Source organism: Rhea pennata, chromosome 25 (assembly GCF_028389875.1).
Source record: "Rhea pennata isolate bPtePen1 chromosome 25, bPtePen1.pri, whole genome shotgun sequence".
Taxonomy (NCBI): Eukaryota; Metazoa; Chordata; class Aves; order Rheiformes; family Rheidae; genus Rhea; species Rhea pennata.
The window spans coordinates 7,037,346-7,101,466 of NC_084687.1; the positions used below are offsets into that span (position 1 = coordinate 7,037,346).

Here is a 64,121-nt window from a genome sequence, read left to right on the forward strand (position 1 = left end):
CCTTGAGGAGCGCCGTGGCTCGGTGGAGTCACACGGCGCCTCGGATCTCAGCCCGCGCGTGCTTGGCGGATTTGCCGTTTAACGGCTATAGGCAGCTTGCTCATTCCTGGGACGGCTCCAGCAAAGGCTTCCAGCTATTCCCCTAGGATCCTCCTACATCCTGGCGATAAGGATCAGGAAGGGAACGTTCCCTCTCCAGCCTCAGCCCAGCTTCGAGCACAGAGTCCCCCTGCGCGCGGCGGGTGGAGCCGAGCAGAGCGATGCTGTGAGAAGAGTTTCTTGCAAAGTGACACACAGATGCAAAAAGAAAAAAGGAAAAAAAAAATCTTGCAACAATGATCTTATCGTGTGACTGGGCAGCAGCGCCAGGCGCCCTTCATTCGGCCGGGTGCGAAACGCTTGCCGGGGAAGCGGAGCCGCCTGCCAGGCTGCGGCTGGTTCCCCTGCAGCCTGCGCCCGGGCGGCACATCCTCCTCCGCCTCGCTCCGCTCTTTCCCCGCTCCTTGCTGCCCGCTTCCCCTCCACGTTCGGCGCAGCGCTGTTACCTCCCGTAGCGCGTGCTCCCTTCCAGCGCGTCTGGTTTTAGCGTTTGCCCGCAGGCAGCCACGGGCACAGCCCACGGCCGGGCTTGCCGGAGGGCTCTGGGCGCCGCCACGAGCTTGCTGAGTGCCTCTCCCGTGGACCCGGCGAGCTTCCCGGGGCCGTTTTCTTAGTTTGGAACCCCCAAAAAATGTGAAACAGCATGCTTTTGCTGGAAAGTTCTGCGCCGATGTCTTCTGTGTGTCTTTTGCTCTATTGCTGTTTAGCGCTCAGCACGACCGGGGCCGGGTCTGCGCCGGCCTGCGAGCCCGCAGCCCCTCTGCTCGCCGCGCTGCCCGTCACCCCGGGCTCCCCGCGAGACGCCCCCTGCTCCCCCTGCAGCCGAAGGGGCCTGATCAGGACGTGACCTGCTGCAGAAATACGAGGCTCCTGCCCCCAAATCTGCCGGAGTTCGACTGCGAGGGGGGAAAGCGCTCAGCTCGGGACGGGCCGTGCTCCTTCTCGCACCCTTCCCTGGCTCACGTTTCTCCCGTCATGTTTTGTCTGACCCTCTGCAGCGAGCGAGCACCAGGGACGGGGAATATCTCCGTGCAGTGTGTTTGTGAAACCTGACTCACTCCCAACCACGCTCATGCACTAACTCCCCATCACCAGTGCAGCTGGTTCGCTGGTGGGGCACTTACATTTCCCCTGGAGCTCTTTCAAGAGCTTTCTTCCTGCCCGCAGTTCGCTAATCAAACCAAGCTCTTATTTATAGTGCTGCCACTTATGTCTGGGTAAGCCCGGAGCGGCCCCACTGGCTTTAAAGGATTTACTGCAGCTTTCCCGGGGCATATCGAACAGCGGGATGCGGTGCCAGGGCTGCCGCAATCCCGGCGCAGGCAGGAGCAGGGGCTCCCCTCTGCAGCCCAGCGATCCGCACGCCCGGCCGAGCCGTCACCGCACCGGGAGCGCTTGCCTGCGGCTCAAATACGTTTGGGTTCTCTGGGGAAAAAGAGAGTTTTGCAATATGACTCCAAGGAGGAAGCGGCAAGAGGTTGCAATACGCTTCCCGACATATTCTAGCAACAACTTCCTGTGCATGAAAGTGAAGGACAGTCGCGAACGGAGAAGGTGGCTGGGAGGAAGGAAAGTCTCCTGTTTGTCACTCCGTCAGGGGCACAACTGAAAACAAACCGTTCTCCAAAGACCCAGGCCGGAGCGGGTGCGGGCAGCTGGAGCCCGCGGGCCCGCGGCGCGGGTGCCTGTGCAAACAGGAAGATAGATGAGCTGGGCGCATCCGGAGCGCCGAGGGCCTGCCAGCGCCCCCGGCTCGCGGGGGAGGCTCTTTAGGAAGGAAGCGTTGTTTATATCTCTTTATTTTTAATCTATATATATTTGGATCCCGCCCTTTCCATTATGTGCGGCAGAAATCGAGGCCTCTTCGGTTTCTTTTGTTCTCCAACTAACACAACCAACGTTTTTGTTTCCTTAGAAAAAAAATGAACTTCGTTTGTCTTTAATGTTTATTTGCAGCAAAACATGCACACAAAGATCTCTCAACAGAGTAGAAAACTCAGCGTTTCTAACCACGGGCACTGCCAAGATTGCTGCTGCAGTTTTTTTGGGGGAAATAAATTGCCCTTAAACAGTTCCCACAACGCATGATTTCTGAAACTCATATACCTGGACCTTGCCTGTAAGCTAGGTTGGCACTAGAGAAACAGCAGCGCCCTTACTCCAAGGTGGAAGAGAGTTTAAACTGAGCGCACTGCTGGCTAAATAACAACAAAAGGTCGGTTGCCGGCCTGGGGATGTGGTTTCGCGCCTGCTGCGTGCAGCTCTGCAGCACGCCGGAGCGGTGCGCGAGCCGGCTCGGCTCCCGCGCTGGGCTCCCGCGCTGAGCTCCCGCGCCGAGCTCCCGCGCTGGGCTCCCGCACACGCTGACTTCGGATGCGGTTGGGAAGCGGTAAAATAGGCCCCTTCCACAGAGCGCTTTGCTGCGCACCAGCGAGGGTCTGGTTTCCTTATCTGCTGGAAGTCTAATTTGCTGAGGAAATCCTGTCTCCCGCTGCCTGCCGGCATCGGCATGAGCTCATGCCGTGCTCCGTGGCCGCACGGGGAGGAAGTGTCCTCAAGGCAACCGCGCGGCCGCGGGCAACCGAGCTGGGGCACCCCTTGGAGGGAGCGGGTCAGTCCCGATGTTATGTTTTAAAAACTAACAGCGCTCGCTAGCAATCATCCCGGAGTTGTTTATCCTCCCTTTCAAAGTGCTGCTTCTTGCCTTCACTTTTTTTGTGGCTTCAGCCTCCAGGTTCTGCCAGCCCAAAACCATTTCTTCTGTGCACTAGTATTTTCCTAGGCAGGTGCTTGAAATCTAGGATTAGATCATTTTTAATGCCTCTTAGAGCAGTTCTAGCGTTACCCAGTGTCTCAGCCTAGAAGAAGCTTTTCAGGGCTGATACAACCCTGCTGGCTCTTTTCTCCCATTTCTGCACACCTAGTTCGAAGTGTGGACACCAGAACTGAATGCAGTGGTTGGTTCTGGACTCCCTGGGGCCAGCACAGAGCCATGGCCACCTCCTGTCCTACCAACCCTGAAGAAAAAGCAGCACAGCCTGCATAAGTTACTCTACCGGTTGCCAGTAGGCAAGCAGCTGCGTGACCTGCGGACGTCAGCGACACGGGAGCTGATCCCAGCGGCCGGCTCTTGACTGTTGACCGGGTGCTGCGTGCACAAAACGCGCTTCCTCACCGCGCAGAGCAGCCCGTGTCTCAGCCTTGCCAAGGAGAAGGCGATTGCCCCAGACCGGGTCTCGTCGGCCTGCAAGGGCCATCACGAAGCAGCAGCCTCTCCCTGCGAGGAGCGCAGGAGATGACTCTGAAGGAGGGGCACTTCCGCTGCTTCGGGGTCATTAGCCTTCCTGCTGGCATAGCTTATTCGCTCGTGGTCCAAAAATAACATCCCTCCCGACCCGTCTGGCAGCGTCAGGCTCCAGCCGTGCAAAGGTAGCTGGCAGTAATCACTGTCCCCCATGTGCGCTCTTTGGGAAGGAGCCCTGGCTCTGGTCCATCTCCTAGGCGTTGGCTCTCCGAGGCAGCTGATATCTCCAGTGAACGTGCCCCAGCGTCGTGCATGGCCACGACCACACAGAGCAGGAAGGCAGTTTCTCCTGGTTGCTAGAGCAGAAGTTGGGACCACGGGCTTTGTTACCAGTTTTGGAGTATTGACTGGAATTTTGAGGAGAAAGAGCTATGAATCAGAGGTCCTGTGCTCCAGGCCCAGAAATTGCTGTTATTTTTCACAACTGATGTCATTGCAATCAGCAATGTACAGCTAAAAAGCATCAGCTATTTAAAAAGGCGACGGTGGAAGGCAGGCAGCCCAGAGAGCTTGCACCGGGAGGCGGTGAGAAGCACAAACCGGAGAGTTACCCAGCAAAAAAGGTGCTCACTGAGTGCCGGGACATCCTGCTCCCCACCTGTGGGAATGATGCCCCGTGGTCGGTGGTGACAGAAGCCATCAGTAGGAACCAGTCAGTCTGGTAAGCTGTACTTCAGCACATAATAAAGCACAGGTAGTAAAACAAGGTGATTAAAAGTCTGATACCTTTGCTGCTTCTGTAACTTTAGAAATACAAGTCGAGCTTTTTGATATTGGGCTAACTCTAAGAGCTGGCCCCCAGCTACCCTACGAGCTAGGCAAATATTCTAGTATCTCTAAGTGTTGGTGTATCAACTGGGACGGAGCATCTTGAGAGACTTCCCAGCTGCTTTGAATAAGTGTCTGTGAGATCTACTGGAAGATAAATACCCTCACGCATGGTATCCTTGTTCCTTGAGGAACCAGTCTTGGGAGCACAGTTTCATCCTGGTCCTCATGGTGATGCAGGTGTCACGGAAGGGACGTGCTCTGCTGTGGCTCCATGCTGCCCGGAGGACGCATGGGGACGTTAGCCAGGCTTCCGGGGATGCAGCAGGAAACCAAGAAGCCAGGTGATCCGAACACCCCTTGGCTTGTCGTCACACTGCTAGCATCGTTCCTGGGCTGACTGCTACGGTGTCAGTAATTTCCCTCCAGCCCCCTTATGCAACCAGAGCCAAGGGCAGATGCTAACTGGCAGGCCTTTGAAGCACGTACCAGAGTTTCTTGTAGCCAAATGGGCTCATCTTTGGAAAACAAGAGATTTTAGGGATAAACAGAGAGAGGAAACAAAAGCACTATCAAAACAAACAGCAGAATTTGTTTGGAAGACATGAAAGTTGAAGGAAAAGACCTTGCAGCTTTTGTACGTGTAAGCAGACTAGCCAGTCTCTAGCACAACTGGGCTCAGAGCAGTAAGATGTAAGTCTGTCCTGAGGTAAAGCTGCTTTTTGCAGGCATAATCATTAAAATAGTCCTGCTTCAGTGGGAGTTCAGAGTCATTACACATTTCCGTGTAATATGGAAATTATTACTGAACAGTGCTTTTAGGAAATCCTCCATTTCCCACCTTCTGGGATCAGTCATTACTTCTGCGAATCCAAGCATGGGTGATGGGCAGGGGGAGCGAGAAAGCCTGCGTTTTAGTGAGATACACAGCCTTGTCATTAAGGTTGGAACAAGCAAGCAGAGGAACAGAAGCACTACGAGCCCTCCCGTGGCCGCGCCGGTGCTGAACGCGCGCGGGAGGCTGCTGCGGGCCGGGGCTGACACGGGAAGCGCGGGACGGCCTGCTTTCCTCTGCAAACCCGTCTGTTGTACTTCTCGCATCACGCGCAACCGCTTCGTCTTTGCTCATTTCTGCTGCTAAACGCTGGCTGGGAGATGAGCTATTTTAAATTGTACCCGCTGTTATTTGTACAAAAGGACACCAAAGTACCCCCAAATGCTCCCAAGACCAGCTTTTCTGCTAGTGCTGCAGACATGCACGCTGCTTGCTGATGAAGGACGTGACAGTTAGTCTGGTGATGCTTACTGCTTCCCACGGCCTCTAGCTACAGAAGGGCAGGTCAGCGTGCACTGCAGTGGGGTATCCGGGCGCCACGCGGCTGGCCTCTGCTCAGAGCTACGGCCCAGCTCGCTCTAGCCAGCGAGAGAAGCACTGGGTCTGCTATGTGCTTTACTGGAGGAAAAACCCCGTGAGGGCTGGAGAACCAAGAACACGACATCCAGTCCTTACTCGGGCAAAACTTCTGGTTAACCGAGTCATAACTGCAGTGGGAATTACTCAGCAATCTGGTGAGGAGGCAACAGCTGATTTCAGTATGGAACTGAAGATTTTGCCCTGTGATGGGCTGCTTTTGTCCCAAATGACCAAGTGGTCTTTACTTTGGAGTGGAGCTTCATGCTCCCTCTTATTCAGTGTTTGCTCTACTGTTAATATAATGGCCTTTCTGTAGGAAAATATCTACTCTTTGCTGAATGAGAAGCATAAAGCAAGTATTATTAGCTTGCATTCTGGAAGCAATCAGAAAATGAAGAGTGCAATCATAAGGCTAAGTGTTATTGTAATTGTAATTATAGTGGAGCAGCTAATAAAAAGAGCTGAGAAACAGCCTCTCCTTAAACAGCTGTTTCAAAACAAGCTTTTGGTAACACCTGAAAGCAGAAGCAGTAAGAGATTGCTGCAGCATGCCAGTTCACTAAGTCGTTCCAGGATAGCAGGGCAGCATTAATTGGAAACACACATCTCTTATCCAGTTACAGGTGACTCCAGTCACTCACTGTCTTTATAAACCTTGTCATGGAGGCTTGCTGGTTCTCCTGATCAACCCCAGGTAACTGTGTGTTCTGCCAGCCTTTGGCTCACGCAGGAGTTCCCTGGGGCTCCAACTGGATAACTATTACAGCTAAAGACAGAAGAAGGGCTGTCTGCAAACTGGTGCTTTTTCCATCTCTGATTCTCAGATGCTGATAACCACCAGTCCTGGCTCTGGAAGAGATCAGCCTTCAACTGGAAAAAAAATCAGGAATAGGTAATGTGGAAATAATCTCATAGATTTCAAGGGGTTTCCAGCAGTTTGCAGATGACTAGCTAAATTGCTGCTTTTACTCGAATAACTTTAAAATTACTAGGTTATACTACAGTCATTATGTGACCCTGTTCAAGTAGAAAAAGTGCTTAAATCCCATGAAAGTAAGTATGCAAACAGCACTTGTGGAATTAGACTTCATACTATTTCAAAATGTATATGATATTTAGTTTTAAAGTACTGTTTGACTCATTGTGTGCACAATTACAAAAATAGCTACAAAAATCAAATGTCCCAGACTTCCTCTAATTTTTTTTTTTTAATCAATTCTTATTTTCATCTTTCTCTTTGCTCTTTCTTCTTTCCTATGCCTCCTTTCCATTCCCTCTACTGATTTTAAACACTTGAAATAACAAAATAGAAACTGTACATTTGTACTAGAAACAGACAAAAAAAAAAAAAGTGGAGGTTGAGGTTAGGTACCTAGATGCCCTTTTAAGGCAGCATCTAGTTACAGGGGGTGAGCAAATGCTTGGATTCAAAGCCCCGTACAGGAAGAAGCTGGGTAATAGCAGAGAATACCTAGCTGCAGCTGCCTTTGATCAGTGAGCAGTTTGATGTCAGCTGAAAGAATAGCATTTACTAGTGTTCCCTTTGAAATAGGCCATCTCAGCCTTTGCATGCTTGAAATCACTCGTCCCCTGGCCCTTTGCTTCTGAGGGGGGCTGGGAACTCAATCTTCTCATTCTAGTTTTGTATCATGTAAATCCAGTGACTGACAGAATCATTTTCCAACTTGTCAGTGGGGTAAGTGTGCGCAGAATCAGGTCTTGATATGGAGTGTTATGTGAAACAGAAAGTGGGTCTATGCATGGAGACACTAACTAGAATTTCTGTGCACATGTGTCAGAAGGTTTGTCATATACTTTGTGTTTTATGATATATTGTGTTCTTATTAATTATCATTGTATAAATGATCATACTTGGATGATACTGTAGAGCATCATACAGTTCTTGTCTGGGGCAAGTAATTTTCCTTTTCATGGGGGAGTAAAGTATCTTTTTGTGTCTTTGCTTTACCTGGCAAGTTTGCTTTCTGCTTAGGCTATTAGATTGTTCAAGGCAGCTTGGCAAGACTGCTCAGGTAATTCTCTTTTTTGCAAATTTCTGCATTTACAAGTGGGCTGGGAGAAGGAATAAAAGATTAGTAGCTGAAGAAGAGTGCCATGGTGAGGGAACTGTAGGTAATACATCCTCTGATTTTCCTTACTAGAAAAGAGCTGAGCTCCGAAGTGAAAGCAAAATGAGTGAAGAGCTATTAGGGGATTACTATTGTCCTTTGAGTTTGCTGGTCACTGCCGTATAAATCAGAAGCCTTCTCATCTGCCATTCACTGGAGTTCACATCTTGGCATTCTGCCTTACTACACTCAAGAGATGTATAAAGAATTGAAGGTATATTTTAATTCAACCCCATACCATCCCAATGAGACAGGCCAATATTTCCATCCCTATTCTACAAAGAAAGGTGGAAGCAACACAGCACGTTGGCGGCCCAGCTGAGAAGGGGAGCTGAGCTGTCGCAGCCCAGTCCCTTGCTGTTGTGAGGTCTGCTGGACTTCACTATCTTCTAGAGCTAGGAATACAGTGCAGGAGGCCCCATTCACTACTGCCTTTCTACACCTCCGACACCATTAACTACTGGTTAGATCCTCCCAGAGCTGGTAACAGCTCCTGTACATTTCACACGTGGTTCCTGGCACAAGGAAAGTAAGCTAATTGACTATTTTGTGATTCCAGTTTCTGAATAAAGAAACTGTCTCTCCCACCAAAAATAAATATAGTACACTGCTTGGAAGAAACTCTCTGCCATGAATAGACTGGCAGGGTAGTAGGGAGATGCTTGGCTAACAGATTGCTTGGAAGGCTTTCAAATATAGCTCTGAAACCAATACCTGTGATTAAAAAGTGAGAGGGAGGTGCACAGGTTAACTTTTTGGCTCATTCTAACTCACTTGGGGTCATTTCCTTGCCAGCTGCTTGCTCTTATAGTAAATGCCAGGTTGCTACACTTCTTGACAAGTGAGTTCTTGCTTGTGGGGAAAGCAGTTAATAAAATCAGCCTATTATGTTGCCATTAGCTTAAAAAATGGGAAGTCCTGTGTATGATAATAAGCAGTTGCCTGTCACACCTGAGAAGCAGGAAGTGTGATTTTTTTTTTTTCCTTTATGCTTCCTACCCAGCAAGGTTCACAGACTCATGATATTCAATTATAAAATCCCTGAATGAGAAACATGCATCAGTCTCTCTTTCCCTGCAGTGTGCAATCACAAGCACCAGACAGACACAAGACACTTCTGGTGTGCTTGCAGTTTAGGATAGCATTCAGGAAGCTACCTAAGAAGTCTCCATCCTATCACCCTTTCAGACAGACCAATAAAAGTCACAGAGGAGGAAGGCCCAGGCTCTCTGGTACTTCTGATAAAGGGAATCCCATTCCTGCCTCCTTAACCTTTCTGCCATCCCTGTACTCATAGGTGATTTTTTTTTTTTTTGAGGCCCAAACTGGAAAATACTTCAGCATCTGCAGCTGCCATCTGGGATTTAGCCTTTCCTGTGTTTTCAGGCAACTTTAATGAGATCAGCTGAGTCAGGAGAGGAGCATGGCAGACAGCAGTGCTTGCTCCCTGGGCAAGCTGAAGAGCTATGTCAGGTCTTCCCTTAGGAAGCCAGTTAGACCTTAAATGTAGGATTGCCTTGGGATCAGCCCTCCCTCCAGTTCTCACACCTCCCATCTTATCTGGATAATTATCTTGTAGCTTTACCCAGCCTGACAGTGAGCACAGAAAAAATAGGTCTGCTGCAATCTGAGGATGAATTATATTTTCAGCAGAGGAGCCTGTTTGGTCCTGTCTATCTGCTCTGATAATAGGCTCACAGCTTTGGAGCTCACCTGCCTCCACAGAATTTGTCAAATGCTGGTATGTTTTAAGCTGTCCTTCATGGTCTGAATCCTGGCAAGGACACTGCATCCTCTGGAGCATTGCATCGTGATGTTGTGCAGCCTGGTGACGTGAGACAAAGTGCGTGTTCAGTGACCCCTGAATCCACATTATCAGCAAAAGGAATCACTGTTATGGTGTCAGTGATTGTTGACATGCACTGTTAATATAATCAATAGTCATTATTCCTAGTGATACACTAATCTAAACTATAAAGAAAATATGTTTGCACTTCAAAAGCTCCTGCTGAGTTTTTGTAATGAACCTTCTTCCCTGATTCTTTCATGACTATAGTTAAGTTGTTATCATATGGAATTTGGAGAGAACAAATTCCTATTTTGTGTGATTTAAGTTCAATCAGAACATGATCATCATGAAGTCAGCACCTTTGCATTTAATAACAGTAATAATGTATTATGAGTCTGTACAGTGTCAAGTACTTCCATTTAAATGCACCGTTGATGTGTTTTACTGAGCTGACTTCTGTTCTCTAGTCTTGTGATTCTATCAGTCAGGAATCCAGGCTCATTATGAGATTGCAAATTGTTTCTGGATTTCATTAAGTGAACAAACGAGTATTAGCTAGATATTTACATCAGCTGAACTTGTGATAATTTATCCAGTTGGGCAATTGTTATTTTGGAAAAAAAAAATGTCCTGAGGGATAATGATTCATTTTCATCTGTCTATATGAACCTCAGTATAACCCCTAGAACTCAGCTGCACATCTAGGCAGGGAATCTAAATCCTACTGCAGTTGCTGAGAATAACCATGTTTTCCTCCCAGTCCTCCTTTGCTGCCACATACCAGAAAAAGGGAAGTGAAGCACTGATGTAATTTAATGATCTCGATTGACTTAGAGATTTCAGAAAAAATATTTTGTGTGCCAACCTTTTCTTAAAAGAGTAGAAGGGTCAAGGTCATGTGCAATTTACTAAAACTGCAATGTTAAGGATAATGGTCTGTCTTTGTGTTCAGTATGAGTTCTACCCTGTAGATGACAGGGTATAGAGGCTTAGTTCATTCTTCTTTCCTTGTGGTGTTGCTGAAGTTGTCTGAGTAGAAATAAACCATTTTGGGATGTTAGCACTTCTTATCCACTTTAAGTAGATGTAAGTGATGACATCAGTTATGCTGTCGTAACATACAGATCCTGGAGTATCTTGTTTCCGTCTTACTGGTTCAAGTCTAGTTTAAGCTATTCCTGACACTTGACAAGAGTGGTCAGTGGTATCTCTTAAATGATAGTGTGTGTTCTCATTTAGAAGATACATTGAAGGAGAGACCAGCAATGGAAGGTGTAGAAAGATGATTTAAGGCTATGAGTTGATAGTTTCAGTTTGCTAATGAGCAAGCACTTGTTACACAAGAGATAAATGCAGTAACATAGCACTGTGAATCAGGCACATTCATAGCATGAATTAGACAAGAATTCATAGCATGTAGAATAAGGCCCCATACAGAAGTTTGTGGGAGCTGTATCTCTTCGGTTAATGAAAAAAGATGGTATGCAGGGCTAAAAGAATTGAAGATCCAGATCTATGCCCTACTGAAGCTGGTAGGAAAATTCCCGCTGACTGCAGTTGAACTTGGATCTTTCTTCACCTTTCTCATTTCTTTTTTAATATATTATTTCATAGCCAAGGTTCACACTCATCCAGATCTAATTTCATGTACTTGCAAAGTCTGATTCAGCAAAAATTATTATCAGCTTGCATTTAGACCTGTAGAAAACTGAGGGGGGTCAGAAATCAACCTTCCCAGAACAGACATTAAATAGGACTTTTATTTTGCTGAATCAGGCACTGAGTATGTCTGGACCCTTATTGTTTTGAAACTTAGATGATCCCCAACCCTTGGAACAGATTAAAAATGCATGATTCATTGGATATAATAAAACTCTTCAGCCAGCAGTGCTGCGTGGAAGAAGCTGTAGATGCATTTATATTGGAGACAAAGTTTACTAAACATTCAGTTTTAAAGGAAACCTGTGAGTAAAATGCACCCTTCTGGTAAGGCCTGGCAGAATGCTTATATACTGTCAGATAACCTAAGCCTCTTAAGGACATTAAGGACAGGGTCTCTGCATGCAACTCTTATCTGCAGGAATGAATTTCTTTTTTTATTGACTTTTGACTTTCAAAACTTTTTTTTTGTCTTTGAATGTTTTTCTGCATATAACCTCTTATTTTTAAACAATCTATAGATAGTAATTTGCTGCAATTCAAAAGAAAAGCTGTTCAGCAAACAGCTTTAGGTATCCTTAAAGACATGTGATCTGTCCACATAAAATGCCCACCTGCAAAAGAAGGGATTTTTGTATACTACTACTGAGGTTGGCAAGTGTGAGCTCTGCCGAACCAGCGGAGAAAGGAAATGCGGAAATCCCTGCGAGACTAACCTGCCTCCAGCTACACAAATTAAGGAACAGGGATGCGCTTGCTCTCTTCCAGCACGGTGGTCCCCAGGGGAAGAAACATCTTGCTGGGACCTGAGGCATACGGGACTGGGATTTACAGATCCAGATCAGCATCCCCGATTTACACCTGGAAGCAGCGTTCCTCTGCGGTGTAGGTCTCCCCGGCGCAGGCGGCGAGAGCGGTTTTCGCCCGTTAGCGCGGCGGGCGAGAGCTGGTTCCCCAGCTGCGCTCATCCCTTGGCCACCGGCTTGCTGGGGACTTTGCTTAAGTCATTTAATCTGTTTATCTCTGTTTCCTCACCTGAGAAGTCATACAAATAGTGTTTAGCTTATTTTTGTATTCACACTGTCTTTTATCAAAATTACTGTTTTTTTTTTTTTTTTTTTTTTTTTTTTTTTTTTTTTTTTTTTTTCCCCCGCTGGAAGCTCAGGCAGATCCGCGCACGTCGCGCTTCGGCGGTGAGCGGCGGCGGGGTGGCGAAGAGCGGCTTCGGGCGCGCCTGGTTTCACCCTCCCGCCCGGCCCTGGCTCGGCGCGGCCCGCAGGCCTCGGCGCCATGGCGGCGCGGCGCCCCCTCACGGGCAGCGGCGGCCGCGCCGCGCTTCCCGCCGCGCCGGCTCCGCCCCGGGCCCGGGCCGCGGAGGGCGGAGCGGGCGCCGCCAGCCGAGCGCGCCGAGCCGAGCGGCGGCCGGCGGGGAGGCGGCGCGGCGGCGGCCGGTGAGCCGGGCGGGCGGGCGGGGAGGCCGCGGCCGGGCCGGGACATCCATCTTGCGGCGGGCGGCCCCGGGGCGGCGGCGCGGCGCTGGGCGGGAAGGGCCCGCGCGGCTCCCGTCGGCTCCGGCGAGGGGAAGGTCGGCACCGCTCGCCCGCGCCCTTGCCGCCTCCTGCGGCTCGGAAACGGTTTCGTCGCGCTTCCGCGCGGGCGGCTGGAGGAGCCGCCGCTCCGGGGGCGGCTGGGCGGCTCCGCTGCGGGCGCTGCGCTGGCGGGAGGGCCGCGCCGCGGCGGCCTCGGCGCCTCCCGGCGGCCCCGGCCGCGCCGCAAGGGCGAGTCCGCGGGCTGCGCGCGGTTCTTGCTCCCCCTCCCCTTCCTCGGCCCGACCGGCTCGGGGAGGCGAGGCTCCTCCGGAGCTGCCGCTTGCGCCTGCGGGGGCCCGTCCGCCTGCGGCGCGGCGGCCCCCGGCTCCTCCTCGGCTTGCGCTGCTGGGCCTGCCCCGCGCGGGAGCCGTGCGCCGGAGAGGGGGCACCGCGCCGTCGGGCCGCGGGAGCGGCCGCGCCGCTGGCAGCCGCTGCCTTCGCCGCGCGCTGGTTCGATCGTTTTCGCTGCCGTTTTAATTTTCCCTTGACGAAACGGTGCGTCGTTAATTTTCACTGGTGGCGGCGGACTCCTCGGGTTCTGGGGGGGGTTTAATGTGGGATTCCTGAAACTCTTGCGCGGCGGCGAGTGAAGCCGCTGCGACGGAGGAAGCCCCGCGCTACCCTCGCCGAGCGCTCCGGGAGCGAGGCCGCGCGAGGGCCGTTTCGGGTGGAAACTTGCCCTCGCGCGGTCCGCAGCGTTTTCAGCGTTTTCAGCGTTCGGGAGTAGCGTGGTTCCCCCAGGTCCGGAGCGTGGAAAACTTTGTGATTCTTCTGACATCGTCATCGTGTTGCTATAGCGACTTCGTGGCGCTGGGAATGCCGTGCGCGCATCCTGTTGCTATGGGAGAGATGAGTATTATAAATAAAAAAATACTTAAGGTTTTGTTCGTAATTGTGGTAGGAGAAAACGCCATCGGTTTATTGACACAATTGCCTGAAGACTGACGATGTATCCCAACAAAGATTTTTAGTGCTGAGTTAAAAGCCGGGGAGTTACTGTTCCTGACTCTCAGGAGCTTGCCACTTGGTTCTCTGTTGTGCTGGATAGCAGAAGTTGTGAAATCCTGGCTTTAGACATCAAAATGAGACTATATACGCAGTTCTTTAAGGTGGAGTTGACAGGAAGTGAAGAACTACTCTCATACACTGATTCTAAAAATAATCTTATTTTTCATGCGCAGTATTTTCTACTGATCACACACCAGGACAAGAGGCGTATTTGTGTTCTGTCAGACTAAGATCATCCACAGAAAAGTGAGTTACGCTGCTTAAACGCAGATTTTTCCGTTGTCCTTTATAACTTAGGAGAATAGGTCTTGAAGGTGTAGTTGGCCTAATCAAGGGACTGTGGTACAGCACAAAAAAAAATGCTGAGAGCATTTAGTAGGCCCAAAGGGTGTTAGAGTTACAATTCTAAAGTTTCAAATGAAACTAAAAGCAATATATTTAATCGTGTATTTTGGCTCTGGTATGGCGGATTTTAGGGTAAGTAGCTTTACCAAAGATTTTAAGGAGGACTGCATGCCAAACAGGGACTAAGATACTAGTACGGTGTAATTCCAGTGATATGTTAATGTTTTTATTTTGAGACTGGTGTTTACACAGCTTATCAAAATAGTTTGGTTGAAACTGTAAGCTGCAAATATACAGATATCTACTATTTTGTGATACATTTCATGCCTGCTCATCCAGTCTGAGGGTGCTGTCTAAAAGAAATTTAATTAGATAGCAATAGTGAAACATGTGGACAAACTCTAATGCAGAAGTATTAACTGTATATTGAATTGTAGTCTTGAGGTGTAAACAACTCTGTACTAATACATTGTAGTGGTTATTTTTGTCTTGTTCTATGCCTGCATACAGTATACTGTGTCATTTTGAGCATGTTATTTAGTCAACAGATTTATTCTGTGCAGTTTTACAGAGGTTAAAAATCAGCTACGTACAGACTTTGGTCGGTTGCAGCACTGTGTTGTAGCTTTGTACCTTTTACGTGGTCAGCTGCCAAAGAAAGAATCCTAATGTTTTGATAACAGAACACTCTCTGGCCATTCTAGTGGAAAAGGAAGTGAATCTTTTGAACATCAAGTTTAAATCTTTACCCTGTATTTACAAAGTACTTCTTTGCTTGTAGCTACTTAAAGTTCAGAATTCCTGTTTGGTCTTGTTCTACAGTCAACCTGAGGGAAATTTTTTCAGCAGAGCACTGCTCGGGACTAGATTGTGTCAGAGGGGTCTGACTGTGGATCCTAATCAAGGCTTTGTGAAGATAATAACATAGGCAACTTCCTATTTTATTGCTTTCTTTCCATTTCTGATGTGCTAGCTTAACTTTAATCATTAAGCATTTCTGGTAATTTTGTATGTTTACTTCGGCAGAAGCGGATTCAAGAGAGACAGAACTTTTTCAAGAGTCAGGTCCTGGGGTTGTGTGTATGGTGGCTTTTTTTTAACTCCCTTGAAGCCCTATTTGTTTTTCAAGAGGAAATAGTGGAGAGGTTTTAGCATAAAGCTTGAAGTCATTTTATACTGAGCTCTGAAGTAGTTATAGATTTGATTTTTCTTTTTCTTTCTTTCTTTTTTTTTTTTTTTTTACACTGTGGTTAAAGGACTTATTCATTCTGTAGCAGCATTCAGTAGTTGTACTCAGTTGACTGAATTTTTAATGTTAATTGAGATGTTTCTTTCATTTAATAGATAATAGGAAATTAAAAAGAATTGTAATGAAAGCATCTTAAGGGTACTCAAATCTCATGGTTGATTTTTTTTTTTTTTTAAGGTAGACATTTGTGCAGACACTTTGCAAAAACTTCTGATCCTGGAATGTGACACCTAATGGCTGAGATAAGTTAGGATGTTAGAAAGTTGGAAAGAAGTTAATTTCACTGAGCTATCTTGTTTGATCAAATCTGTCTTGTTCAGATGCTGAAACTTGTGTGAAGTGCTTTATTTACTATTGTACAGCGTATTCAGATTCCTGGACAGCTCTGTTGATGCTAGTTGTAAATTAATGTCCAAAAAAGTCTATAGCTTGAAAAGGTTTCTCCTTGGTTTATATCATAGCATTGTAAGTGCAAAAAGCATAAAGGAAAAAGTTTTTTGCTTGTAAATTTAAACCATGGAATGAGAATGCAGCTTTATAAGCTCTTTGCTGTTTTTTAGTATGATTGAAAGTGCAATATGCTTTCTGCTGCTAGTGCTGCAAATATAATGAAGTTCACTACATTTGAATTCATGACAGTGGTTAAATGGAGCAAAAACATATGAAGATGAATTTATTTCAATCCTACATATACAAGTGATAAATTTTATTAATTGGTCCAATAGAAGAAACGTAATTTTATAGGCAAAACACTTCGCAGAATGGTTGACTTAAAAACAAACAAAAAAAAAAACCATACAATTAAAGCATTGAGTTATTTTCTCATCTTCCACAGTTGTACAATAAAATTAAAGTGTTTGGCAAGTAACAAATTTAACTCCTTCACTTTCTCATTGTTGAATTTTTATTGTTGAGCTTTCAGGAATGCTTAGAAGCAAAAATTGAGTAGGAGTCTAATCCATTTCAGTGCCTTAAGCACTGACTAATACTAGAATGAAACCCCATCACCACCACCTTTTTTAAATGAAGAATTGTGGAATAACATATCAAAAGAGAGAGGATTAAAATAAGTGTGGAGAGAAGACACATCTTCATTAATAGATTCTTAGTGAGAAGGCTATGAAAAAAAAACTATCTAAAGTGACTGTGGATACAGTTTTTATATAAAATATATTGAATTACAGATAAGCCTTGGCCTGCATATGTATTTACAACTTAAAAGTTGAAATAATGTTATTGAGCCATGTACCATCCATTTTGTATTTCGGTGTTGCTTTAACTTTCTTAAAGGTCCTGTATGACCTAAGAAAGTTACTACAGGAACAATAACTTAAATATCCTGTGATAGTCTAAATTGGGTTTGGTTTAGACTTGTGTTTGAGACAATTCTGTGATCTAAGTACCTTGACTTGAGGTTGCCATGCTCTGATCTTAGCTTTGTGATCACTTCTGTCTTCTCTTTGTGTCCCTGCTTCAGGGCTACCAGGGAAATCCTAGCTATCAATGGGTGCAGATACTTTTTTTTGGAGAGCCAGTGCCTTTAGAATTGGATTGCAGAATTGAAGGGACCAGAAAACAAATTAACTGAATGAACTTCATAGTGTGATGTTACCTTAAGGGGGTGGAATTAGGCTGAAAGTCCCTTCTGACTGATTCTCTGGAAAACAATCGTAAGCAGTAATACTGATTCCTTGGACACACCTCTTTTTCCTTTCTCGCTAAGATTTTGTGTTATACTTAACAGATTTTCCAGAATGAATGATTTTCTTTGGTTTATAAAGTAGACAAGACTTTTACTTTGTACGTGTTGGTTTTCTCAGCCACGTCTTTGAGTCTTTTAAAAATACAAGTAATATGTTTTTAAGGTTACTGTTTAGCTAGTAAATCTGGCATTCAGCTTGGCATTTGTTCTGATAATGTAAGATATTTAGGCTAAAACCTTGGTATGGTGTATGAATGATGTTATTTCAGTTATGTTTCATAGAGAATCACCATGATTGAAAGCAACTACCAGATTAAATGGCATTAATATAAGCTCTGATGCTTCAGCTGAATATGTTTGGAGTTGATTTGCTCTTGCTTTTCCTCGTATGTCTGCGCAGGCCATGAAAGAGTCTTGCAAGGTCAAAGTGGATTTATGGGTAACAGGTTTGAGAGGACAGAATAGGCAACTTCTGTTTCTGTAGATAGTGTTTTCCAAGAATTTTCAAATTGTATATGGTATGATACATAAAACAGACATTTTGTGCCTTTAAAGACTGGTTTATCCTGTGTATTAGAAGCAAAAGGAAACCAAAAATGTTCGACAAAAACTATGTGTGGATGAGCAAGGTAAGCTGTGAAATGCTTTAAAATGTCTCTTAGCAGGAATGACCTATGGTTTTCTCAGTTACTTCTCATTAGCAGTGAGCAAACTCGGTTGCTTGTTAAAACATATATCTGCATAATTAGTGATTCTTTTCACATAAGTTGTCTTAAAAGATCAGTTGACTCTTAAGTAATGAGCTTTCTAAAATTACAAGTTGAGTAATTTTACAGAAGGCCTGGATTCTGTGACAAAAAAAAAAAAAAAAAAAGAAAAAAAGAAAAGAAGAAGGAAATGTATTTAGTGCTGGTTTGGTTCATCCTGCTATCCGCAGACATTTCACTGGGCATGACTGACCCTGCCTGTCTCTTGGAGTCTTTCACAGCAAGCAATTGGACGAGGGAGAAGCAGGGCTTGGGTCTTGCCGACAGACACGTCGGTAGCCTTACCCCTGCCTCAGTGGGAGATGTGCAACCTGACCTCATGTGATTTATTTCCGGATCGACAGCTTGTGAGGTCTCTGGCTTCACACTGCTCTGAAAACAATTTCTGTATCCTGTTACTAGGCCGTTCAGATACAGTCTAGTAAGATTTCAGAATCCTCTTTGCCTATATAGTCTTCTGATTATATGCTAAACATAAGGAGAGATGAAGGCAATGGGGTTTATTTAGTTTGAAGAGAAAAATGTTAAGCTGAGGGGGATCTAATTGCTGTCTTCAGCTATCTAACCGGGGTCGTGATCATCAAATCGGATTTGCATAGAGAAAAAACAAGAGGCAATGATCGTAAATTGCAGCAAGGGAAATTCCAATTAAATACAAGGAAAAAATCCTTCTGTGATTAAGCACTGGAATAGGCTGCCCAGGAAGTCTGGAGTCTGTGACCTTGGAGATATTCAGGAATTTAATACCTTTCCCCCTTAACTGGGCAAGGTCTGGGCTGACCTGGTCTGACTTTGAAGCCAGTCCTGTTTGGAGCAGGGGGTTGTGGTATAGACCTTCAGAAATCCATTCTAATAAATTACCCTGTGATTCTTCTAGGTTAAATGTCACTGTTGTGACAACACAATTTAAACTGGCTTAAAATTGTCAAGAAACTGCAGTTCCTGACTACATCTGACTTATGGCAGTATCTTTCTGTCAGTCTTGTGCTGTGAATGTAGTAGAGCCAAGGCAGCATCTATTTGCTTTCCGTGGTACATCTAGAAAGCATGTGATTTGTAGCTTGTTCTCGATGGTAGATAAATGAGTGCGTGTTTGCTGTCTGCCTTCAGTGACAACAGACTGTTACTTGTAAGGAAGAACCTGCTCTTATGGGAATTTATATCATGCTGCCTTTCTGCTGTGGCAAATGTAGGGTCTTCACTGCTTGTTTTTCAGCAGAGTTTGCTTGCTCAGGTGGAAATTTTTAGCGATACCACCTGTGAGTTGATTTTGCATGTTTGCTGGATGAATAAAATCTTCCAGAGAGATACGGCTAGTTATTAGAGCCAGTGCTTTCCTGTGACAGTGATAATTTTCTTAAGTATTGCCTACTTTCTGATCTCCTAGTTTCTGAAGTGAGGGGAGTGCAAGAAGCAGCTGCACAGACACTAGTGGCAGTGGAGCATCATATAGGACAGACCATAACTCCCCAGCTGTTGGTAACAGATACTCACGCTCGAGGGCTTTATTCTGAGCTCCACTTACTAATGCCATTTCGCTGCTGGGTTCAGTATGAAACAAGTTTTGACCTCTAAAGCTGTAAATGGGACAAATAGATTACTTACAGATCATTTCTCCTCTTGCAGGTACTACAATAATTAAGGTTGTCTCAGGTGTTCCTTTTAATGATACTAAAATGAAGAGGTGGTGGGGAGATGCGTTGTGTTCAAGGTGGAGCCATTGTCTAAGTATTAAATTCCTAATCAGAAATGGTATGTCTAAACTTAAATTGCATGCATCTTCTGTGAGAAGTTTGAGGTGTGGGAAGAAATGGGACATTAGAACATTCCTTGATTTTTTAAAAAAAATTTTTTTTTGTTACTAATTATTTGTTTTTTAAGTTTGATACTTCCAGATTGTACTTGGAACATTGTAGTGGCAGATACATCTAGTTAAAGATGAACTATATAACTATTTGCTCTTTTTCCTGTTTCTATTGTAGTGGTCCGTAGTACACGTCAATGTGTTCTCTTCTCACTGTGTCAGCTAATTGTAGCAGGCAGAGTGCATCTGCATAAATCTGAATGTGGCCACATGAAGACAGTGTTTTGATGTATGTTGCTCTTCCATGCTGCAAGTGGTCCAGCAGGTATTGCGTACTGGATCTTGGGAAATACCTGCTATACCTGAACAGTCACCTCCTCAATGCATTTGTAGTGGCTTAACATGAACCTCAGTGAAAGCTCAGATTTAATTTTGTTTCTTAACTGAGAAATCCAGATGCTGACAAAAGCAGACCTTAGTGAGTAATTTGGAAAGCTATTTTAAAATGATTTTTTAATGAACAAAGCCCCTTATTTGGGGGGAGAACCTGACCTTCCACAGGGCTTTTATAACAAGGGAGAAACAGGTAATGTAGGGTAAACAGTGAAAACAGAAGATGAAGAGCTGCTTGCAGGCCATGACTGCAGATGCTTAACTTGGCTTTCTTCATCCCTCTTACTTTGTTTGACTGCAAATATAGGGAGCCAGGCAGTAGCAGTCCTGCTGAGCAGGTGGCCTGAGTCATTATGGTTTGTTTTTTATTTTGAATATTGATAAGATGGAAGATGTTTAAGCCTGCCCGGGGTACTGAAACAAGTGGTCTGAATATGTTCACAGCAGTGGTTGTGTTATGGTTGAAACAGATCTTTATTAATTCAAGTGAGACAGGAAAAAATACATGCTGCCCTAGTGCTTCATACACTCATGTAAGGAGTGGGATGAGCGCTTGTGTAATAGATAATTGTTGCTCTGTCAAATGTTACTGGGAGAGACTACTTTTTGGGAAGGCACTGGAACTACCAGTGCATAGTGGGTTTGCCAATCGGTTGCATTGCATAACTGCTGCTTGTTTGAGCGTTACAGAAAAAACAGACTAGTTGCATTCATTTTTGAGTGGCTAAAACTGCAAATTAAAGGTTTACTGGAATGTTTGGGTTTTTTGATGAAATCCTTCTTGGATCCAGAGATTTTGTGTTCTGGTGTGTCCTAATACTAAAAAAATTTGATTTTGTCATATTTAAATTACAATATTGCATATGAACTCATAGCTTTAAAATCTGCTCTTTAAAAGATCTGAGCATCCATAGCACTAACTGGCTTCAGTTGCAGTTGTGGGTGCTCAATGATTCCAGGAATAAGACCACTAATATTTATTTTCCAAGCAATTAATCTATATAGAGTCATATTTGTCTAACATTTTTAACACATTAGTTTGAAATAGACCCTTACTATGGAAAGCAATGAATGTGTGGGAAGAGCAGTTAGACTGGATGTATTGTTGCAGTGTCATTTTTTCTTATGTTGCTTTTTATGCAGAGTTCCTTTCGCTAATGTAAATAAACTTGAAGTTGTAGGGAGGGGCTACATAGAAAAGAGAACCTTTCATTTTAGACAATTGACATGGAGTAATATCTTTTTATATGCCACCTACCACATGGTAGTTCGAAGTAAATCATGGGTCACTGGGTAAGGTTATTTCTGGTGCAGTTCTTTCTTTGCCTAAGTAATCTATTTCAGCACATCTTGCTCTAGTCTGAGATGACGTGTTAGCATTTTGCTGAAACAACCATTGCTGGTTACTAGTCCAGAAGAACAGAAAGCTTGATGAATTTATAAAATAAATACAGACGAATATAAAATAAACTTAGCCAACTATTACTTTCACGTGCTTTGGGTTGTAACACTCACTGTAGTTGAAAGCAGCAATAAGAAAAATTCTAATTATTTTTCATGAGATATTCATGTATGTAAGGTTTTTAACTTGTCAAATCATTTACAATATTATTACAATCCTTAAGACTGTATGATTATATATCATTTTATGAATGTACTATATTGGCATATTGATCACTAGGATAGATTTCAAACTTAGAATAAAGCTTTTTCATGAACCTTGTAAAAATGATCTAGTAGGTGTTTTAGTGCTCCACAGCAGTGCCTTGAATGGTGTGCATGCTAAGAATGTATGTCTTTTTCCTTTATTGTGTAATTTCAGTACTTTGTAGCCCAATTCTATTTTATGAACTCTTTACTCAAAAACCTCATCATAAACATAAAATCAAGTACAGGTCAATTTAGTACTAAAACAAGTTTGAGCAATGCAATTCGTGGTGTTGCTGATCATGACGTTAGCAGATGTCAGGGACAACTAAGTAATGTATACTGAACTCAGAAACAAAGTTTTGTCGTCATTTTCCTGCCAAACTAGTGTGAACTGCAATTCTATGGACAGAAATAATTTTTTAAAAAAATCCTAAATATATTTTAAACCCAGGGACTGTAGTGCACATGGGTTTATATGGTTGGTTTTGCATTTGTGGAGTTAAAGGAAAAATGATTAAATGGGTTTTTAATTTTGAAAAAGTATCCTAACTACAGTAGACAGTGCAGAAATAGCAGATAACAGCAATTAACATTCAAATGAAGTACGATATGTTCTACAGTCTTGATCAGAGTGCAAAACTGGCAGTCTCCAGACCATATCTCCAGCAGATTGCCAGTGGGCACAAAATGAAACACGGGAAGTTCCACCTGAGTATGAGGAAGAACTTCTTTACTGTGAGCGTGACAGCACTGGAACGGGTTAACCAGGGAAGTTGTGCAGTCTCCTTCTCTGGAGATATTCAAAACCTGCCTGGATGTGATCCTGTCTAACATGCTGTAGGTGACCCTGCTTGAGCAGGAGAGTTGGACTAGATGTCCAGAGGTCCCTTCAAAACTCAACCATTCTGTGATTCTGTGAGGTTCACATACTACTATGAGGGAGATTTTTTCTATTGTGTATGTTCATCATTTCAAAGACTAAAAATTTTAGTTTTTCATTCCTGTTTGAATGCTTTACCTTCTCTGTCCCCTTTAAATTACTCTCAGAAGTGTTGTTGTTGGAGATGATTTATCCAAGACCCTTCATGAGATGAAGAGGAAGGACTGGCTGATGCCAGTGATGATAATCTTGTTTATAGATTAGTTGTTAGAGGATGTGTCCTCCCTTTTTTCTGAGTTAAGCTTAGCATCTCTTCTTTTGAAAGCAGGAGTCCAACTGCCTATGTATATAACAGCTGTATAATTGTCTATTTGGGCTGTAATCAAGGCTGACCTTTAAATTCTGTAATGGCTCATATAAAACTGGTTTAAACTATAGGAGCTGTTTCCTGTAAGGGTTAGTGTCACCTTTTATTATCTATGAAAGACATTTTAGGATGAACTGGCAAAGTTGTTTTGTCCTTTGAAGCCAGTTGGATTCAGAAGGATTTAAAAACTTCAGAGAATTCACTGTGCAGATGTAAATACCAATTTATAGAGCCTTCAGAAATTCAGAATTAGACCCTTCTGCCTTAACAGTATGATGCTCTTTGGAGTCTGTCACAGAAGTTTTAAACTTTGAATGTTCCTTCAGTTAAAATGGTCATGTAGGAGAAAAATTCATTTTTGTTGTAAAACAAAAACTCAACTTTTTTTACCCACTACCCTCTTTTTCCAGATTCCAGGGAGCAACATTAAAGAACTGAGCTAAAGGATTAGCTGAAGGATTTAGTATCATGTTAAATAACTTCATTTTGTTACAAGCAGTAATGAAACTGTTACATTTTCTGTGGATTAATTAGCTTACTGCTAATCAGCTTCCCATCAAGTTTCAAAAATTGCTATGGAAACATTTTAAGAGGTATACTTCAATTTTATGGTATTAAAATATATCCATCGTTAACCTGACTTAGGTACTCATTACAAGGACACTCATCACAGAAAATATTTTATGTAAACTGTTAAACATGTTGTTAATAAGCAGCCATATGGTAAGTGGGACTTTTCATTTAAAAAGTAATGGCTAAAACAAGCATTTAATTAGTATTATTTGTATGCGAACAGTAGGTGTTTTGGTTGCTTATGGCTGACGTGCACACTAAACAAAAGTATTTTTAAGGCAGTGAAAATGTCCAGAGTGCATATGCAAACCTGACCTTTAGGTCAATCAACATCATCAGATTAAATGTATACACACAACCTGATTATTGTGGTTTTGCTGTTAAGAGTTATGGAGTTTTAATATTTTCTTGAATTTGTGTGTTAGTTTCCTAAAAAGCTGGACAGTGTTCTGTACTAATATAAGACATATTTTGAAGGCTTAATGTTAAGTCTTAGAATTATGAGTAGAAATATGTTTTCAAAGCAATTTCTCTGCATGTTTTACAAGAAGTTTAAAAAAAAAAAAAGATCTTAATAGAGAAGCACTATATTAGTCTATCAAAGACTTAATTTTGGAATACAAATATGGTCCCACCTCTTCTTGCCCCAGAGAGAGCTTTCTGGATGCAAGGCAGTTTTTCGCGGGATAGGGGAGGAAAGAACTGTTCTATGCTGCGTAGCAGAACTTTGTTGCGGCAGTAGCCCGTTCGGCACGGGGGGCGGCTACTGCACGTGTCGCTGTCAGCGCGGAAGGCTGGAAGTACTGCCCCAGCGACGTGCAGCGCGCTGGTGGCTGGTGCGCTGCCTTCCTGTTGCCTCCTCCGTATTTGTTTTTTGTTTGTGTGTTTTGTTCATCCTCTCAGTTAGGTATCTGAACTACACAGTGCTCGTACCGGGGCGGTATCTGGGCATCCTGCAGCCTCGTGCGTTATCTTCCCATTGCCTTCAGGGGAGCGGCAAGAGAGGGCTTGTCGCAGCTCACCGCTGAGTCTGGAGACATGTATCAGTGTCACTGGTGATATGAAACTAGACTGGTTTAGTTTTTTGGTTGTTATATTTTAAACGAGCTCTGGAAACAGAATAAGCCCTCTTACGCTGTTCCAGCTGCATGTGCATTATGATTCTTTTTTAGTGTAACATTTCTTTTTTGCTTAGTTCTTGTCAGTTTAAACTGTACTTTGTACCATGTAGCACTTCTTTAAGAATTGGTATAAGGCAATTAAAATATTCCTCCCTAAGTTAGTTTCTCAAACACTTAAGATGCTATAGAGGTAAGTATATTGCACATCATTTTTGCTTTAATCTAAATGCATTTCGAAAATAATAGTGTGGTCAAGCAAGTATTGGGTAAAAAAAAGGAAAATGAACTTTGTCATTTGTGTTGGACACGGAAATCTGTCCCACAGTAAGACTTTCTAGAAAAATATTTTACTAAAACTAAATTCTGAAGTATTAAATAGTTCACTGGACTGAAGAAGAAGTTGTTTTCTTGATAAGAAAAATCTGTATATCTTTTTAACTTAGTACAAATTCATCATTTTGACTTCACAAAAAAAGTCCCAAATTTATATGGAATTAAACACCTCAAAAAAATCTAAGCCCCAAACCTTGACTTGTGTACAGTCATTTAGACAGAAATCTTCCCTTGAGCATTTTGCTACTTTTTTGAATAGAAGGACAGGGATTTACCTGTGTCTGGTCATTATACTGCAGGAATAAAATAACTACTTAAAATGAAAGCTAGAATTGCAGTGACAATCTACCTACCTCATGTCACTTATTTACTCTAATTGTACAAACCAGGAAGAACACAGTTAAGAACGTTGCCAAGCTACTATCAGCATAACAAATTATTCTTACCAAGTATAATGTAGTTGGTGTTTTTGCTATGACTGAGCTTCCTAGATTCTGTCTGGAATTTAATCTTATATTTAAAAAGGTCAGACTATTTTTTTCCACTAAAGAATATGGAAAAAAAATTAATATGGTTTTAAAATCGGCGGCAGGTTTTGAATGTAGGAGAGAACAGATGGGAGGAAGTCCCATAAACTGCTTCTGTATCTAATGTTCATGCCTTTTAACATTTATGTGTTTTGGTGATGAGAGAGGGTGTATGCGGGGAGATTTTTTCCTTTCTTCCTCCCTTCAAAAAAAAAAGGGGGGGGGGGAAGCTGTCAAGAACTCTATTGTATAAAACCCTCTGCTGAAAATTCTTAAGTAGCTCTAGATCAAAAGGAGAGAAGCAGCTGAATGCCCCTATGTTGTTGCTTGGGAGGACCTCTATTGCGATGTTGTCTGTTACACATGAATTATTTGTGTAATTTGTTGTGATTCTGTTTCTACATTGTGCCTACGCAATACTTTGTATTGAGCTACTGTATGTATATAATTGAAAAGCTAGCTTCCCCTAAATCTGCAGAATTTAGGTGGGTGTCCTTCCTTCTGTTTGCAGTTCAGTGCTCATTAGTATTAAATTTGCAGCAGTGCTGCAGTCCGTTTGGAGAGGAGGCTGCCAATTACAGCAAGTGACGTGGTGTTTTGTTCTAATTTAGGGATGCAGTGTGTGTTGGTCTTTGAGTTTTGCTTCTGGCTTCCCTTGCGCTGTCTTTGTCTGTTTGGCACATGTCCCTAGCAACTTTCTGCAACTGCAGACCACTAGGACAAAAAATAAATTAGCTGTTTGAGCACGACAAGCTTTAGTTGCCCGAAGTACTTCTTGCCTGAAATACAGCAAAGCAATTTAAAATGGATAAGTAGACAGTCACTTTGATGGAAATAAACATAATGATGTTAAACTACAAGTTCAGCATGAAGAAAAGGTTACAGATTGAGGTAGATCAGTCTCAATCTGCTTGTACATAAAAGCACTGTTTCAAAGTACAGAATAATTGTTATTTTCAAAAAAGTTTGTTCTTCAGACTTGTTTGTTTGTGTTGTGGTTAATCTGTTCAAAGCCCCAGTTCAGCAAAACATTGAAGTAAAAAAGGACTACTTGGTTGCTAGAGGACTTTACTCTTAGCTGAGGCTTTTATGACTTTGGCCTTGAATCAGTAATCTTTGCAATACAATTCACAGGATGTGAAATTATGCAGAAGCTAACGGGTTTTTTGGATGTGATTCAGAGGGAGCACACGATCAGTGCTTTAGTTTGAGTGGCTGTGGACAAGATTTGAAGGCTAGTCTCTTGCCTTCTCTAGCTAACCACTTCAAACGTAATAAAACCTCACAGCGGTGTAATTTTTCTCTTGCATTCAGAAAATGTTTGCTTATTTGGCATGTCATTAGTTTATTCTTCGTGTATGCATCTGTCAGTGGGGTTTTTGTTTTTTTTTATCTTGTATTTCAGAAGCAAAATAATGTCTAGTCATTATCAATTAATGAATTATGATTGCCTCTGATTTGGGCAAGATAAGTAATTAAAATGTTGCTGCCTTTAGTTGTATAAATTAACTTGTTGTGCAAAGTCATCTTTCAAAGTATTTTCCCACTTTGCTCACAGTGAAAATTCAGTTTCTAGCTACTTTGTTAACATGCTTTTTAGTGCTGTACTGGTTCAGAATTAGTCAAGTATCAAGCCTTATGATAAAGAATTACAACTTATTTATGATCTGCTCATTGGCAGACTTAGGACCTCTGCTGAGGAGCACGTATGTTTCTGCATGCCACAAACACCCCTGTTTTCTTACACTGAAGTTACTAAAATGTAACTAGACTAACCTGGCAACTTAAATTCCTGGAACTAAAATGTTTGTTCCTGTTTTTTTTTTTTTTTTTTTTTTTTTTTTTTTTTTTTTTTTTTTTAAGTAGAACAAAAGCTTAAACTAAAAGGAATTGAACACATACTACAGATGAGTAGCTCTATAGTGACTAGTCCCACAACACAATTATGCATGTAGTTGATTATATGCTTGTTACATTGATTTTTGTTTGATATGATGTTAAAGGCAGTCAATAAAAATATTAATATTTTTCACTGTTCAATTGAGAAACTGAGTGATTTCTGCCAAATATATAAAACAATTCTGCTACAATATGTATGATATATTAGTATAAAATTTTATTCAGATATCAAATACTGTAATGATAATAAGCAATGAAAGTCAGACCATGAAAATTGCATGACTGGAAATTTGTCAAATTGCACTTGAAAAATCACACTGAAATCCTATTTTGTGTTTGTGTGGGGTATTTTTAAACTCACTTTTCTGGTGTTGGCTGCCTCAGGAAAGGTTGAGGAGCTTTTTTTGTGAGCCTTAAAGACAAGGAGATTGATAGCATTGGTTAAGTGACTTGGCAAGTGAGTCCATGGCAGTGATTTTCATTCTATTGAGTAAATTCTGTGCTAATTAATAGGGTAAGTCTATAACAAAGGTTTTCTCACTTGTTTTGGGGGAGCCACGCATTAATTAGTCCTGTGATCTGTAGACAAACACCCTCCCGTCCTGTGATCTGCCATCCTTCTTCCTAGCACGCTTCCGTAGCACGCATGCAACAATTGCGTAATTGTTGACAGCTTGGGTTAATATTAGGGAAGTATTTAATGTACTTTCGACTTCATTGAGTAATTTAATATCTAAGAACATGGTGTATAACAAATGCCTAATTAAGGAGCAGATAGTGAAAGGAAGTTTTCATTCAACACTACGTTGGAGCCAGGCATTAGAACCAACGCTGTGTGACCAGCCAACTTCCAAGGGACCACTAGTATTTTGTCTGCAGTTTGGCAACTGCAGGTCCTTGGTGAAGCCAGATAGTAGAGCCCAGGTCTCATCTCCAGTTTTGTCTACATTATCCTTCTTTCTGCTATTTGTTTTGTGTTGTGAATGGAATTTGTCAATTTTAGTGTGGTTTTTGATCATCACAAACCTTTCCACTGCAGAAGTGCTAGATTGATTTGAGTTTGAGAGCACGGTTGTGATTAATGAAGGAATTTTGGTGAAGAATTGAGCAATGTTTATTAGAAATGGGCGAGAGGACATTTTTGTGGTGTAGTTTATAGTAATTAAAAAAAATGACATGAAGAACACTTAAGTTCAAAATTAAATTGTTTTTAGTAGCCATGGTTCAGTATTTAACTGCTAAGGTAAAAATAGCCAAGACGTGATTGTAATATTCTAAGAATCTGCCCATCTCTCTTAGGGAAATAGAGAGTCATGACTGTTTCTGTAGTACAGAAAATTGGAAATAAGAGATGTTAAAGTTCAGGCAGTCATTTGTATGTTTTTTTTTTTTCTCTCCCTAATCAGTAAAATGCTGGCAACATATTTCCCCTTGAAAATGCTAAATATTTTAGTTTCCGTAATGTTTCTGGTTTGGTTTCCATATGAGAAAATCAGGCTACTAGAAAAAGGGAGGTGCAGATGATGAGCAAGCTAGTGTACAAAAGAAGATTATTATCTATTTTCTTCTCAAGCTTAGTAAATCTTGTTTGCTCTCCTTGCCTGTCTCCTTTTTCCTGATTTGTTTCTGACTAATAATGGATGGACTCTTTCAAGTGAACAGTAAGAGAGCAAAATACTTAATAGAATAACAGTGCAAACTGTTACAGAAGCTCCATTCTGGGAGGCCATTTCATGTTTTCTCAAGGAACTGATGCTTATGCTTGTGTTTTTCTGTGTGTGCTTCTTCAATGCCTCACTTTTTTCTATTCCCTCACCCTCTTTTAATCTAGGACTGTATGTTGCAGTTCTTCAGTGAGAATGCAGTCTGCCTATCATCTGTCTTCAGTCCTGTAGCTGAGATTTTTGTCAACACTTTTACTAAAATTCCCTGTTTTCAGGTGTGTATGACTTGGATCTAAGCAAATGTTTGCAGCAAGAGCTGCATGAATGAACTCTACTTTGTTGTTGACTCACTTATAGTTGGAAAATATTTAAGAAGGATTATGACAATTTAATTATCTGTTTTAAAAACACTGACTTCCACAGTTTCAAGGTGGTTCTTATTCATGGCACATGCTCATGCCTCTGGAGTTTTGGGTACAGAGCTGCTAAAAAAATTTTTTTGAAAAAACGATTGGTTAAGTGTTCATTCAAACTTATGTTCTGTTTGAAGTTTCTTATACATGATCGCATATTTTTTGTTTATATCATACTTGGGTGTTCTTACTGTTCCTGTTTTATGTCTAGAAGTAAAGTAAATTGCTGGGACTAGATGTTAGCTCAGTGACAGAGTTGGAGTGGACCTGCTTTGTATTCCAAAAGCACAGTATAGTGATGGGTGTTATTACGGTTTGAAATTTCCATGACCCTGATACTAAACAACAGATTGTGATACCGCAAGTATTATGACGATTTAAGGCATTTGGACAAGGAATCCGCAGGGTTGCTGGGGGGACTTTGCTTGCTTTGGACACTTCATTGCAAGGTGCTCTGGGAGCTCGTCCTGCTCTTGAGGGCCGGTGGGATACTGCATTCCTTGTCTCAGCACAACTCTATTCTCTCCCCTCTGCACATTTCTCTTTCATGGCTTGTAGATGCTCTTCGAGTAGTGTTGCGCACAGCGTCTCAGCTTGGCTCTGCTCCAGCGCTTCCCCGGGAGGGCAGACCTGAGAGTGCAGCCTGCTCCCAGTCCTTCCTCGCCTCCGCTGCGGAGCAGAGTGGCTCTGCAGGTAGTTCAGGTGACGGAAAGGATGTGGAGGCAGAGGCACAGCACGGGGGCATGGTGCAGGTTGAAGGAAGTACTGAACAGGATGCCAGATGAGTTTCAGAGAGATTTGTGATAGTATCAGTGTTTGATACCTCTTGTTTCCTGCGTCTTTAGAATTGCCACGCTGTGCCATGGTTTTGGTACTTCTCTAGCCTTGCTGCAGGGCCTGCTTGCTGCACTGTTTGCAGTGCTGTTCAGTGTTACTTTAAGATCTACAGGCGTTGCATATTTCTTAGAAGAAAGGCATGCGCTAAGATTCTGTAAAATGGTTGTGCTTTGTAGGTGATGCAACAATCATTAAGTGTTTGTACCACAGCAGCGTTGATCCGCTCTGGGTGGTTAAGCTATGGTTTCTGCACTTTGAAATTAATCAGATAACAGACTGCATTTAAAGCAGTTCATCCGTTCCCATGCATGCTTTATAGTAGGATGTGTGCTGCATTTTCATCTCAAAATCCGTTGTAACGTTGAAATAACTTAGAAGGTTGACCTACATTTGTCTTTTGTAATTGATGCTGCTTGGGGTGCATTTCTGTGTTAGGGAGTAAAAGGCAAATCGTGGTGGACAAAACATGTAAAATATGTCCCTTAGTCTTGTAAATAAGACTAGTGAGAGAATTACAGCAGTCCATGTATAGTAGTAGATGTGGGGGAAAATTAGGCAAATGGTATTTTTGGGGCCCTTTCTTGATATTGTTACAGTTCATAAGACTTCATATATAAGTTGTTGAAAGAGCATCTACATTAATGCAGTGTATGTTTAATGGGCTTTCAAGGCTTAAATGCAAAAATTCCTCAATCATATCTGCAAACAGCAAAAATATTGGTCTTTCTGCCTCCTGCTTCTGAGCACTTCTACCGAGGTGGGCAGCTGCGTGTCTTTTAACTGAAGTTTTGAGGGTTTTGTGTAGTGTGTATTAGGAAGCAAAAGTCCAGCAAGAACATGGTGGATTCACTGCAAGCAATACACTCCTCTTCTGCGGAATAAAGATTTTTTTTTTCTTTTTGTTCGGGGGAAAAACAAACTTGGAGAGAAATAAAGAGCTTGCAGAATGCATAAAGCTACTAAACACTTGGAATTCTGTAACAAAGTATTCCCAGCTGAGTATTTGAATAATTTCAATTGTCAGAAGTGATGTTGTTAATCTGTTAAAATGCAGTTTTGTCTGTTTAAAACCACTTACTTGATGCATATTCGAAGCTTGGTTGAAGCATTAGTCACCACCCTCAGTATCGTTTCCTGCTCTGTTTTGGCTGTCTTAGGCGGTTAATATTAGTGCATGCTTTAAAAGGCTCATTTCAGTATGTGGGAGTTGAAGTATGAACAGTTTCCTCCACCCTTCTGCCCTGTCCTCCTCCCCTGACTTTTCGGTCAAGTTTTTGGCTTATGACTCATTTATTACTGACTCAATTTTTAAAAATCTCTTTGCTGATCTGCTATTTGTAACTTGCTCTTCAGAAATAAGTTTTGCTAGGTGTGCAGTTTCTCTGAGGCAAAACTGCCAATCTCTCCCCAAACTGCATTTGTTATTTCCATGTGACTCGAGGAAGACCGGGCTGGGATGTGGTCCTGTGCTGTGGCTGCTTCCCGGGGGTCTGTGCCAAGGCCATCCTGCCAGGTACTGTGTAGCAAGGGAAGAGGTCTAGCAGCATTTTACCTTCCTATCTTGACTGCATCTGGCATGTCCAGCACAGCTGTGCTAGGTCTTTCCCCAAACATGGGATTTGACGGTTGTGGTTACTCTTTGCTGTTTTTGGACTGAAGCTTCTTCATTGAACTTGAAAGATGGGATGATTAAACTGACGAACTACTTCAGAAGTTGCATAGCACAGGGACAAGTTTTACTTCTTGCTTCCAAAGGAAAATACATTCTTGTATTAAATGGAAACATTATTATGAGCTTTTATCCCCCTTTTTTAACCTATGAGACTTCAATTTTGTGTCATCTTTTATAGTTCACAAACTGGAGTAGCAGTTAAGATAAAACATTTTTAAGTGGTGTAATCAAGTAGAAATTGTGGTTTGCTATTGTTTGGGCTGCCAATTACACCTGGGGCAGAATAGAAGTAGATTTTAATTTTATTATTACCAAACCAGGACCTACTGAAATTAGTTTTTTTAATTTATTGAAGTTAGACCTATGAACCCTCAGTTACGTTACATGCTAACCAAGGGCTGTAGAATCGCTCTGAGCTGTTTATAGAATTGTTGCAGTCACTCCACAAACTCATGCTTTCTAATCTGTTACAATATATAAGGTATTTTTCTTGAACAGTTATTGGACTACTGTAATGTTTTCAAGTTTCTGAATAAATGCAGGTTAATTATTGTACTGCTAATCACACTACTTAATCAGTACAATATTGTACTGATTTAGTTTTACAGTATAAATAATGCTAATAAAAAATATTGTGGATAAACCTCTTTTTCTTTAATCTTAAGGCACTAAGTGTTAAAGGCTTTTTTAAAATTATTTGTGCTCAAGAAAGCTTCTAAAATCCTAAGAAACCAAAATGAGATGGGGAGAGTCTTGTTATCATAGTCTCAATTACCTGCAGCCTTAAGATTTTAAGTATAGCTGTGTGCAAAATAATAAATGAATATATAGTTGCATCCAAAAGTATGTGTTTGTGGTGTATGAAAGAATGTGCAGTGTATTTAAACATACAGTTGAACGAAACATCTGTATTGGGGAAGATAAAATACTACTTTGAACATAAATAAGATGATTTTTAATGAACTAAATGCTTCACTTGGGTGCATTCAGCACCTGAATGTGCAGTAGAAATGGGTTAGAAGAGGAGAGAAGAGCCGCAAGGTGCCCAGGCGGAGAATGGATGTTCCCAGTGCAATCACTATGACCGATTGGGTAAAAGATTAAAAATAAAACAGAGCTGTTGGGCATTGTATCTTACCTAGTATTTACTCTCTGCACTACAGTAATGATTTGTCTATTAGTGTATTTGGCTACAAGAAAAGACAACCAGAAGTGCCATGAGGGGTAGAAAACTCCTCTAAAATACTTACATGTGTTGATCTGGAAGATTCTTGCTACATTATTGTTTTAGATACGCTTATATCCACAAATGCTTTGAGATAAAAGGGGACTTTCTGTCTGTGAATGGCTGCAGTGCTTTGACTGAGAGTATCTGATTTGCAGGGTGAAACTGAAATGAGGATTATAGCTGTTGAACTTCTAGTGTGAAGGGACATTGTGGGAAATGCTGGGAAGATGTTCTGGAATTAGGTTATGTAGATGACATGTCTCCTCTACTATTGGAAATCAATGTTAGAACATGCAGTTTTCAAGACTGCTTGATATGTACCACAGAAACTTCCAAATGATTGGTGATGCCAGCTGACTGCTGTGAAGCAGTGTTGGAATTAAGCCACTGTGGAAAATACCATCTACCTTGCACGGGAATGCCAAAACAGGAGATCCTTCTTGCTGTCTGCTAGCTGTTATGAACATGCATCTGCTCTGCTGTGGCAGTATACGTGTCCAGCCTAGAGGTTAGAAAGAGAAGCAAACCTGAACCAAAATGTCCAAGAGCTTAGCTAGGGCTTGCTAAGGATTCACTGACGCATATGTTTGATTCCATAGCCAGCAAGGGAAACCAAATGAAATATCAAGACAGAAACAAAAGTGTAATTATTCTACAGTTTTTCTGGAGAAATTGGGCTAAGATGAAGTAATTTGCATCATCTTGTAGATATACCTCTTTTGCTTAACGCCTAGGACGATTTCACTCAGGACAGCCACGAGCTGGGAGTGCTGTGTGAGTTATGTAGGCCTCTGAGAAAGGTGTTGCTAGTATTATTCAATAATTGCTTTTATCGACAGTAAAAGTCCCTTTTCATTCACTAGCTGTCAAGTAGTTGTGGTGCAGGAGGTCCACGTTTTTGAACCTAAAGGGTTAAATAGTTGGCCCATTACCTTTCAGAACTTCTAGGACCCTGCAAAATCAACAATTTTATTTTTAAAATCTTAGGAGTACGTAAGTAGCAGTCTGTTTGGGAACATATACAATGAGCTATAAAATATGTAGGGGGAAGAGATAGGCTGTTGGCAGTAGCACCGGGTTGTCTTTCCATTACAGACTAACAAAATTTTGTGCTTCAAGGCTTTGCAACCTGTATGTTGTGTATTGTTCTTGTACAGCAGACAATGCAATTAGCACAAAGATTATTCATAACTGTATTATTTACAGTTACAATGTGAGAAGTTTTGTAACTAGGCATGCGAAGCATAAAACTGGGGATTTTGTTGTTGTTTTTTCTCTAATTTAAATCTCATTGATCCAGTGTAGACTGTCTACAGTTTTAAAATACTTAGCAGGGATGTTCTGAAAAAGTTATGTATGACAGAGGACAGAGCAAACACATTTGCTTTCAAGTTTTTTAACTGGCCTAGGCCTCTGGGAAATGATTTCAAGTAGAACATACTTAGTGGTTTATGTATTTATTTAGGAAAGATGAGAAAAAGGAAGATGTGGCTTCAAGATTCTGATTTTTTGGAGCTTTGCTTCCAAGTCTGGTTGGAGGATGAGAATACAGAGCTCCTGTTCAGTTCTTCAGAAATAAAAGAAAGGAGGAGCAGTGAAAGGGACTTCAAGGATGTCTAGAGGAGACTGAAAAGGTGAAGGAAAACTGTCAGATTTTCACCCTCTAAACATTTCATTGATCCAGAGGCAAGATGAAATCATATTGAAGTTTGCGTATTTAGGGTAATTTGATTTTAGTAACCAGAAATTGCTTAGAGTTCCTTGGATTAAGAAAGGGCAGATTTTGTAACAGTCATGTTTTGATTTGACACTGAAGAGTTGATTTGATGCTTATATACATTATCATTTAAAAAAATGTTTTGAGGATTTAATTTCTTTTTTTCAGTCCCTTGTAGGGTGCCTGGAAAAACCTGCCATAGGGCTATTAAGACTGATGAGAGATCTTTTATGCCAAGGTAAGAGTTTTTAATGTTTTTAATGTGTTTTTTTTTTTTAATGAGATTACCAATTGTGAAATCACTGACAGTTGGGGAAAACTTAAACTGACAAATATATAATGTTTCGTGGTTTGAAATAAAAAGAAAAAAATGCCTGAGCCATGTTTCCTGTAGTGAGGTTAAGAAACACTGAAGCTGTGCTGCCTTTCCTGACGTCATTTGCAGTTGTACGAAGTATGAAGCTGTAAAGACAGTCCAATTTTTACTTTTCCAGGCTAAGTCAAGAGTGTGCCTACCCACCATGACTTTTTTGAAGTCTTGTTATAGTCTTTCTTGGTGGGGTATGTGTCATCAGTTATGCCCAGTATTTCATCGGATTATGCAAAACCATAAAACCACATGCTTTTAGTCCTCCTCATGCAGAGCAGCATATCTGTACCTCATGCTACATGCAGCTCCATCAGCATTTGGAGGAGGAGGAAGAGACTAATAAATACAAATTGTCTTCCTCAGAAGTATAAAAATATACTCAAGCATTTGCATTTCAGAGGGTGCACATCACATCCCAGGTTAGTGTGAAATTCTTGTACTTGGTCTTTGGTGCAATGTTTGCTTGTCTTCACATCTGTTCTTCTCCCCCTATCACAAATTACGAATTTCTTGATGAGCTGGAGGGGCTTTCATAAAAGGAGTGGCTGATTTTTCTTTGGGGTTGAACCTATTGTGTAATTCCTAAGTAGTTCTGCTTTATAGTGGAATCACAATTGTCTGAAGCCTCTGACTGGTTGCAGTCAGTGTTTAACTGTATGGATTCACTTCTCATTTAAAATCTTTGTCTGTGACCATTTGTGCTCTGATGTCCTGTTGTTCAGAACTTTGCTCAAGTTGCAGTCCTTTCCCTTGCTCTTTGTTCTTGGGCAAACCACTTCTTTATGTCTTGGTTTATACGATGTAATAGGAGTACTTTTTGCTCTGTGGGGATCTCTCTCCTGAAAAACCTTGTCAATTTTCCATCATGCTTTCCTCCATAAAGCCTCTCTGCATGGCTCCTTCCACTTATTGGGAAATACCCTTAAGGTTTTACTTATTTATACCTTAATTCAGCCTTTGATTGCAACAGGATGAAAGATCATGCTTGTAGTTAGTGTACAAGTCTTTTGCTGAAAGATGTGGGTAAGTGCATACTCAGAAGTCGGTTTTAAAGCTACAGCTTTGGCCTGACACGTTAATGTGTGTTTACATCTGTCTGTTAGTCCTTCATAGAGGCCCTTCTGTCATCCTGTCTGCAGTACATTTCATTCATTTATATTAAAACAAATAACCTCCTTTTTTCTTGACTTACCCATCTGTTCACAGAGCAGGAACCTTCATTCTTTCTTCCAGAATGAACTAAACAATTTGTGGCTGATAATAGTTGAGTACAAGTTTCTGTCACTTTCCAGATAGTTGGCATTTGTGCCTGTGGTAGCAGAAAAGAGGTGCACCTGTTAAGAGCAAGATTAAGCATGAAAGGTCTTTCCTTTGTATTAAAATCCATTGTTTCAGATGTATGTGTTTTTGGAGGTTGAAGGAATCAGGTTGCAGGCATGTACTAGTTATGCAACAGTGTTAAAAGTTGTGTTTTTGGAAGAGAATATCCTGAGATGTCAAGCGTTTCTCAGGATGGTATTAAAGTTTGGTTTGTTATTATGGATGAAATCTAGACCCTGCTAATGATTATTCCTGTGCTTTAAAGTTGCTTTGCAGATGCTATGTAATTTGAGAGGCTGATATGCAGGAGAAGGGAGCCTTCTGCTCATAGCAGTGAGAGGTTAATTAATAAGAAATCTTTGTCCCACCATTGTCTTGCCACATACAGGTAGCTTTATGTGAATGGGAGGAAGGGGAGAATGGACAAGAAGACATGCTCAATTTTTGTTAGTTCTGAAGGCCAAGATGCAGAAAATAAAATAATAAGGCCAGTTTCATAATGTACATGACAGCACTAAAGGTTGTTTTTTTAAAAAAAAAAAAAAAAAAGACTCCTTAGTGATCATATTCTTTTCTTAATTTGAAAGAAACACTTAAAACCTATAATTTTGTATTGTTTTTAAACATAATCTTTGCTGCACAGCATGCTAGTCCACTGCACAAAGTTCTGGATGGAAATGAATAGTACTGTGTATAACTGTTTTTAGGTGGGCATAAATAGTTTGCCAAATGTTAGTTGGCTAGGATACTGCAGAGTAATTTCTTGAGCACTCTGTTCAACTTGTATAAACAGGTAATATTAACACACTTGTAAAAGAGCTACAGGATAAAATTAAGATGTGTAAGATTTACAGTAATAAGGCTCATGTGTTTCAGGATCTTAGTTTCCTATTGCACCTGAAAAAAATAATCAGCAGATACTGCAGAGAAGAAATGAGAAGTTAGTCTTGTACTGCTCTCAGCTGAAACTTTCCCACAAGCATTTTTACTATAAATAAGAAGTGAAAGACTTCACAGCTAAATTTAACTCATAGCTTGATTAGTTTGGGGGCTTTCTTGGCTGGAGCAGACTGAAACTATAGGGAGATAAAGATGGACTGGATCAGTAAAACTATTTATACTTTTTAAAAGCACATCACCTTTTAATTTCTGAGAATTGAGTATTATCAAGGGGGAGGGAAAAATTGCTGATTCCCCTTCCTTCCCATCCAAGTACACAATTTCCTCTTTTTTTTTTTTTTTTTTTTTTTTTTTTTTTTTTTTTAAAAAAAGGAAGTGAATGTTGCTTCTTGGGGGAGCTTCCAAGCAGAAGAGTTTGCAGGTGCTAGAATTTTCACGAAAATGTTGTCAACTTATTACAGTGCATAAATGTTGCTTAGTCTTTTTTTTTTTTAGATATTCAGAGTTACCATACTGGAAAATCCCTTTCAAGTTGACTTATTTTCTCAGTTTCTATGAAGTTGAGTAACTGCAGCTCTCAGACTTCAAGAGTTGAAGAAAAACAGCCCCAAGGTGCTTAAAATCATAATTTTAAGCTGCTTCTGATAACTTTAGCTTTATCCTCCCTCTAACGTTTGGGTGAGGGAAGAACAGTTTAGCTGTGTAATCAGACATGGCCACAGCCGGGGCAGGCCGGTTCAGATTTGTAGCTCATTTTTAAAACAGCAGAACACAAAGCTGGGTTAAGTGACCACAGTATTGGCATGTGGTTTTGCCTCTTAGCTGCACACAGGACTCTGTCAACCTATATTTGTGGCAAATATAGATTGTAAAAGATAGTGCAGTTGAGGGATGAGAATTAGGAGACTTGAGCAGTGTCTCTGATCTGTTCAGCTGCTTTCAGCTTGCAGTACACAGGTAGTTCAACAAGATGGAAGGCACGTTAGCTATTTTCTCTGACTTGCTGCCTAGCTTTATCATCATAGGACTAACTTCTGCCATACTAAATGCAGCTCTGACTGGGACTGGAACTGGGGTGTGTGGCAGTGCTTGGATTTCCTTTTAACTCTGCGTGCACTAAATTGTCTATTTGGAAATTTAAGTGACAGAAAAATTTTGTCCCAATTTAGTGATTATAAAAACAGAGTTTGTCTGTGAGTTGTCTGTCCACAGTTGCAAAGAAGCAGCACCACAGTTAAACTTACGATCCATGTTCCTTGCAAGCCATTTTTAACAGTAGTCAGCAAGTACCGAACTGCTAGAACACATTTTTACTTTTAAAACGGTCTTCAGATTGTACCCAGCGAACTCATACATCTGCAGCTGAAGTTGGTTGGAAACGCGCCTGGGAAATGGCACTTACGCCGTCTCATAGCGTTCGTGTTTCTGGACCCTTACTTGGGAAGAAGCCGCTGTCCGGCCAAGGCGGAGGATAATTAGCTGCTGATGTCATTGTTTGCCCCAGCGCCTTGGCGGCGGCCGGCCGGCCGGCTCCTCGTGTAAACACGGCGTAAATGTTTATCGCCAGCTTTGTCATTTGCCTTATTTGTCGGGGAATCTTGATGAGAATGAGAAACTTTCTGCCGCTGCACAGCGACTTGAGGGAGTTGAAAGATTTCCTTAAAAAGGCACAGGCATTACTTGGAAGAGCGGAGAGGTTTCTGACTTGGCAGCTGTAAGTTAGGCCTGACCTTTTCCAGAGAGAAAATACTGACCTAAAACACTCCCTGCTGGGGTGGGTGGGAGAAGTAAACCTTTTTCCTTACATTTCACTAACCTAACTTTCTTATTTAAAGCTTGCAGCTTTTTGCTGTAAAAAGTTGGGAATGCCGAGGAAAGGTGGCATAAGCTAGTATTAATGCTGTGTGAAGCTGCAGGGCGCATTTGTATGCGACACTCGCTGGACTGCAGCAGCCAAATGTTTCTACCGTAATTGTTTTTTACCCTCTTCCTTTCCAAACAGCCAGAAGGCTAACAGATCTAAGTTTTCGTATGTTAAAACTTAGGAGGAAGTGAATTCCAGGGCAAATCTTGAAATAGTTTAAATGCTTTATGACAAATTAAAAGGAAGTATTGAATTACCTAGTTCACTATAAGAATATTGGATCCTGTATAGGAATTAAACATAGTTTGTACATTTGAGTACTTGAACATCTTAGGAGAAAATCTTTAGTTTCAGCGTTATTTTTGAGTTTAGAATAAACTGGAGCTATTGGAATAGAGCATTTGAGTACTGAGATTGAAAATTAAAGAATCTTAGCTATTACTGAAGAGATTTTTTTTCTCACTTGTATTTAAAGAACTACAGTATGGAGTTACCTTCAGAATATGGTGCCATACATTCGTATGTATGGTACAATTTTAACTCTTTGCTTTTTTCTTGCTTTCCAGATCGTCGGTATTTAAACAGACCACATCATGCGTGAGTACAAGCTAGTAGTCCTTGGTTCAGGAGGTGTGGGGAAGTCTGCTTTGGTGAGTTTGTTAGGAAGTGGTTCTGAAACCCTTGTGTGTGTATATTTATACACATACACACACATTCAAAATTGACCTATCATTGCAAATATTACTTGTTGAATGTGTTAAGATATTTGTGTTACTACAAGTCGCTCTGCATTCTTAAAAGTAACTACTCTTGTACTGGTGAAATGTACTTTGTGAATTGTAGTGTCACAGTTTTGGAGAAGGAAATGTTGAGGTGATAATCACTGCTAGAGTAGCTAGCCTTTCATTTTTGCTTTTTGTGTGAGTATATTACAAATAATTGCACATCTTTGTCTTTGAAGTATTAAAAGCTGAACCTAGATTAAAATGATGAATTAAGTCTTGCCTTGTATGATACTGAATTGGTGATGAATTTAATTTAGGAATATACCTTGAAGGCAGTATGTTTTCTGTTGTGCACTGAACCTGAATGAGTAGCCTGGCCTGAAAGCACAGTGGTAGAGTAACAAGTCACCTCCAGTGTCTGCAGTGCAGAAGAGTAAAAGCAGACTGACACTTTGCTCTCCTTAAGTACTGGTGGTGTTTCTTATAAGAGGTTTACCTTGCATGGTTGACAGCAGAGCATTGTAAGTTTTCAGTCACCTATTTATCAAGTACCAGTCAAGCAGCTTTCTGCTGCAAGAAAGGTGAAGAGCTGGTCAAGTGTAAAGTTATCTAAAACAAGGAAATACACCATGTCACTTCTTGCAGAAGATGGTAATAATTACCAGCCACTCATATTGCAGGTTGCTGCTTCTTTCATCCTTTTTCATTCTCCTAAGATGTGCTGGTGATATGCTCGATAAATCACCTGCAGAACCCAGACAAAGAGGAGGAAAGATTGTACAATTATATATCAAATTTGATGTATTCTTTTGGAGATCCCATCCTAACCTCTACAAGATGTAGATGTAAAATCTTTTTCTGGTATACCCTATTCTGATATACTTTGAAGTTTTCTCATTTTTGATATAAAAACTTAGTCAGAATCTATCACTAATAGTTTTCAGAAACTGAAATATGAATACTTTTTTTTTCTAAATATAGATAATATTTTTTCAAAATTCATTTTCATAAAGCTCTGAAGATTCTGTTTTTCTTCATCCTATACCATGTGTCCTTCCACCTCTAGAGGTACAATTTGGACCAATTAAGTCCTCGGCTTTTATATGTATGTACTGCTAGTGGGATTATTGTGAGAAGTCTGATAAACAACACTTAAGTTCTTTTTAATGGTATAGGTGCATGTAGCAATATATTGTAAATCATATGTGACAGTGATCCTGTGTGTTCATAATTGGACAGAGTAGGTGTCGATTGGTGAGTGAGAATAATATTTAGCCTACAAGATGACTATTTACTTACTTACAAGCAGTAGAATACAAGATGGGATTTAAAATAATATGATGGTCACTTTAAATTTATTCTTTGAACTGTATAAACTAAAATGTCTAACAAAGAGGTTGGTGTTCATTTTCAGTTCTGTGCTTTCATTGAGAGTTTAGATTACAATATGGTGTTGTTTCACTACAAATCCTCCTGTTGTTTTAACTCTTCTCTGCCAATGTGATGCTGATTTTACCTTCTGGTAATGACGACAGAGCAGAAAGCCCTGTGAATGTATCAAGGCACAGTTATTTTGTTGGCTCTTTTATAACTGTTTCCTGTGCAGTACTTTGCTCTCCAATTATGAGGGTAAAAATCTTCTGGAGGGTCAGTGGGTATTACCAGGAATATCCAGTTATGCATAGTCTTGCATAGAATAGGAAACTGGAGTCAGGACACATGATCTTCAAATCAATGGAAAATTACAAAAGTTGTGGGTCAGCACATAATCTGAAAACAAACCAAAATTTTTATATACTCCCTGGGCTTCTCTGTAGTAAATAGGAAGTGTATCAAACTTGAAGAATATTATATAGTAAGTTAGCTTATGGAGTTGTCTGTGTAATTGTTAATTTTATTTTAATACACAAGCATTTGCAGTTGAGATGACAAAGTCAGAATGGTGATTTCTTACAAATGAAAAAATTGAGAGCAAGTTAGGTATATTCAGTTAATTTTCTTGGTGAGAAGCACTATATTTGTGACTATAAAATAAGACTCTGGATGTTGTAGCACAGAAGTGAAACATTGCAAGTGGTTTCTCGTGTGCTAGTGCCCTTGTGCTGAAGGATGGTTTACAAACATAGGAAAATACCTCACAGAATATAAATGTAGAATGTGACTGACTTCAGTTTTCAAATGTCAATTTTGAATTCAATTGTCAAATGACAAAGCTCTTTAGATTTTTTCTGGTTAATAACTGCTAAAAAAAAAAACACTCTAAAAGCTGTGTAATCTGAAATTCTTCTGCTTACTGTTGGAAGCTTGTTGTCTGTGTAACATTTGTATCTTATGTTAATAACAATAACTTTCATAATGATATCATTGAGATGTGTTATCTGAAAGACTGGGACAACTGTTCAGTGTGACTAGAAGATATCAGGGAACCAAAGGCTTGGATCCATAGAGAATAAAGTAGGTTTGTTTATTGAATGGAGATTTTTAAAAAGAGGTACTACCAGGAAGCTTTTTTCTTAAAATAAAAGAAATGGGACACAATGAAGAACTGCTCAGTTTCCAGCATACAACAATATTTTCTGCAGAGATCTGGCATAGGCTGCTTTCTGAAAGTCTGAAAATACCTGTGTGCCATATCTGAACCCTGTTGCAGAAAAATCTCAGCTTTCTGCCTGAACAAAATATGACTTCTCCAACCAGGTAGTGACTTAGTAGAATTTGTGTTAAAAAAAAAAAAAAAAAAAAAAAAAAAAAGCAGGAGATTCTGTTGGCAAAAGATAGTTGGTGTGCTTGTTTATCTTAGAGATAAAATAAGTGCTGTGATCTTGGTGGTTATCCACTGCTTTGTTTTACTAACATCAACCAAACCTCCTAAACACTCCTACACTGCATTAGTGCATGTTATTACGTTATTGCATATTCTTACATAGAATGGGAAAGCGAGGCACAGACTTTGGGCCGTCCCTGGTGATAGGGCAAATGAGCATTAGCAAAAATACTAGGATTCTGTGGAGCACAGCTCACAGAGCTAAACTTGTGCAGTAATTTAAGCAGCATGTCTGCATGGGAGTAAAGGAAAACCAACTCATACCAAAACTATAATATAAATCAGCCTAGAATTTACCACTGTGAAACCTGCACAGATCTGTCTGGTCACACTTGCTTACTGTTAATTCCCAAAACTAAGCCCACTGAGGAGAAACTACTGTTTTACTCTCCCATGTTAGCTGTTTTTGTAGTGCTGGAGGGATCTTGTACAGCTGCAAATAAGAAGAAAGACCTAAGAAAGACATGTTCCTCCTGTTCATGAGGAGAAGGTACTGAAAAGTAAAAGGCTTCTCTTGTAAGAAGGATGAGGAAAACTATGGAATGGCATGAGACAAAGCTCAAGTACAACAAGTACAGAGCTAAAATTACAGCTTGAGGGGAAATATTCACCGTAGTTTTATTTTGAATAATTATAAAGGGGAAGAGAGACTTCCTCTTCAAAATGAAAGTTTTCTCCTTCTTCAGTGACTTAATATAAATTGACTCTCTGGAGAATCTCCATATTTAACTTGTCACTTTGAAATATGTCTGTACTCTGGGCATATCAGTTAGTCCGCTATAGCTCTAACATGATTGAGTTGAAACTCAGCCCTTAAATAGAGAGGTTTTCCGCAATGTATTTTTCTCCAGAATCTTCATATTGCTGGTTCTTCCAATTTACTTTCAAGACTTCTACATTTGGTGCTTTTTATTCTCTAAAGTTGCAGACTCTTAAAATGAAGTGATTTCGTTGAGGATATCATCTTCTATGAAAAGCAAGCAAGCAAACAAGTTAGGTTTCAAAAAAGCTTTGAAACCTGGTATGAAGTGATTCTTAAAATGACAAAGTATGCAGATTTTATTTAAGAAAAAAATTGAAATTGTGTATGTCTTTATCTCTGTACCATATTGAATGTTAATGGTTAGCAGTGCTGAGTAATTTCTGTGCTGTTGCTTTTTATATAAAGTACTTCTTGATAGATGTTACTGGTCATGTTGAGTTCACTTCATTTTTTTTCTTCTCCTTTCCTCTTCCCCTAGACTGTACAGTTTGTTCAGGGAATTTTTGTTGAAAAATATGACCCAACAATAGAAGATTCATACAGAAAGGTAAAATAAGATTTTTTTTTAAATTTTCTCTCAAGTCTCATAGAGCTTGCATATAAAACTCACTGTAATGAAAAAAATTTACCTGGGAAAATGTTATAGATTTTTTAAGCATCAGTTTATAGTTGCCATTTTATGCATCAATATTGGAAAATATTGCATGCAGATAGTTTTCTCTGTCTTATAGAGTACTTCAGCAGCTTAGGGCCTCTGAATTCTATCAGACAAATTGCATTGGCTACAGTAAAGTTGAATTACCACAGAATGACAAATTTTTCTGTTAATTTGACTGCTCCTTAACTTAGTTCTGTTTAATAAAAGGAGTTGAAGCTTTTTACTCAGAGTCTTCATGTTCAGATCTTTGGCGACTCCATGGCAGTTTGAGGCTACAACTCAGTTGTTTTGCCTGTTTCTTTGTTAGAGATTATTACACCTGTCCAGAGATGAGTCTTGTGTATCGTCCCAAACAATCATTGTTTTTTCTCTTGTTAATAAGCTGAGGTATGAGCTATGGCAGCTAGGAGACTAGTATGCCACCAATCCTGTTGCCTGTGCTTCTGATTGACACATGAGGATAGGTATGTCTCGACCAAACTAATGTCAGGACTGTTTCAGATCTGTTTGCTGTAACCTGATACATTACTACTTCAAAACATAAATGCATTGGCATTTACCATATGTATGATATGTGTGGAAGTTATAATAAAGGATATATATACACCATCATCACCATAGATTTTATTACTGTAGCATAGTAATTGCTTTCTATTGTTTTCTTTTAGTAATGGCTGTTTCACCATTTAGTTTAAATGTATTCCGTTTGGTTTGAAGGCATATAAAAATCTTCATAGCCTTTTTGGATGCAAGCTTGTAATTGCCGAGCAAAAGTCCTTGTCCAAATCCTTGATACTGTGGTGTTACGTAATTCTGTCAACAGAGCTGCATTCTTCACTCAAATTGATATCAAGTAACCCATTGTTTTACAGATTAGCATAATTGTTGTCGTAATTAAAGGCACAAAAACCAGAAAACAAAGAACTTGTATCATTTGTGCCTGTGATAATTAAATGTAAATACTGTTAGGAGTTCTACAGTTGAATCTGTTTGCCTTTCCTGGAATTAGCCTCATTTGATCTCCAGCATTTCTTAGAAAATAAAAGGCTTATAAAGCCTAACTGTAAGAATCATCTTTTTGCTTCATCTATTTTTTTTTTCCTTCCTCGCACCTTTTTCTCACGAGCAAACAAAAAGTGAAGTCCTTTGATTTGTGAGGATGAGTTTTATCTCACCTAAGTTGAGATGTTTACAATGAGCTACTTATTTAGGTCTTTATAATCAATAAAGTCCTGGACCAGAAGTGAACTGACCCAAATGTCTAGCTTAAGGTGCAATTCATTCACTTTTCAGAGGTGCCTTTCTGACTATTGGGAAAGTGCAGGTGTCTGGCTTATTTTGAGATATTTACTTTAGAAGTCTGAAATTAAACTGAGATTCTTCTTGTCCAACCATCTTATTTCAGACTTTTTAGTTTTAATTGTCTCTTCCCTTTTTTCCCCAGCAAGTGGAAGTAGACTGTCAACAGTGTATGCTTGAAATTCTCGACACAGCAGGGACAGTAAGTATAACTTTTTTCCTCTAATAGGTACAGAGTTTCTTTGTTAAGAATGAGATGAGATATGAAGAGTAGAACTTAGTATACTAATTTTTTCCAAGGAAAATCGATTGATCAGTTGCAGCAATCTAAAACTGAAGGGTTTTGTTAAATAACCCCAAAATCAATATGGTGAATGTGCCTTCTGCAATCTTGCCAATAGCATAATGAATTTGTTCCCTACCTCAGTGCTATAATGTAGAAGTTAATGCTTCTTATGTTGCTAACCTCTTCTGTGTCATCCTTTCTTCTCAATAATATATCATTGTCACGGTATCAACCTGCTGATACTGGGAAATGGCAAGTTTTAGTCTTGCTAGTGCCTAGAATACACAGACAAAAAAGACAAGATCTTAAGCAACAGGCTCTTTGTTAAAATAAAGCATCATTTTTGTGTGATATTCTCAGATGGAAAGGTAGAAAGGAGAACAAGGACTTAGCAATAAGATAGCATCCTTCTGTAGCTGATTGTGGGCAGTTTGAAGTGCTGATTTATTTCAGCTGCTTCTTTTAAAATAGCCGCTAACAAGAGTACTGTTTTAACCTCTTTTCTTACATCTTCATTCAGTAAGGAGGTCACTTCACTGGAGGGCTTTTCTCCAAACAGGCCTGAAGGGAGCAGTTTCCCCTTCCTGTGGGGAGAAAAGGGGGTGTATTCAGAGCTCCTATGAATTGAAGGTGCTTCTAGGCAATGCTTAACCATTGCCTCTTGGCATGTCACATTAGCTCATGTGGAGGGGATTTCATCAATAAAGGTTTTGTACCTTTCAAAGAATCATCTACTCATCTTCTACTCATCATCGTCTACTCTCAGGTTATGCTTTCCTGATGCTGCCTTGTATTGCAGTGAGGAGGCCCATGTCATCCTACCTTCCTCACAGCAGCCAAAAGCCTTGAAGTAACACCTTTGCCATTCCAATGTCACTTTAATATCCTGCAAAATCCTGTTCACTAGGTAAACAGACCTTGTAATAGAGTGAACATCACAGGGAGAGTATGTTTCCTAAAATACAGTTACTATTTGATCTGGAAAGTTTTGAACTTTATGGACAATAATGCAAAGACACAGAAGCAGGAAGCATTATTACAGAGTTCTGTGAAAGGGTCCCATTACTAACCTGGACAAAAGACATAGCAATCTGATACAAATTTTATAGTCTGCTCCTGCAGTGCTGTACACTTCACTGCATTGAACCTTTAAACCATTTTCAGGCTACAAATGGCTATGTGTATAAGCGTACGTTCAAAAGTGATTTGGCACTGCCTTCCCACAGAGTCGTGCTTGCAATGAGCCATGAGGATGTGACACCTAAGCCTTTCTCAGTGTAGAATTAGAGAGGAAATTGAATTTACAATCCATATCTGTTATCTGGAGGATTGGTCTGATGGCAGGCTCATGTTTAACACCATATTACACAATAAATGGAAGAATACTACAAAATGTGAATCAAATCTAACTCGTTATGGTTTTGGGGCATACATTAGTCCATCTGAGGATATGTTTTTATTGCTTTTCTTGCTGTTTTTCCTGGTTTTTTGAAAAGCCTTTTTTTTTTTCCCCTAACAGGGGAAAAACCAAAGGGAAAGAGATGCTTTAAGGCTTAAATTCACTTATGTCAGTGGATTTCCATATGGGATAAAAATGTAAATGTATGCTGTACTGTACTACAGTCTTGTCTCCATTAGAATAAAAATTTGTTTGTGAATGTTTGTAGGCTGCATTTATGCGCTAATTTTTTTTTTTTTTTTTTAATATTTGATTACAGGAGCAATTTACAGCAATGAGGGATCTCTATATGAAGAATGGTCAAGGGTTTGCACTAGTATATTCTATTACAGCACAATCCACATTTAATGACTTACAGGACCTGCGGGAGCAGATTTTACGGGTTAAGGACACTGAAGATGTAAGTAAAATACCTTTTTGCAAAAGGTTAAAATGTTTCTGTAGCTAAACATACAGGTACCTGTATGTGAGCAGAATTTCTTTCTGTGATATTCTTTACTATATAGCCAAATTTGTGTGGAAGTAACTTTTCTAAAACCTCTGATACTAACATTTTCAGTGTTGTTACTTGGGGACAGCTCCTAGTAAGGGGTATAATGAAGCCAGATTTCCATGTGTACTGAAGATCTAACAGTCTTTGCAAATGGTAGGAGTTGATTTAAAAAAAAAAAAAGTTGTTTTTTTAAAAAAAAAAAACTCTTTTCCAGTGTTTGCATTTATTTTTATAACAATATACTTTAGTAGAACCTTGTTTTTCCTTGACTTTGAGGGAAATAATAGTTGAACTTGTCCATAACAATGTTCTTCAGTAGATCTTCAACTGCCTTACAATGCAGACTAATACCACTTTTCTCAGATCTCTAAAGTGGAAATAAAGAGAGATGATGGTTTCCTGAAGGTCATCTGTAAAGTGTCTCAAATCCTAGGTCATAGCTGTATGTTTTAAGCTAGGCTGTCTGCTTTAGGCATATGTATGAAAAATATAATCAAAAAATCAAATTGATTATCTTAGACTATAAATAGAAGGAATATATTTGGCTGATTGACTAGATTGTGCTTTGTGATTTAATTACCATTGTTGTTATAAGATTTTTCTTGTGAAGTGTCTGAAAGTTCTTTTATTTTCATGTCATCGTGTGAGAGTGGGAGCTATTGGCAAGGACTGGGAAGACAGGGTAGGGGTTTGCTAACTTGCCTTGGCTCCAGCTGCCTCAGCAGCAATGGGAGTGTTGAACCTTTTAACAGTTTCTTAAATAAATAGCCCCTGGTCTCGCTGGCATGAAGTAGCGAGTCCCCTGCTATGACTGTACTGGTTCAGTTTGCATAGTCTCTTGATTTGTGATCTCTGCTTTATTCAACTCCATCAACTGTGAGAACCAACAATTCTCTTATGACGTGTCTCAGAGGACTGTCAGATGCATAGCTGTTTAGACTCATTAATCAGAATGTAAACCCAAATGAAGAGACTTTTTATCCTGTTTTCAGTTCTAAGAAAAGTTCTGTGCATTTATCTATGGGGAGAGGCAATTGTATTGCTCTTACTAAGCAATTTTCAGGAAATGAACCAAAACATTGGTTTTCATTGCTTCTCTTGCTTTACCATGTCTACCCATGCTTAACTATTCCTTTTTACAGAATTTTAGGTAATCGTATAAAAATGCACTGATTTAATTTCTTTTAGTGTAGCCATTTGTTTCACGGTGGATTCTTTTACACTTTGCATTTCTAAATCTGTGATGTGGGTGAAGTTGCAGGTGGCTTTTGCTATGGTAGTCAAGTGAGTAGTGGAGCTGTGTGGGAACTTGCCGCTCATGCAGGCTTCCTCAAGAGGAAACTGCAATTAAATTTTGTGGCTGAACGGTAATATGTTCAAGGGGTTGCCCTGAGAAGTGTGAAAAAGATCCTGTACTTTTTTCTACTGACAGCTTCGAAGTAGCTGCTGCCTTTGAAGTTGACTGCTTTCGGTCTGTATCAGTTGCTTGCATGGCTCGCGGAGTGGTGAAACTAAAGCAGCTTCTCTCATTCATGTCCCCTTATCTTGAAACTTTCTGGCAGTTAGCAGTGGTGACGGTCAGTAGACGGGGCTGGGACACATGTTTAGGCCAAAGCATAGGCGAAGCGTGTACGTTGTATTTAAATAGCCACTCAGGCAGATGCGGTTTGAACAGTGAGGTCGAGTGCTCTGGAGGGGGGTGAACGCAGCACCGTGGCTGCGGTGTTTGGGAACTGAGGGTCGGCTCTTGCAGTTCATCCTTTCTCTTAGATCCTTGTTGTTCCTCATCTGTGATTACCTTGTATTTTAAGGTTTTGGTACCCTGCTTGGTTTAACAGGCTGAACGTCTATGTAAAAGTGATTTTCATTTAGATAGGGATTATACTTGCGTAAATCCCTGGTTACATGATTCTTTTATTAGCCTCTCGGTCAAGGCACGGCGCTGCTCAGTCAGCTGCACTGGTCAGAGTGGAATTTGCACTGTAAGCTGGTCAAGTCCATCAAACAATGGAGACGGTTACTTTCATTTTTACTTCAGTTCTTTGATTTAGTTATTAAAATGCATCTATTAATTTTGTGTTAGTGAATCCAGATTTGAGAATGCTTTGAATATTTAAACTATGCTTTGCTAGAAAAATGCACACCTTCCTGTATTTAGTTTAGGTTGTTTCTTTTAAAATTCCAATACTTTAACCATTAAATTATGTATATATAACAAAGTTTGAATTCCAGTCTTATAAATGGAATAGTAAGTGGTCAAAAGCTAGTTTTTTGTTATGTTCCATTTTTTACCCTATGATAAATAATTTTTACCTTTGAAAATAACCATAGTCTCATATTTTTCAACTCTGTATTGCTTACCCCACCCGAGTATAACATTTTTCCTTCTATTCCACGTATTAATATTTTTTGGTTGCTGAACATGTTCAAAATACATTTTTGTGTTTCCAAATGGGAAAATTTCTTTTAGTTATCTAGAAAATTGTAGAAAGTATGATTAAGTTGATACAGTTGTAAATACTTTGTGAAATAATCTTTTTTGGATTTGCCTCTTCTGTTTTGTGATTTGGAGTTTTGAATGTAATAAGTAAAACTTTCTATAGTTGTGTTAGAATTACAAAAATTAATCTTGGCTGTACTTGAAACCAGGCAATCACTTTGCATAAAATCAAATACTAATATTGAAATAATTTAAATAAATGTATGGTGTGCTGTAAGTTATCAAAGTGGATAATGATTCATTTTTTGGCTGGAAAACACTGTTTTTCAGCTGTTTTTTTCTGTAGGTTGTGGTGTGTTGAGGGGATGGATTGTTTCTTAGTTTTTTTTTTTTTTTTTTTTGAGGTCTTTCTGACCTGTCATCTTTCTTTGTGGGCTACAGCCAAGCTAGAGAACACATGGCTGAGAAGCAGAAAAAGCCTCCTGAAATCATATCTCAGAGTATTGTTTTTAAAACTTCCTATTGTTGATGCATCTTTTTGTACAGTTTGTTGCTCCTGAAAGAGTTTTAACTTGGTAACTAAACATAAGTGATGAAAGCAAGCCTTCTGCTGCTTACATTCACTGAAATTTACTGATACTTTCAGAGGGGAACATGTTTCTGCTTTCATGAATGCTGATCGTACTCGTCTCAGCAGTGCAAGAAGTGAATATAATCTCGACCACAGTGAACCTGCAGTCAGAAGTTGGTTAACTGGTTGATAGAAACCGCTTAATTATTGAACAAGAGACCTAGTAGCTTATGTTTTCACTCTTGCCATTTGTTGGAGGGCTGTTGTAGCTGTCTGGATACGTTTAAAGACTTCTTTCTGTGGAGTCTAATGCAAACAAATCGCTAATATGCACTTACTAGCGCAAGGTCATTTTCCTAGGGTATTAAATTTCAGTGATTTTTCTGTAGGAAATGTCATAAGGAATGTGGTTTCCTCAAGGCACTCCTTCCCTCCTTCCTCGTGAAGGAAGGAGTGGGAAGGTGGCTCACTGAGGCATTTCAGAAAGCCAACAGCTTAGGGAGAGGACTAGATGTCCTTTCATCATTCTCTTAAACAGATGGTTTGCCTGTATTTGTGTTGTAGGTATAGGATGAAGCTTTTGAACATGTATCAAATGTTTGTTTTAATATTATGTGAGATTACTTGTTAAAAGTGAAGTCGTTTCAGGAGTTGAGCTGTTAGTAACTAGCTGGAAAATTTTAATTATTTCTAAACTGACTGTATTGATTTGTGCCTTTTATAGTGTAAGAGCCTCTTTTTCCACATTTATATAAAACATGTCAATAGTATGATATTATATACCAATCAGAAAGGCAAATGGTCTTGTACACAGGGCTGTGGAAGTACTTGGTTGCAAAGAACTGTTCTTATTCTGTTCCTCCTTATTCCACATCCAGGGGAGTGCTTTTTCAAATGAGTTTCTGTTTATTTTCTGCGGTTTGACAGCAGATTGACAAAACAGGTCAAAAGGGCCAAAACATGAAGTATATATGAATACGTATGCTTTATATTCTATTGCCTAAAATAGATTGATTTGGCAGGCAGTTTAGCCTCATGTCACATGAAAGTCTTCAAATGCATTTCAGTATTGAATTATGTTTTTGATTAGAATAGCATTGGATATAGATACCAGAAAATAGATCTTTCCTAATTTAAGAAGATTATGCTAAAATATTACTGTTTGGTTTTATCATTGTCCTCCATGTGTTTAATTGCAACTGAATCAGGGTGGCCACAGGATGGATTTTGTTCAACCCTTTTCCAGCTCGCATCTAAAATGTAGTCTAGCTTGTGAGTTTGTCTGAATTTCTGATTTCTATGGATTTGTGTACATTGTCTGTTGGCTACTATCTTTTCTTTTTCCTCATATGCTCTTTTCTTTTTCTAATCTAACTCTATAGGAAATATTAGAGGTTTGGAAGAAACTGTCTTTGAGCTATAGCTTTGCTTGAGCTGTCCATATTATATATTGAGTTTGCTTACCTTTCTCTTGTTTTTTTTTTTTTTTTTTTTCTTTTTTTTCTTTTTTCTCCAGGTTCCAATGATTCTGGTTGGCAATAAATGTGACCTGGAAGAAGAACGCGTAGTCGGCAAAGAACAGGGTCAAAATTTAGCAAGACAGTGGTGTAACTGTGCCTTTCTAGAATCATCTGCAAAATCTAAAATCAATGTTAATGAGGTAACTATCAGCTGTTCCTTTGTCTTTGCTGCTCCAACATGAATGCAACATTAAACTGGCATGCAGCCATCCTTACACTACTTAATCATGAAAGTTTGGGGTGGTTCTGGAGTCTCAGCCTGAGGAAGTCTTGATGCAGTGTATTTCCTATCTGTTCTCTATTTGTAATGAAATATACTCCTTTTATATGTAAAGGATGGGTGACTTTTCCAGATAAATGCTTTGTATAGCCTATGTTAGAGGGCATAAATAGCAGAGGGTCCTGAGTAAGTGTGATTCCCTGGATGACTGTTACCTGAGATGAAAAGGTACACTTTTCAGATAAACTTTAAGATAACTGCTGCCATTCAGAACATGGATTGTGCCCCATTGTATTACCTGTCATGTTACACGGTGTTGGCTGTTGTGTTTGAAGGTGTTTACTTCTCACATTCCTGCTACATCTGGCTGCTCAAACAGACATCCCATCACAGTTCTTCTGTGGTAAGCTGCTAATTTACTGAAACCAGGTCCAAACATACAGTTATCTAAGCAGTTCCCCGTGTTGAACTGAGAAACACCCATGCAAACAGGCGTGCCTTTTGCTGCTGTCTGAGGTGATGGAGCTCTGCTTGACACTAGGCACTAAGCTTAGTCTCCACTGCAAATTTTCTGACTGTAATAGAGGCCAGGTTTTCAGTCACAAATGCTAAGGTGATTCCAATGAGCAGAGCTGGTTTGGTGCCAAGAGATAACTGAGCCCATTTAGGAGACTTGTGTGATAAGGACAAACAGTGGGATCTTGGATTGGGCCCAGAATTAATTTGGCAGCTCCTGTGAAGTGCACAGCACTGCTTCTGTGAGGTTGAAAGGGAAGGGAGTTCCAAGCTGTATGAGTTGCAGCTTCTGTGGTGGGGAGTAGCCTAGCTATAATACTTTGCTTTTTGTCTGAGCTTTAGTAAAACTGTGTTAACAAAGAAGTTGGTGGCTAAGTCATTGAACAGATCACCTTAAGTTACAAAAACATTCTGCTTTATTTCCACAGTTTGTGGTAGAGACTGATTCTCACTAGCCACAGGTGCCTTGAGGTTCACCAGAGAATTGTGCAAGAAAAAGGAGATTCTCTAATAGGCAGCATGATTAACTGTCTTGGGATAAATTCACAATCAGTCAGTCATAGGATTCAAACATTAAGGATGATTCTGTGTAAACTATTTCTGCATATTTCCCTGTGATGAGCACTGCCTCCGGTGAGAGACACCATGTAGAAGAAAATGATTATCTGACAGATTAGTTTCTATTTTTGTGATCTTAATATGCAGAAAATTATTGTTTTAATTAAATATATGCTGAATCCCTGTATTGCTCAGACCAGTAAACAGAGATTTGTCATCTGAGCTTGTTTTGTTGTCACATTGTCACAAAATTGCTTGTTTGGTTAAAATTTGTATTATGCCAGATACACTGGCTTCCAAGGCACTTGGTAGCTAAGGCACAAAGGCTATTTGGCCACAGACACTGTTTTTGTAAACTGGAGACAACACCAGAATTACTCTTCTTTATGCTGTCTGGTTATGAAAAGTATAATTTAGCTATGTACTAGTGCTTTCATGTGATATCTGGGAAATACTAAAATTTCAATTGTTGCAATTTGGTATAGCCTTTGTTTTTCTTTTGAATTTCCTTGGTATCAACAAGAATTTGTGAGCCAACAGCCTCTCCAGGAAGGAAAAAAGCAAACAAGAAATGTAGGGTGGGGCTTTCGGAAAGTTTAAAAATTTCTCCTCAATACCATGAAATAGCTCAATCCTTTTATAAAGCTTGTTTTGTTATAAATGGGCCGAGTATTGCTGGGAAAACAAGTCATAGCAAAAGCATTCACAAGAAATTCACTCTGAAGCTATTAAAGGCCCTATAATCATACCCTTCTAGAAATGACTGAATGCAGAGCAGATGTATGGCTTTTCCTTGCTAATTTTATTAATAAAAATCAAAAGACTACATCAGGCAGAAAGGTGAAGTAAGTGATTAACAGCTCCAAACTATATGGCAAGGAGGAAAACTAATACTGTATCCTAGGCAGCGGAGGAAGAAAGATCACTTTTGAAGGTGAAAGCGGGGGAGTGAAGGAAGAGGAGGAAAAAAAAAAAAAAAAGGCTGTTTAAATACCATGCAAATGCAGTGCCCTGCAGGCCAGGGAGCACCCATGAAAAGATCATCCTTATAGAGACTAGCCCTGTCTTTAAAAATCCATTTTGTCATTTCCTAGTTTTCTTCCAGCTATCCAAAGCACAGGACTTGCTGCTATTTCTTTACCACGCTCAGAAGGCTTGGCTGTATGTAACACAAAGAGGGAACATACGTATTTCAGGATCAGGGAAGAGCAAATATGAGTTTACAGCTTTTTCTGCACACTCACATGAGCTGTGCACTCTTGTTCTATAAGCAACTGCTTGAGAAATATATTTAGGTAAATATCATCAGTTTGAAATTATAAAACCACAGCCACCAGGGAAGAGTACCAGCTTACCAGCCTGCCGTATTTTTGAAACTCAGGTAGTGTTTTATGGTTTGATTTTTTTCAGTTTGCATTTTTCGTTTCCAGATCTTTTATGACTTGGTCAGACAGATAAATAGAAAAACACCAGTGGAAAAGAAGAAGCCTAAAAAGAAATCATGTCTGCTGCTTTAGACTCCATCATGCAGCAGCTCTGAGCCAGGTAAGAGGTGTCTGAATTCCTGTGCAGTTAATCTAGAGGGGAAATACTCATTATGAGGGGGTCTTGTTCCCCTTCCCTCCACTCCTCTTCCCTCCACCTGCTCCCATATAAAATTCATTCCCATTCTGGAAGGCAGTTCCACTGACTGACCTGGCAGAAAAATACTTGCTTCACTCCCTTCCTCTTTTCCTTGGGTTCATTAGTAAGATCTATTCACAAAGGGGTCTGACAGCCAGCAGGAACAAATAGAAATGGACCAGGGTTTTCTCTTTTATTCTTGGTAGGTTCTCCCTCTGTCTTGTGACATTGTGGTCTGGGCAACCATGGTTCAGTTCTGCTTCCTTTCTCCTCTGCTGAATTTTAGTAGCCTTTGTGTAACTTGGTGTAGTTGCAGCTGCTGTCTCAGTCCCAGGTGATATGAGGACAATTGCAAGTTTATGTGGGTGGAACATGGATTTCATTGAAGGCAGAGAAATGAAAAGCTGCCCACTTGAAAAAATAGAAAGGTTGGACATATGCTATAAATAATCTTCCTGTGTATGCTGGCAGGGTACACTGTGTACTTATAGCTGTTACAAAGCACTCCTGAAAGAAGACATTTCTGTAACTTCAGGTTTTCAGGTTTTGCACAGAAATGCAATGTAGGCTGTGCTTCTGAGCTGTTAGTGTGGTCACATGTAAGTTGTGCAGCGTGGCACTGTTAGAGACAGATAAGGCTGCAAGGTAAATAGCCCACCTTGGCACTAAGAAATAAGAAATGTTTAGAAAGCAACCAGATAAACAGTTGTTGCAGTGCAAAGTACTTTATCTTTCAAATTCAGCAGGGCAGATTGGCAGACCAGGTAAGCTGCTATAGTCCAGCCTATCAGGAGGAGTCAGACATGCTCTGTCACTGCAGCACTCTGTCAGCTGTCTTAAACTTGTGATTATTTCTCTGATCCATCAAAAACTATTCTGCTGGGGTTTTTAGTGTCATAAATAGATACATCTAGCTGGAGAAGCAGTACAAGTGTTGTGATCCTACAATGTTTAGAACAAACTTTTGGTTGTAGAAGAATTTAAGAACTGTAAATCAGTGGTTCTCTACCTTACTACTGTATCTGAAGTTCATGGCATAGACAGACATTTGCTTAGGCTTGGTGTGATAGAGTAGGACAAGTGGAGTCATGCAGTTAACCTGTTGACTTCTATTTTTCTGTGCTTTATAGATTAATGAGTCTCTTGAATTTTGAATGCTGGAAAATACTAGCTTAGGGTCATGGAGAAACAATGATTTAAAAAGAAATAAAGTAGTACTTTTTAGGTGGCTTTTCCTGTTTCTCAGGTGATATATTTGAATTTAGCTAGTGTGACATCAGCCAGGATGACTTCTTGGAGACAGATTTCTCCCAGGCCTTTGCAGGATGTGCAATCTCCTGACCCATTAGGGCGGCTCCGACCTAGCCCTTCTTCCAGGGGTCCTTCACTGCAATGCCTACTCAGCATTAGGTGCAGCATCAGAGCTCTGAAAAATCAAGCAACTGCTGAATGCTTACCTGGAATAATTGCATTCAGTCAATGTAGAAAATGTCATGAATTTAAAAATATTTAAAATATCCTTATTTAGTTTTGCTGTTGAGACTTCTTTTGATGGAACTTCTACTCATGTGCTAAAATCTACTGTAGGTGATAAAAGTATTTCCTAACGTCTTCCCTCATGAAAATTTCTTCCTAATTGATTACACATTTTTTTTATAGCTAGAATAGGACTTGGTGAGGTCTCTAACTCATCATACTTCTAAAGAGCATCTCAGAGGTATTTCTAGTAAAAGATAAAATCAATCTCCCATAAATTGTTTATCCACTTATATCTTACTCAAGTAGATTTTGAATTAAGTTGGAACTGTCTTTCTCTTAGAGCAGGTGAAGTAGAAGGGTATTGTTACAACAGCAAAAAGACAGAGTAGCAACTGTCTTTCACTGATCTGTTACGTTCATGATAAAATAAGAATTTGTTTCTGAATGAGCTTATGGTTTCCAAAGTGAATTTCTTTTTTCTTTCTATACCTCAGAATGCAAAGGACAGTAGGAACAAATCATAATAATGAAGTAAGATAACCTTTTTCTGTTGAAATACTGCATGCTTGTACAAACATGTTCATGGGCAGTTATTTGGGAAAACTTTCAGACCTTTGTTTCAGATCATTTGTCTTGTCAACAGCATAAGTATTTTCCTCATCATCTTTTTTTTACTTTTCTAGATTGCAGGAATGAAGAACTGTTGCTTAAGTGGAAAGTGCCAGCATTCCAGACTTCAGAACCTTACAGGAAGTTGACAACATATCTGAAGAAGCTTCTCCTGTTTTTTATATACTATGAGAAGAATTTAGATCTTGAAATGGTTTGCACACAGTCCCAGAAAAAGAAATTGCTCTCTGTATATCTCTTGGAAATTTAAGACAATAGTATTTCTCCTTTGCAATAGCAATTAACAGATGTGAAAATAAATATAATTGACTCTAGTGTATGATTATACAAAGGAGCATGGATATGTTTCAAATGTTAGGTATTGCTACTATAATTAAAATTTCATATTGACCTTTTTAATATAATTTCTCCCCATCAAGCACTAAAAATGTTCCACCATTATATTTTATATCTATAACTACATAGATATATATATTATCTGAAATTTCCCTTTGAACTCACTGCAACAAATAACATTTTTGAGTCATTGACTTCATTTTATATTTAAAAGTTATGGAATATCATTATTTCATTCTGCCATTATATTCTAATCGAAAATGTTTGTGCATAACGCTTTGGAAAAATGGGTCTTTTATAGGAAAAACTGGGGTAACTGATTTCTATGGCTTTAAAAGCAAAAATATATAATATACTAAACCAACTCTAATATTGCTTTTTGTGTTTTACTGTCACAGATTAAATTACAGCTTTTATGAATGATTAAATTTTAGTACATTTTCATTTTGTTTCTGTGGTTTTTGTTACGGTTTCCAGGCTTTGGTTTTTATAAACATTTTGTGAATTTCTCTTCCATTCTGGTAGATAGGATGTTGTTGTAACAAATACCAACAGTATATCATTATGCCAGTGAGATGTCTTTGCACACCCTCCTTGTTGGAGGTACTTAATCCAACTAAAGTGCAGAAGGCTACCTTTAGTTTTGTATATTCTTTTGAATGTTTAAAGATTGTATTCTGCTGAATTACTTCCTCTGTACAAGTATTTTTATATGTACAAAATTGTTTTAATATTGTATCAAGGTCTGACTTCTATGATCTTCAGTTTCATGCTGTTACATACTTTGGTGGCAGAACCCTTGTTTTACCAATAGTGTTCTGCAGGGCAGGAGTCCAAGAGTGATACGTTACCATCAGCATCTCAAAATGAAATTGTGGTTTTGAAAGTTGGTCTGAGTAAATACAATTTCAACAAAGCAAAACAGCTTTGCATCTGGCTAAAATTATCTGATTTACACAGTGAGCCAAAAGAGCTTTTTCTTTTAATTTTGGGTGTTGTTCAATTCCCCCCCTGCCTTTTTTTTCCCTTTAATTCATAGAATTCAGAGATCAGAGTGTGAAAGAGGCCTATAGGTGGTACACAAGTAAAACAACCACCATTTTCAGGACCTGTTTGGCCCAAATTACATCTTCAGTTTGACACTGATGAAATTGCGTCAGTACTGGAGAACTTGCTCCTGCTTCTCTTCAGAGTAAGTGAGAAAAAGTGTATCTTCACAGTGGAGAAAACTCAGGATGGGCTTTGTCCTGGACGTCCTGAATCGGTTGTATAGTTTTATTGGAAACCAGATGTAAGAAATTTCTCTAAATGTTTTTTCTAAAGTTGTGTTACTGATGCAGCTGTTGAATTATACATGAGATCTCAGTTTCTAAATGCAGCCCAGAGAAGACTGGATTGAAAATATTTGGATGACAATGTGAAGACATCTGCCTACCTACGAGTTAGTAGGACAAATGGTAGTTGCTTAGTTGATTGTCTTCAACCTGCCTACGCACCTCCTTTTTCAGGAGGAGCAGAAGCATAGTGTTTGCAGGTTGGTTATCTTTACTAAATGTAAAAATATTTTAGTAATAAAGTAATTTTAATGTATGTGCTGATTATTAGATGTCTCTTCTATGAAAACAGAAACTAATTTCAACTTTCTAGATACAGAGTACTGGGTTAGTTCATCTAACCTCACTTCATAAATGCCAAGTGTTTGTTTTATATAGAAGTCTCCTTCATTACCTTCTGCCAGCAATCTCAGGATGCTGCATGAAGGTGTATTTTAAATTTGGAGGTGCTTTTCCACTTCGCTTAAACTTTGCATTTCTCCAGAGAGAAATGGATTTTGGTCCATCTCTTCCAGTGTTATGACTGGTTGATGTGGTGGAGGCAAGTCCAGCCTCTGCAGCAGCATTTTTTGTCTGTGGCAGGATCTGTGTGCAACACTTCCACCTCAAATCTCTTCTCCCATGCTGAGGAACAGCCAGGTGTCTGCAGACCAGCCTGGAGGGCAGCACTGCCTATGTCAGCGAGCGCTGCCTGGGGCTTCACCCTGGCCTGGGCGTTTTGCTGACCTTGGTCTCCTGTTCAAAGCACCTTCTTTTTGAAGAGCTTATTGCTAGAGTGCAAGGGAGATTTTTGATTACTGCTGGCTTTCCAGGAGAAGCAGAAACTGAACGCTGAGCCTGGCATAGTGTCTGGGTTGCAAGATGAATGATAACCTGATATAAAAGAAGACAGGTTTAGTAGCAGTTAAATGCTTCGTGTATCACTTAGATTACCACTAGGTGGTACTGTTTGAAAAGAACAGAAAGTGATGGATGCTGCGGATGAAGGGTGTTTTTAATTACTCAAATTATGTACTGGTAAAAATAGTTTGCAGTGTAAGAGTAGTGGTTCCTATTGAAGACGTAGTGATGGCATGCTGTAAATGAGTAGAGGCTACTCAAACAAGTCATGTTTCGTTGTTCAGCTCTAGTTAGTAAATCAGAATCCTTTTGAAGATGAACTTTTTTATATATGTGAAGAGCACACGCTCCAGTAGGAGGCCTTGATACACTTCCCTTTGTATGTTATACAATGAATCAGTTTTCTCACTGGATAACATTTTTCTATTTAATGGATTTTAGCACAATAGCCCAAATCCTGCCCTTAGGTATACTTCAGCAGACGCTACATAATTTTATTTCCAAAGAGAATCATTCTGAAGCATTTGACATTTAATGTTTCACTGGTTTGAATCTGAGTTCACTCAGTGTCCTAAAGAGAGGTTAAGTACAAATCTTCCAGAAGTAGAGTTGCATGCTTCAGCTTTTGACCAATATCCAATCAAATAACATTTAGCTGCTAGGGAAGGAGCACATTCAAAATTTCAATTAAGTCGTACAGGCCCCGGAGTCATCCAGGCCATATTTCCACTGATTTGAGTTGTTCTGCACAAATTCAGGCTAAGTGATTCACTGCTGTCTCTACAAATACGCTATTCTTTAAACTTCATCAGCCTGTATTTATCTATTTTTCTGTGTTATGTAAAGGTTGTTTTGAAACATGTTTTTTCATCTAATGTCAGATTAGATGATAACTGCCTAATCTTGTAAGCTGTGCCTTACTAGAGAGTTATAATTACAGGTTTTGAGTTTAATCCAAATATACAACTGAAAAAGGAGCTGTGGAAAGAAATGTTGTTCTGTCCTTAGAGACAGCAGTAATCTTGGTGCACTTGTGATTTGCTCTACTGCCTTTGAGCTGCAAAAACATTCTCTGTTGCAGTGCACAGAGTGCAGTGTGCATGTGAAGTCACTGCTGGATGTGAAACTTGAGAAAATTTAATGTAGAGTTCAGAGTTAACCGTTGCAAAACTAATGAATGTCTCGTTTATGTTGCCAGCACTAGAAACTGAAGGAGCAGAACTGACCTTGGTGGCAGACCAGGCCTCGTGCAGGAAGTAGCCGGGCTTTTGGACGTGCGGTGCTAGAAGGCAGATCGTGCGGGTGCCCGGGCGTGCGGGGCCCCGAGCTGTGGGCCTGTCGGGGGAGGCACAGCTGCTCCAGGGTGCAGCTGCGCCCTCACAGCCAGGGCTGAGGCTCACTCAGGCTGAGAAGAAAACAGGGAATTAATTTCAGATTCTGTTCCCTATGTTTTAATGCTGCTAAAAATGCAGAATCTTAATAGAAAACAATATCCTATTACCTTGCTGCTAATAGTTTACGTACAATGCATAAGAATGCTTTGTTATTGCAGGCAGAGTCTGCAGAGGTGCAAAGGAAAGCGTTAAAAGGAGGGAGAAGCTGGAAGTGCAGTCTTCTGTAGTTCTGGCTGGTTTCTGCATGGGGCAATTGCATGCGCCTTCCCACGTGGATCTCTCTTTAAAAAGAATTGCTTTGTTTCTGGTAAGCAGTAAAATCCTCATCTTTGGAATAACAGCCAGTCATATTCCTCTTGCTATGTTTTATAGTGCACTTCAGTTCAGTGAGCCCGTAAAATTTAATTTTTATGAGGCTGCTGATGCAGGCTTAGTCAAAGCCCCCGGGTGGGAATGTGCCGGTCCCTGCCGGGGGTCCGGGCCCTGCTGCTGGCAGGGCCACCCCGAGTTGTGCTGACTTCACCCTGAGATAAATAACTTTGATGATTTATTCTGTGACTGAGCTACGAATTGGTGCTTTCCTCTGCTGAACCAGAGAAGCTCAGCGCAGGGAGGGAGGGGGCTGGCCCTGCCTTGCCTTTTGCAGGCTGGTCTAGTTCTTTGGCAGGTTTTTCCATATAAGTAAAAGTCTTCACAAAATGTTAAGTAAACATTGTGCGAACATTTTAAAATGCACGGATGATCATAAACCTTTGAATGTTTTACAGTTTTCTTGTTAAGACGACAGAATAGTCTGTAAAGAGAAGGATTTTTGTTGTTTTTCAAAGGGGGAAAAAATCCCGAAAGCGTGACTAGTTCCACACACAACATGTCTTACTTCAGGTACCAGCTGATTTCTGAACAAAGCATCTTCCACGTGCGATACAATTTCTGTCATGCCAGAGGTGTGTTTTCAGACCGGTCTCTGAAGGACCGGGGCTCGCGGGGCTATTCTCGGCGCGTGGCGCAGCAGCTTTTGAATGTTAGCCGTTTCGGGGAAATCCGGCAGCCGCCGGCGTGCAAGTTCAGACAAATCTTGTGGAAAGAAGTGCAGGAAGAGGGGAAAGATACTGGGGAAAAGCTGGGGATCTCGGAACTGCTGGTTTTCTCCTTACGTTCCGTCGCAGCTCCTCGTTGTGCTTTTCTCCGCTGCTGCCGCTCACCTCGCGGCGGTTTTGGGCCCTGTGCACGGGAGCGCCGTGTTGGTCTGCTGACGGGCTGAGGCAGACGGGCTGTTCAGCCCCGCGGCCTGCCTGGTGGTGCCCAGATCCTGGACGGCTTTCGGGGCTGGGGGCAGGAGAAGGTTTTGTTGTTTGTTTTCTATTGTTTTTACGCAATACAATTCTTGCAACATTTCTCGGGAATGCTAAAGCCCCTTTGGTCGGTCTTGTCTCGTAGCGTCCATCTGAGACTTCGCAGGGCCTTTACAGCCAGCGGCTTCTGCCAAGTCACGTGGCCGTTGCATTTGGACCAGCGTCCTGAAACATCTGCGGAAGCAACTGTGCAGTCCCACAGGGATTACTGTTCTCAGGAGCGTGTTGTGGGAATGTGTGCCGGGAATGTCCTCCAAATGCATCTGTGGCTCTGTCAGGTCTTCGGGAGTGCTGCCCGTGCTGTTTGCTTTCAGCCGTAACGGCTTGCGTTCGGGCGGGGACCGGGGCATGTGCGTGTGCGCGAGTGTCGCGGGCTAGCGAGCTGAAGGACCTGGAGCTCTGCTGCCTTCGGCGAGCCGTTGGGTACTCTTTTTGCTCAGTGGAGCATCCCCTAGAATTCATCCTGCAGGCTGTTGTAGCTGGCGGCCTCCCCCTTTCTGAATATTTCATACGATGCAGGCGCTTATGCAAGCTTCTTGTGCCTCGTGTTCTCCAAATGCAATAGTTTGCAAAGACCTGCATGTTTTTTATGGGTGAGGGGGAGATGTGATAGGTACTTAAATAGATTGAGTCTCATTACAGAGAAATTGAGTGAGACTTGATAAAGAAAATGCCCAGCAGGACAAATAGCACTCAGATGAGTTTGGTGCCTGTAGGGTTCCCTGGACTTTTAATTTGAACTAGTTACTGGTGAAGGAATTCAGTGGTTAGACACAGCGCGTTTCGTGGTGGCTTAGCACGCTGCTCAGCTCGAGCGCCGGCTCCCTGCCACGGTGGGGCTGCTCCGAGCGGGGCAGGAGCCGCTGCGAGCCCCGCTCCCGAGGGGCGGCCGTGACCTCCCGGGCGTGCCGCAGCCTCGTGCTCCGGCTCCTGCGGGGTTTTCCCTGGGGTGGACCGGGACGAAGCACGTTTGCCCTGACCGGCCCCTTCTCTCTGCAGCTCTCCGGATCCCCCCGGGGCCCGTGCGGCTGCTCCCAGCTCTAGCTGCGCTCTCGTCTTCAGTATCGTCAGGGCTGGGAAACGGCGTTTTCGTGATTCTGGGACTGAGCCCAGCCTTTTCTTCTCCCCAGGCGAAAAGGGAAGCTGACATCACGGCCGAGCAGACTCTTCCCGCGCGCGCGGACCTGGCAGCAGGAGGCCCAGGCCAGGGCAGCGAGCGAACGTCCTGTTGCGCAGCGCCCGGAGGAGTCGGCACCCCATCTCCGAAGGGACGTGCTGCGGAGAGCAGGACGGGGGGAGGATTGAAGGGCTTGTCAGGCTTTGCAGTGGATCGGGAGTTACGGCCCGGTGCCTGAGCCGGAGGCGCCCGTCCTGCCGGCTTGGCTGTGCGAGCTCTCGACGAGCTCCTGCCCTCGCTGCCTTCCTGGAAAGGAGCCGTTGTTCGCGC

The 64,121-nt window shown here is 40.9% G+C and overlaps 1 protein-coding gene across 8 annotated transcripts; it reads left to right on the forward strand.

Moving 5' to 3' along the window:
• The first annotated feature begins 12,541 nt into the window (after positions 1-12,541).
• On the forward strand, positions 12,542-59,344 carry RAP1A (RAP1A, member of RAS oncogene family). 8 transcript variants are annotated; one of them, XM_062595300.1, is made up of 12 exons: positions 12,660-12,747; positions 13,933-14,005; positions 35,069-35,138; positions 39,921-40,004; positions 42,662-42,776; positions 43,304-43,393; positions 44,145-44,213; positions 45,769-45,825; positions 47,628-47,768; positions 52,389-52,532; positions 55,117-55,231; positions 57,472-59,344. In XM_062595300.1, the coding sequence occupies exons 8-11, from the start codon at positions 45,796-45,798 to the stop codon at positions 55,201-55,203; spliced, it is 402 nt and encodes a 133-aa protein (XP_062451284.1). In that variant the 5' UTR covers positions 12,660-12,747; positions 13,933-14,005; positions 35,069-35,138; positions 39,921-40,004; positions 42,662-42,776; positions 43,304-43,393; positions 44,145-44,213; positions 45,769-45,795; the 3' UTR covers positions 55,204-55,231; positions 57,472-59,344. The 8 variants fall into 8 exon arrangements, with proteins under 8 accessions (XP_062451277.1, XP_062451279.1, XP_062451276.1 ...); XM_062595298.1 differs by lacking the exon at positions 42,662-42,776; XM_062595293.1 differs by lacking the exons at positions 12,660-12,747; positions 42,662-42,776; positions 43,304-43,393 and adding an exon at positions 12,542-12,613.
• The last annotated feature ends 4,777 nt before the right edge of the window (positions 59,345-64,121 follow it).

Coding starts and splice junctions, on each gene's coding strand:
- RAP1A (XM_062595293.1), top strand. CDS start 39,948: ATGCGTGAGTACAAGCTAGTAGTCCTTGGTTCAGGAGGTGTGGGGAAG. Junction 44,214..45,768: donor TAGAAGATTCATACAGAAAG/GTAAAATAAGAT, acceptor TTTTTTCCCCAG/CAAGTGGAAGTAGACTGTCA. Junction 45,826..47,627: donor TTCTCGACACAGCAGGGACA/GTAAGTATAACT, acceptor ATTTGATTACAG/GAGCAATTTACAGCAATGAG.